General features: G+C 45.9%; 4 protein-coding genes, 1 non-coding gene and 1 pseudogene across 5 annotated transcripts; 2 read left to right on the top strand and 4 right to left on the bottom strand.

Moving 5' to 3' along the window:
* Positions 1-24,902: 24,902 nt before the first annotated feature.
* TRNAK-UUU (transfer RNA lysine (anticodon UUU)) lies at positions 24,903-24,975 on the bottom strand. The gene has a single exon. It is a non-coding gene; the product is annotated as a tRNA-Lys (tRNA).
* Positions 24,976-33,467: 8,492 nt separating this feature from the next.
* On the bottom strand, positions 33,468-36,725 carry LOC123056163 (protein FAR1-RELATED SEQUENCE 5-like; annotated as a pseudogene).
* A 693-nt stretch (positions 36,726-37,418) lies between these two features.
* On the top strand, positions 37,419-40,449 carry LOC123055342 (uncharacterized). The gene is made up of 5 exons (XM_044479339.1): positions 37,419-37,645; positions 38,172-38,306; positions 38,429-39,382; positions 39,483-39,638; positions 39,772-40,449. Exons 2-5 carry the CDS (start codon positions 38,199-38,201, stop codon positions 40,105-40,107), a joined length of 1,554 nt encoding a protein of 517 aa, XP_044335274.1. The 5' UTR covers positions 37,419-37,645; positions 38,172-38,198; the 3' UTR covers positions 40,108-40,449.
* A 561-nt stretch (positions 40,450-41,010) lies between these two features.
* Positions 41,011-42,698, bottom strand: LOC123055341 (uncharacterized). The gene is made up of 2 exons (XM_044479338.1): positions 42,501-42,698; positions 41,011-42,004 (listed from the first exon to the last, which is right to left on the bottom strand). Exons 1-2 carry the CDS (start codon positions 42,588-42,590, stop codon positions 41,234-41,236), a joined length of 861 nt encoding a protein of 286 aa, XP_044335273.1. The 5' UTR covers positions 42,591-42,698; the 3' UTR covers positions 41,011-41,233.
* A 1,697-nt stretch (positions 42,699-44,395) lies between these two features.
* On the top strand, positions 44,396-45,843 carry LOC123055340 (thioredoxin-like 4, chloroplastic). The gene is made up of 3 exons (XM_044479337.1): positions 44,396-44,896; positions 44,987-45,147; positions 45,382-45,843. The coding sequence occupies exons 1-3, from the start codon at positions 44,447-44,449 to the stop codon at positions 45,410-45,412; spliced, it is 642 nt and encodes a 213-aa protein (XP_044335272.1). The 5' UTR covers positions 44,396-44,446; the 3' UTR covers positions 45,413-45,843.
* A 6,914-nt stretch (positions 45,844-52,757) lies between these two features.
* LOC123055339 (uncharacterized) lies at positions 52,758-53,315 on the bottom strand. Its single transcript, XM_044479335.1, has one exon. The coding sequence runs from the start codon at positions 53,251-53,253 to the stop codon at positions 52,867-52,869; it is 387 nt and encodes a 128-aa protein (XP_044335270.1). The 5' UTR covers positions 53,254-53,315; the 3' UTR covers positions 52,758-52,866.
* Between the last annotated feature and the right edge of the window lie 18,445 nt (positions 53,316-71,760).

Here is a 71,760-nt window from a genome sequence, read left to right as displayed (position 1 = left end):
GGAACGGCAGCGGAGGTAGCAGGGGAGCGGCGGTGGCGAACTTGACGGGGAGGTGGCTTCCGGCGACACGTGGATGGCGGGGACGTGATGATCCGGCCCAGCGCGGCCGGCCGGATCTGGCAGTCTTCGGTGTCGAACGTAGCAGGCCAGCGGCGGGAGCCAATGGAGCTCGTGCTCCGGCGAGCTACTGCTCGTTGCCGGCCAGACGGAGACGGGGCTTGGCGCGGAAGACGCGGACGACGAGGAGGAGGCAGGGCCTCGGGTGCTTGCGAGCGGAAGGCGAGCTCCGGCTCGAACTAGACGAGGGACTTGGCAGAGCGGGCGTGGAAGAAAGAGCTCAGGCTCCGGCTTGCTTCTCGGGGGTCGCCGGACGAAGCAGGACAATGGAGGCGGCGCCATGGAGCTTGGTGAGCTCCTGCTCGTTCCTGTGAACGAGAGAGAGATGGCCACCGTGAGAGAGAGAGGGGGGAAAACACAGGAGGGGGAGGGGAGGTCGCGGGGTCGCCTGGTAGTCTAGGTCGACGGAGGGCGAGGTCGCCAGCAGCAGGTCGAGCTCCTGCTTGAGGAAGGAGGCGCGCGAGGTGGTGCTTCGGCACGGGAGTTCGAGGCGGCGGGGTCGACGTGCTCGGGAACGAGGGCGCCATGGGAGGAGCACGAGAGGAGCTCGGGGTAGGAGGCGCGCTGGAGCAAGGGCTGGAGGGCTCCTGGTGCTCCGGTGGCTTGTGGTGACAGGGGAATCGGGCGAGCGGTGCTGGTTGGATGGATCGAAGGAGGAGGCTTGCGGGCTGATTGGAAGAAGAATGGGGATGGATCCCGAGGGAGTTTTGGAGGAGTGGCGGCGCCGAGAGGGATCGATGGGACATGTCCCTAGATTTTAGCGTTGGTCTTTATATAGCAAGTGGATTTTTGGGTAGAGGTCTAATTGGACCCTCTGATTTAGATCGGGCGGTCGAGAAAAATAGGCTAGGGAAGCCCAAATAAGAAGCCAGAGATATTTTGTAGATGTTAGGGGATGATCCGGACCCATTGGTCATGACAGAGCGGGTCGGGTTCGGGACAACTTCCGGGCGCGCGCGAGGGGGTCAGTGCACTCTGCAGAGAGGGTCAAATGGTCGGACAACAAAAGAACGGTTGGACTGAGAAAGGTCAACGGAGGCGAGGAGGGACGCGGCAACTACGAACGGATGCAAACTTTATGAAAACATGCAGATGCAATGCTCATGATGACATGATGAAATGCAACAAACAAATAAAACACACGACGGTCACGCAAAACATGGCAGGCGTCTGGAGCGTCGGTCTTGGGGCGTCACAACACTCCACCACTACAAGAGGATCTCGTCCCGAGATCTAGGATGGCACCAGAGAGAAAAGCGGAAGAGGAAGAGGTAAAACAAAGTTGCTTCTTTGACAAAAAAGTGAAACCAAAGAACCTTGAGAGATTGAACGAACGAAAAGAGAGAATACAATGGAGATGAACGAGATTGAAAACACTCTGTTATGAAAGAGGAACAAGGAACATTGCGAGAACCTTTGTAGGTTGAAGAATATGAAACAAGAGCTGAACAGATCAAAAGGAATATGAAAACACACCGGTAGAAAAGAGAAACAAGGAACAAGAATGACATAATTTGGACAACACTCCGATAGAAAATAGAAGGAATTAACATGAACTTGAGAAGATGGGATGATACTTGATGAAATCAACAACACACTGCCTCCGGAACTATTGAAAAAGAGAAGGAAAACTTGATAAGATGAAAAGAAATTGAGGAGATGAGACAACACTCCGGTTAAATGGATAAGCAAGGAAAGAAGATGATCTTGACAAAACAAGAAGATGGGTCGAAGAGAGCAATATCACAATGCCTCCGGTAGAAATGAAAGAATGCAATTAAAAGAACGGAGAAGAAAACAACATGTTCTACCTTAAGTGAATTTGAGAGAGCATCCACAAAAGAAGGATAGAACGGAGTTGTTGAAAAATCAACAAAGAAAGGATATGATCTTCGTGGGCTCATGGAGACATCTCAAAACTTGAGGTGAAATTCTGCCACTAACGAAAACAATTGCTTGCTTGAGATCAACGAAGAGATGAAAACTTCTCTCGCCGAGAGGATAGGAGAAAACTTGGATCATTGATAGACACCACAGTTAGCAACATTCCTTCGAGAAGGCTTTAAGTGAAATCTATACCAAGATAACTCCAACAAAGAGATTATTATGGGTTGAAACAACTCATGGACGAAGAAAATATGATGGGTTTAAATATCTCATTCTTGACAACTTGTGAATCATGAAACATGAAGAAAAATATCAAGAATGACATACACCTCAAAAGATAAGAGAGAAAGAATTGCACTTCGGAATGCAAGATGAAGAATGCTTGAACTCCTCAAAACAAAACATGTGTTGAACACCATGTTTATTTTGGAGTAAGCTTGACGGATCATAACTCCGAGAGAAATCTTGAAGAACAATTGAAGAATGAAAAGAATCTTTGATGAACCACCATGTAGAGCCTCCATGAAGAACTCCGGTAATGGAAGGATGATAAAAAGAAAGAGAAGTTAAAAACACAAGGTGAAGCCTTGCAATGATTTAGATGGAGCCTCGCGACGATATAATGCGGAAAAACTTGGAACTCCCGAAAAGAAAAGATGAAGCATCTCGAACCGAGAATGTGATATGATGACAACTCTGGAAAGAAGAAACTAGATCACCAGGATGAAACAATAAAAAGAATTATGTTATGCGTATCCTTCACCAATATAAATTGATGACAAGCAACGGATTTGGCATACTACTTATTCTCGTAGAAAGGATTAAGAGAGATATAGCGCAAACTTGAGAAAATTCTTCAACGATCCGCCGGTAGGATTGGAAAGAACGAATGAATTGATATGATAACAAAGGAAGAGAACTCTTGAACGAACCACCGTAAGAATTGAAAATGAATGAAGAAAAGATAAAGAAACACCGGGAAGAATTAGAAAACGAATGAAGATACTTGAGGGGATTTAGATACATGAGAACGAAGAGATCGTGAACTGATTAGAGGATATTTGAACGATGCACCGATAAGAATATGGAGATGAACGAAGAGACATCAATTTAGAATAATTGGAGAATGAGGCTGAAAACTTAGAACGAAGAAATCTTCTGAAATGATGGCCTTTGATGATCAAGAAACGAAAACAACTCATGAAAAGCTCCGGATGGGTATGAAAAGAATTTTCACAATCGAAAAACAATTATGAGAGGATGGCATAAGCTAGAACTATGAATCTTCAAGAGAATGGAGCAAGATTTAAGAGAAACTCTTCTTCGGTCTTCAAATGTTGAGAATGACGATGAGAAACACCACCATGAATTTTTGAGGCACTCCGGAATGACAATTAGAAAGATTGAACCAACAATGAAAAGAATTTGAAAGATCTTGGAGAAATACATTTGACTGATGATACTTCATTCTTACATCAACATTGAAAAGAATTTTAGAAGCTCCGGGAAAATTAGAAGAGTCAGGTAAGATCCTGGGAAAAGACCTGTGGGTTAGGGCCCACTCAAAAGAAACACCGATGGAATGATTTAAAAGAAAGATTGCGCCGGTCGAATTAAATGGCTCAAAAGAGATAACAACCTCGAGATAGCTTGAACGGATTGGGAATGGAAACACGAATCTCCTGAGATATCTTCAACACTCCGGAACACATGGAAAGCGAGAGGTGAATGATTAAGAGATGCACCGGCATGGGATAACATTTGAAACGAGGAAAGGGATATGATCAACAACGAAAGCTTGAGTTAAATCCACCGGAAAAGAATACAAGAATGAAGAATGATGAACCTGAAGCTTCGTGAGCATCTTCATGAGAAATCTGTTGGGTAACGTAGCAGAAATTCAAAATTTTGTACGCATCACCAAGATCAATCTATGGAGTAATCTAGCAAGGAGGGGAAGGGGAGTGCATCTACATACCATTGTAGATCGCGATGCGGAAGCGTTGCAAGAACGCGGATGAGGGAGTCGTACTTGTAGCGATTCAGATCGCGGTTGATTCCGATCTAAGCACCGAAGAACGGTGCCTCCGCGTTCAACACACGTGCAGCCCGGTGATGTCTCCCACGCCTTGATCCAGCAAGGAGAGAGGGAGAGGTTGGGAAGACTCCATCCAGCAGCAGCACAACGTCATGGTGGTGATGGAGGAGCATGGCAATCCCGCAGGGCTTCGCCAAGCACCGCGGGAGAGGAGGAGGAGGGAGAGGGGTAGGGCTGCGCCGAAAGAGAGACGTTCTCCTGTGTCTTGGGCAGCCCAAACCTCAACTATATATAGGAGGGGATGGGGCTGCGCCCCCTCTAGGGTTCCCACCCCAAGAGGAGGCGGCCAGCCCTAGATCCCATCCAAGGGGGGCGGCCAAGGGGAGGAGAGGGGGGGCGCCACTAGGGTGGGCCTCAAGGCCCATCTGGACCTAGGGTTTGCCCCCTCCCACTCTCCCATGCGCTTGGGCCTTGGTGGGGGGGTGCACCAGCCCACCTGGGGCTGGTCCCCTCCCACACTTGGCCCACGCAGCCTTCTGGGGCTGGTGGCCCCACTTGGTGGACCCCCGGGACCCTCCCGGTGGTCCCGGTACATTACCGATATTACCCGAAACTTTTCTGGTGACCAAAACAGGACTTCCCATATATAAATCTTTACCTCCGGACCATTCCGGAACTCCTCGTGACGTCCGGGATCTCATCCGGGACTCCGAACAACATTTGGTAACCACGTATATCTTTTCCCTATAACCCTAGCGTCATCGAACCTTAAGTGTGTAGACCCTACGGGTTCGGGAACCATGTAGACATGACCGAGACGTTCTCCGGTCAATAACCAACAGCGGGATCTGGATACCCATGTTGGCTCCCACATGTTCCACGATGATCTCATCGTATGAACCACGATGTCGGGGATTCAATCAATCCCGTATTCAATTCCCTTTGTCTATCGATATGTTACTTGCCCGAGATTCGATCGTCGGTATCCCGATACCTTGTTCAATCTCGTTACCGGCAAGTCTCTTTACTCGTTCCGTAACTCACATCATCCCGTGATCAACTCCTTGGTCACATTGTGCACATTATGATGATGTCCTACCGAGTGGGCCCAGAGATACCTCTCCGTTTACACGGAGTGACAAATCCCAGTCTCGATTCGTGCCAACCCAACAGACACTTTCGGAGATACCTGTAGTGCACCTTTATAGTCACCCAGTTACGTTGTGACGTTTGGTACACCCAAAGCATTCCTACGGTATCCGGGAGTTGCACAATCTCATGGTCTAAGGAAATGATACTTGACATTAGAAAAGCTCTGAGCAAACGAACTACACGATCTTGTGCTAGGCTTAGGATTGGGTCTTGTCCATCACATCATTCTCCTAATGATGTGATCCCGTTATCAACGACATCCAATGTCCATGGTCAGGAAACCGTAACCATCTATTGATCAACGAGCTAGTCAACTAGAGGCTTACTAGGGACATGGTGTTGTCTATGTATCCACACATGTACCTGAGTTTCCTATCAATACAATTCTAGCATGGATAATAAACGATTATCATGAACAAGGAAATATAATAATAACCTATTTATTATTGCCTCTAGGGCATATTTCCAACAGTCTCCCACTTGCACTAGAGTCAATAATCTAGTCCACATCACCATGTAATTAACACTCATAGGTCACATCACCATGTGACCAACATCCAGAGAGTTTACTAGAGTCAACAATCTAGTTCACATCACTATGTGATTAACACTAAATGAGTTCTGGTTTGATCATGTTATGCTTGTGAGAGAGGTTATTAGTCAACGGGTCTGAACCTTTCAGATTCGTGTGTGCTTTACGAATTTCTATGTCATCTTGTGGATGCTACCACGCGCTATTTGGAGCCATTTCAAATAATTGCTCTACTATACGAATCCGGTTTACTACTCAGAGTCATCCGGATTAGTGTCAAAGTTCGCATCGACATAACCCTTTACGACGAACTCCTTTTCACCTCCATAATCGAGAAAATTCCTTAGTCCACTAGATACTAAGGATAAGTTCGACCGTTGTCATGTGATCCATTCCCGGATCACTATTGTACCCCTTGACCAACTCATGGCAAGGCACACTTCATGTGCGGTACACAGCATAGCATACTGTAGAGCCTACGTCTAAAGCATAGGGGACGACCTTCGTCCTTTCTCTCTCTTCTGCTGTGGTCAGGTCTTGAGTCTCACTCAATACTCACACCTTGTAACACAGCCAAGAACTCCTTCTTTGCTGATCTATTTTGAACTCTTTCAAAATCATGTCAAGGTGTGCGTTCTTTGAAAGTATCATCGGGCATCTTGATCTATCTCTATAGATCTTGATGCCCAATAAGCAGCTTTATCCAGGTCTTCGTTTGAAAAACTCCTTTCAAACAACCCTTTATGCTTTCCAGAAATTTTACATCATTTCGGATCAACAATATGTCATTCACATATACTTATCAGAAATGTTGTAGCGCTCCCACCCACTTTATTGTAAATACAAGTTTCTAACAAACTTTGTATAAACCCAAAAACTTTGGTCACTCCATCAAAGCGTATATTCTGACTCCGAGATGCTTGCTCTAGTCCTTGGAAGGATCGCTGGAGCTAGCATACCTTTTTGCATCCTTAGGATCGACAAAACCTTTCTGATTGTATCACATACAACCTTTCCTTACGAAAACTGGTAAGGAAACTTGTTTTGACATCCATCTGCCAGATTTCATAAATGCAGCTAATGCTAACATGATTCCGACGGACTTAAGCATCGCTACGGATGGGAAAAACTCATCGTAGTCAACTCCTTGAACTTGTGGAAATACTCTTTGCCACAAGTCGAGCTTCATAGACGGTAACATTACCGTCCATGTCCGTCTTCTTCTTAATTTATCTCGGATTTTATGGCCTCGAGCCATTCGTCGGAATATGGGCCCACCATCACTTCTCCATAGCTCGTAGGTTCAGTATTGTCCAACAACATGATATCTCAGACAGGATCACGTACCACTCTGAAGTAGCACGCATCCTCGTCGTCCTACGAGGTTTGGTAGTGACTTGATCCGAAGTTTCATGATCACTATCATAAGCTTCCACTTCAATTGGTGTAGGTGCCACAGGAACAACTTCCTGTGCCCTGCTACACACTAGTGAAGTGACGGTTCAATAACCTTAACAAGTCTCCACCATCCTCCCACTCAGTTCTTTCGAGAGAAACTTTTCCTCGAGAAAGGACTCGTTTCCAGAAACAATTACTTTTGCTTCCAGATCTGAAATAGGAGGTATACCCAACTGTTTTGGGTTTTCTATGAAGATGTATTTATCCGCTTTGGGTTCGAGCTTATCAGCTTGAAACTTTTTCACATAAGCATCGCAGCCCCAAACTTTTAAGAAACGACAACTTAGGTTTCTCTAAACGGTGTCGTCTCAACGGAATTGCATGGTGCCCCTTTTAAAGTGAATGCGGTTGTCTCTAATGCCTAACCCATAAACAATAGTGGTAATTCGATAAGAGACATCATGGTATGCACCATATCCAATAGGGTGCAGCTATGATGTCCGGACACACCATCACATTATGGTGTTCCAGGCGGTATTAATTGTGAAACACTTTCCACAATGTCTCAATTGTGTGCCAAACTCGTAACTCAGATACTCATCTCTATGATCATATCACAGACATTTTATCCTCTTGTCATGACGATCTTCAACTTCACTCTGAAATTACTTGAACCTTTCAATAATTCAGACTTGTGTTTCATCAAGTAAATACACTCAGCATCTACTCAAATCATCTGTGAAGTAAGAACATAACGATATCCACTGCATGCCTCAGCACTCATTGGACTGCATACATCAAAATGTATTACTTCCAATAAGTTGCTCTCTTGTTCCATCTTACTGAAAACGAGGCCTTTCAGTCATCTTGCCCACGTGGTATGATTTGCATGTCTCAAGTGATTCAAAATCAAGTGAGTCCAAACGATCCATCTGCATGGAGTTTCTTCATGCATATATACCAATAGGCATGGTTCGCATGTCTCAATCTTTTCAAAAACGAGTGAGTCCAAAGATCCATCTACATGGAGCTTCTTCATGCGTTTTATACCAATATGACTCAAGTGGCAGTGCCACAAGTATGTGGTACTATCATTACTATCTTATATCTTTTGGCATGAACATGTGTATCACTACGATCGAGATTCATTTTAGGTGCAAGACCATTGAAGGTATTATTCAAATAAACAGAGTAACCATTATTCTCCTTAAATGAATAACCGTATTGCGATAAACATAATCCAATCATGCTTAACGCAAACACCAAATCTCGATGGTAGAGGGAGCATGCGATGCTTGATCACATCAACCTTGGAAACACTTCCAACACATATCGTCATCTCACCTTTAGCTAGTCTCCATTTATTCCGCAGCTTTTATTTCGTGTTACTAACACTTAGCAACCGAACTGGTATCTAATACACTGGTGCTGCTAGGAGTACTAGTAAAGTACACATTCATATAATGTATATCCAATATACTTCTCTCGACCTTGCCTGCCTTCTCATCTACCAAATATCTAGGGTAGTACTGCTTCAGTGACCGTTCCTCTCATTACAGAAGCACTTAGTCTCGGGTTTGGGTTCAACCTTGGGATTCTCCACTAGAGCAGCAAATGACTTGCTGTTTCATGAAGTATCCCTTTTGCCCTTGCCCTTCTTAAACTAGTGGTTTTACTAACCATCAACAATTGATGCTCCTTCTTGATTTCTACTTTCGCGGTGTCAAACATCGCGAATAGCTCAAGGATCATCATATCTATCCCTGATATGTTATAGTTCATCACGAAGCTCTAATAGCTTGGTGGTAGTGACTATGGAGAACCATCACTATCTCATCTGGAAGATTAACTCCCACTCGATTCAAGCGATTGTGGCACTCAGACAATCTGAGCACATGCTCAACGATTGAGCTTTTCTCCCTTAGTCTGCAGGCTTAAGAAACTTGTCAGAGGTCTCATACCTCTTGACGTGGGCACTAGTCTGAAATCCCAATTTCAGTCTTCGGAACATCTCATATGTTCTGTGACGTTTCAAAAAACCGTCTTTGGTGCCACAATTCTAAACCGTTAGCATTACTCACTGAACTATCACGTAGTCATGAAAACGTGTATGTCAGATGTTTCGTAACATCTACAGACGACGCTGAGGTTCAGCACACCGAGCGGTGCATTTAGGACATAAGCCTTCTGTGCAGCAATGAGGACACTCCTCAGTTTACGGACCCAGTCTGCATAATTGCTATTATCAACTTTCAACTAAATTTTCTCTAGGAACATATCTTAAACAGTAGAACTAAAGCGTATGACATAATTTGCAAAGACCTTTTGACTATGTTCATGATAATGAAGTTCATCTGATCATTGAACTCCCACTCAGATAGACATCCCTCCAGTCATCTAAGTGATACATGATCCGAGTCAAACTAGGCCGTGTCCGATCATCACGTGAGACGGACTAGTCATCATCGGTGAACATCTCCATGTTGATCGTATCTACTATACGACTCATGTTCGACCTTTCGGTCTCTTGTGTTCCGAGGCCATGTTTGTACATGCTAGGCTCGTCAAGTCAACCTAAGTGTTTCGCATGTGTTCCGAGGCCATGTCTGTACATGCTAGGCTCGTCAACACCCGTTGTATTCGAACGTTGGAATCTATCACACCCGATCATCACGTGGTGCTTCGAAACAACGAACCTTCGCAACGGTGCACAGTTAGGGGGAACACGTCTCTTGAAATTTTAGTGAGGGATCATCTTACTTACTACCGTCGTTCTAAGCAAATAAGATGTAAACATGATAAACATCACATGCAATCAAATAGTGACATGATATGGCCAATATCATTTTGCTCCTTTGATCTCCATCTTCGGGGCACCATGATCATCTTTGTCACCGGCATGACACCATGATCTCCATCATCATGATCTCCATCATTGTGTCTTCATGAAGTTGTCACGCCAACGATTACTTCTACTTCTATGGCTAACGCGCTTAGCAATAAAGTAAAGTAATTTACATGGCGTTATTCAATGACACGCAGGTCATACAAAAATAAAGACAACTCCTATGGCTCCTGCCGGTTGTCATACTCATCGACATGCAAGTCGTGATTCCTATTACAAGAATATGATCAATCTCATACATCACATATATCATTCATCACATCTTCTGGCCATATCACATCACATAGCACATGCTGCAAAAACAAGTTAGACGTCCTCTAATTGTTGTTGCAAGTTTTTACATGGCTTGTATAGGTTTCTAGCAAGAACGTTTCTTACCTACGTAAAACCACAACGTGATATGCCAATTTCTATTTACCCTTCATAAGGACCCTTTTCATCGAATCCATTCCGACTAAAGTGGGAGAGACAGACACCCGCTAGCCACCTTATGCAACTAGTGCATGTCAGTCGGTGGAACCTGTCTCACGTAAGCGTACGTGTAAGGTCGGTCCGGGCCGCTTCATCCCACAATGCCGCCGAAACAAGATAAGACTAGTAGCGGCAAGAAGAATTGACAACATCGACGCCCACAACTACTTTGTGTTCTACTCGTGCATAGAAACTACGCATAGACCTAGCTCATGATGCCACTGTTTGGTAACGTAGCAGAAATTCAAAATTTTCTACGCATCACCAAGATCAATCTATGGAGTAATCTAGCAACGAGGGGAAGGGGAGTGCATCTACATACCATTGTAGATCGCGATGCGGAAGCGTTGCAAGAACGCGGATGAGGGAGTCGTACTCGTAGCGATTCAGATCGCGGTTGATTCCGATCTAAGCACCGAAGAACGGTGCCTCCGCGTTCAACACACGTGCAGCCCGGTGACGTCTCCCACGCCTTGATCCAGCAAGGAGAGAGGGAGAGGTTGGGAAGACTCCATCCAGCAGCAGCACAACGGCATGGTGGTGATGGAGGAGCGTGGCAATCCCGCAGGGCTTCGCCAAGCACCGCGGGAGAGGAGGAGGAGGGAGAGGGGTAGGGCTGCGCCGAAAGAGAGACGTTCTCCTGTGTCTTGGGCAGCCCAAACCTCAACTATATATAGGGGGGGATGTGGCTGCGCCCCCTCTAGGGTTCCCACCCCAAGAGGAGGCGGCCAGCCCTAGATCCCATCCAAGGGGGGCGGCCAAGGGGAGGAGAGGGGGGCGCTACTAGGGTGGGCCTCAAGGCCCATCTGGACCTAGGGTTTGCCCCCTCCCACTCTCCCATGCGCTTGGGCCTTGGTGGGGGGGCGCACCAGCCCACCTGGGGCTGGTCCCCTCCCACACTTGGCCCACGCAGCCTTCTGGGGCTGGTGGCCCCACTTGGTGGACCCCCGGGACCCTCCTGGTGGTCCCGGTACATTACCGATATTACCCGAAACTTTTCCGGTGACCAAAACAGGACTTCCCATATATAAATCTTTACCTCTGGACCATTCCGGAACTCCTCGTGACGTCCGGGATCTCATCCGGGACTCCGAACAACATTTGGTAACCACGTATATCTTTTCCCTATAACCCTAGCGTCATCGAACCTTAAGTGTGTAGACCCTACGGGTTCGGGAACCATGTAGACATGACCGAGACGTTCTCCGGTCAATAACCAACAGCGGGATCTGGATACCCATGTTGGCTCCCACATGTTCCACGATGATCTCATCGGATGAACCACGATGTCGGGGATTCAATCAATCCCGTATTCAATTCCCTTTGTCTATCGATATGTTACTTGCCCGAGATTCGATCGTCGGTATCCCGATACCTTGTTCAATCTCGTTACCGGCAAGTCTCTTTACTCGTTCCGTAACTCACATCATCCCGTGATCAACTCCTTGGTCACATTGTGCACATTATGATGATGTCCTACCGAGTGGGCCCAGAGATACCTCTCCGTTTACACGGAGTGACAAATCCCAGTCTCGATTCGTGCCAACCCAACAGACACTTTCGGAGATACCTGTAGTGCACCTTTATAGTCACCCAGTTACGTTGTGACGTTTGGTACACCCAAAGCATTCCTACGGTATCCGGGAGTTGCACAATCTCATGGTCTAAGGAAATGATACTTGACATTAGAAAAGCTCTGAGCAAACGAACTACACGATCTTGTGCTAGGCTTAGGATTGGGTCTTGTCCATCACATCATTCTCCTAATGATGTGATCCCGTTATCAACGACATCCAATGTCCATGGTCAGGAAACCGTAACCATCTATTGATCAACGAGCTAGTCAACTAGAGGCTTACTAGGGACATGGTGTTGTCTATGTATCCACACATGTATCTGAGTTTCCTATCAATACAATTCTAGCATGGATAATAAACGATTATCATGAACAAGGAAATATAATAATAACCTATTTATTATTGCCTCTAGGGCATATTTCCAACAAAATCACTGGGTAAGAACATGGAGCTAAAGAATGAAGAGACTTCACATCCATAAGATGGATACTTGATTAAGAAATCTGAGTGTTTGAAGAAAAAAGGGTGGGAGGGCGGGAAAAACAAAGGCAACTTGGGACGGATGAAACGAACACCATTGAGAAAAATCTTAGAATTGATCTTGCAAATGTTGAAAATGATCGGATCCACTTGAAGAGAAGCACGCCGGTTGAAAAAAGAATTGGCATGACCATTCGGCATGAATAGAAGGATACTCGAGTAGCGACTTCAGACTCCGTGAACAAAATGGCCGAAGGGCGGGAAAGAAAAATAAATGGGGATGGGAAAACAACAACGTTGAGAAGATGAGAGTTGATCTTACAAGGATGAAAACACCGGTTGAAAAGGTTCACAAGACAATCTCGACGATAAAAAAGGATTAGTATTCCCATAGAAATATGAGAACACCGCTTAGAATGAGGTATGGAATCCACACTTGACTTGAAAGCAACTCGAATACCACAAAACAAAACAAAAACAAAGGATTTGCTCGCAAAATAAGCCGGAAACAAACATATGATAGATCCCATATCGTATCATGTGTGTGTTGGAAAGATATCCTACGAGATACTTGAATTACCACTTATAAACTCCCGAAACTTTCTGGTTATGCAATCAGGTGTTGGGGATACAGGGGACGCAATATATCTCACCCAAACTAACAATCCCTAGATCCAGCTGTATCCATCCGTCAACACATAACCAAGAAAACTCCGGAAATCGTGTACCTCAACCTTCGAAAAGCATCCGTTATACGAGTTATGGCAATACTCCCGAACTCCCGCCCCAGTACTGGGTGGCGTCGAGGTGATCTCACCAACAACTGCATAAAAGAGATTTTCGATGTCGGCGAAACTCAGGTATTCCAGAACTGCAACGATAAAATTGTGACGACAACACCTCGGAGCTCAACTCCCCGGGACACTGCCACAACCCCTAAATGTCAGGAGGCACCAAGAACAATGTTCTCGTCACAAAACCATCGGAACGATTCCAAGATACCCGCGTGATCCTAAAAAAAAATTAGTGAAATTTGAGGAGAGGAAAGTCAAAACATCTACGTCAGGAGACCTCACCAGAGCGACGAAGGGACTGAGGAGTAAAAAGAATCCTACTCTCCGATATATATATAATCCTAAGACTCAAAACATTTTTGTTCTAGACTCAACAACGCCAACGATTCGATCAAGCAGGGGGCTCCTAAGTCGGGGATGGCTCTGATTACCAACTTGTAACACCCACGATGCGGCTATATCTCCCACGTGTCGAGGCACGACTTAGAGGCATAACCGCATTGTGGTTTTGTCGCAAGAAGTGTCATCTTCACACAATCCCATGTAATGAACAAGAATGGGATAAAGAGTTGGCTTACAATCGCCACTTCACACAATACATAAATAAATCATACATCAATCAGAGTACACACATAGGTCCGACTACGGAACCAAAAGAAAAGAAGACAACCACAAATGCTAGATCCCTGATCGTCCCAACTGGGCTCCACTACTGATCATCAGGAAACGAAACATAGTAACGACCAAGTTCCTCGTCGAACTCCCACTTGAGTTCGGTAGCATCACCTGCACTGGTATCCTCGGCACCTGCAACTGTTTTGGTAGAATCTGTGAGTCACGAGGACTCAGCAATCTCACACCCGCGAGATCAAGACTATTTAAGCTTATGGGTAGGAGAAGGTAGTGAGGTGGAGCTGCAGCAAGCACTAAGCATAGATGGTGGCTAACATACGCAAATAAGAGCGAGAAGAGGAGCAACGGAACGGTCGTCAACTAGTAATGATCAAGAAGTGATCCTGAACTCCTACTTACGTCAAACATAACCCCAAAAGCCGTGTTCTCTTCCCGGACTCCGCCAAAAAGAGACCATCACGGCTACACACGCGGTTGATGCGTTTTAATTAAGTCAAGTGTCAAGTTCTCTACAACTGGATATTAAGAAATCCCCATCTGCCACATAACTGCGGGCACGGCTCTCGAAAGTTTATACCCTGCAGGGGTGTCCCAACTTAGCCCATTATAAGCTCTCATGGTCAACGAAGGATATTCCTTCTCCCGGGAAGACCCGATCAGTCTCGGAATCCCGGTTTACAAGACATTTCGACAATGGTAAAACAAGACCAGCAAAGCCACCCAAATATGCCGACAAATCCTGATAGGAGCTGCACATATCTCGTTCTCAGGGCACACTGGATTGTCCAAACTTCTGGTAGGCGAGCCCAGAGTTGCCCCTGGTGGCCACCGGCGGCTGACAGGTTGGGCCAACACTCAGAGGAGCACTAGCCCGGGGGTTTAAAATAAAGATGACCCTTGAGTCTGCAGAACCCAAGGGAAAAAGGCTTAGGTGGCAAATGTTAAAACCAAGGTTGGGCCTTGCTGGAGGAGTTTTTATTCAAAGCGAACTGTCAAGGGGGTCCCATAAATCACCCAACCGCGTAAGGAACGCAAAATCAAGGAACATAACACCGGTATGACGGAAACTAGGGCGGCAAGAGTGGAACAAAACACCAGGCATAAGGCTGAGCCTTCCACCCTTTACCAAGTATATAGATGCATTAATTAAATAAGAGATATTGTGATATCCCAAAAATATCCATGTTCCAACAAGGAACAAACTTCATCTTCACCTGCAACTAGCAACGCTATAAGAGGGGCTGAGCAAAAGCGGTAACATAGCCAAACAACGGTTTGCTAGGAAAGGTGGGTTAGAGGCTTGACATGGCAATATGGGAGGCATGATATAGCAAGTGGTAGGTAGCGCGGCATAGCAATGGAGCGAACAACTAGCAAGCAAAGATAGAAGTGATTTCGAGGGTATGGTCATCTTGCCTGAGATCCCGCAAGGAAGAAGAAACGAGTCCATGAAGAAGACAAACAGACGTAGTCGAACGAATCCTCACAACTCCGGAACGAAACCGAAGCTAACGAGAGAAGCAACCCGGAAAGAAACAAACAACATAGTAAACAATCATCACATAAACATGGCATGATGCACAATCAAGTATGATGCATGTCCGATTTAATGAGCATGGCATGGCAAAGTGCAACAAACAACACGACAAATTAAGTGGAGCTCAATATGCAACGAGTTGCATATTGACTAAACACCACATACAATTATTTAGTTCTCTCTCGGTTATGTACCCAACAATATTAAATGTTGATTAACATGGCAAGAGGTGAGGCATAAGAAAACTACCTATCTAGGCAAGTTTAAATGAGGCCGGAACAACAAACAACAATTCCGGAAAATCCCCATATGCATATTTTGAATTTGCTACTGTTCTGCCCTAAACACAATTATAATGTTGTTAAACAGCAAAATAAAGTGCACCATGTTAAACTAGGCATTTTTCTACCCCATTTACATATAAAGTTTATTAAATTCGGAGCTATGGTTAATTAGTTATGAAATAAATCATTTTAGCATGGCATTTAGCAAAATAAATGCAAGCTGCATTTTAAACATTTTAAACAAGGATGTAAGCAGCATATTATGAAACTAGATGAAATTCTGAGCATTTTTCATATATAATGTTTTTACAAATGATGCATGGTTATTAAGTTATTATATGCATGACAAAGAGGGTTTTTCTGCAAAACAGTAAATCCTGGGAAAATAGTTAAAATCGCAGAACCTAAAAAAACCTATGCGGGCCGAATCTGGCTAGCCCAATAGGAGCACAGGGGAGGGCTGGGGCTGCTCACCCATGGGCCAAGCCCAGCTGGAGAGGAGGAGGCCCAAGCGGCGCAGATCTTGGCCTCAGGCGTGCTTGTGGCCCACGCGGGCACGTGCGCCAGCGGCCTGGGTCACGCAAGCGCTCTCCTTGCTCGCCCGAAGCAGAGAGGCAGGGGACGAAGCAGGGGAGCTCGGGAACGGCAGCGGAGGTAGCAGGGGAGCGGCGGTGGCGAACTTGACGGGGAGGTGGCTTCCGGCGGCACGTGGATGGCGGGGACGTGAGGATCTGGCCCAACGCGGCCGGATCTGGCAGTCTCCGGTGTCGAACGTAGCAGGCCAGCGGCGGGAGCCGATGGAGCTCGTGCTCCGGCGAGCTACTGCTCGTTGCCGTCTAGACGGAGACAGGGCTTGGCGCGGAAGACGCGGACGACGAGGAGGAGGCAGGGTCTCGGGTGCTTGCGAGCGGAAGGCGAGCTCCGGCTCGAACCAGACGAGGGACTTGGCAGAGCGGGCGTGGAAGAAAGAGCTCAGGCTCCGGCTTGCTTCTCGGGGGTCGCCGGACGAAGCAGGACAACGGAGGCGGCGCCATGGAGCTTGGCGAGCTCCTGCTCGTTCCTGTGAAGGAGAGAGAGATGGCCACCGTGAGAGAGAGGGGGGGGAAAACACAGGAGGGGGAGGAGAGGTCGCGGGGTCGCCTGGTAGTCTAGGTCGACGGAGGGCGAGGTCGCCAACAGCAGGTCGAGCTCCTGCTTGAGGAAGGAGGCGCGCGAGGTGGTGCTTCGGCACGGGAGTTCGAGGCGGCGGGGTCGACATGCTCGGGAACGAGGGCGCCATGGGAGGAGCACGAGAGGAGCTCGGGGTAGGAGGCGCGCTGGAGCAAGGGCTGGAGGGCTCCTGGTGCTCCGGTGGCTTGTGGTGACAGGGGAATCGGGCGAGCGGTGCTGGTTGGATGGATCGAAGGAGGAGGCTTGCGGGCTGATTGGAAGAAGAATGGGGATGGATCCCGAGGGAGTTTTGGAGGAGTGGCGGCGCCGAGAGGGATCGATGGGACATGTCCCTAGATTTTAGCGTTGGTCTTTATATAGCAAGTGGATTTTTGGGTAGAGGTCTAATTGGACCCTCTGATTTAGATCGGGCGGTCGAGAAAAATAGGCTAGGGAAGCCCAAATAAGAAGTCAGAGATATTTTGTAGATGTTAGGGGATGATCCGGACCCAGTGGTCATGACAGAGCGGGTCAGGTTCGGGACAACTTCCGGGCGCGCGTGAGGGGGTCAGTGCACTGTGCAGAGAGGGTCAAATGGTCGGACAACAAAAGAACGGTTGGACTGAGAAAGGTCAACGGAGGCGAGGAGGGACGCGGCAACTACGAACGGATGCAAACTTTATGAAAACTTGCAGATGCAATGCTTATGATGACATGATGAAATGCAACAAACAAATAAAACACACGACGGTCACGCAAAACATGGCAGGCGTCTGGAGCGTCGGTCTTGGGGTGTCACATCGGCCTCGTGAGCTTTCTCAAAAATCTCTACCTTGCCGCCTTTTGGTGCGTCTGGTGTTGTCGCCCTTCATTTACACTCCACCATGGCCAACGTCCACCCTCTCTTCTCTATGAAGAGTTTTTCATAAGTAACACTCTAAAATCATGTTATTTCTCATCGCTTGTTCTCCCCACTCTCTTGGGCAATTACCACCCTTCTGGTGGAGAATCTGCACGTGCTTTATACATGTTCAATGAGCCAGAGTCTCTCCCGTCCCCATTTGCAGTCGGGATTGGGCAATGACCATCCTCCAGTGTGAGGCTTCGGGGTTGTCAATGACGCAATGCCTTGATGATGATTACACACGGTCCTTGCCGATGGTTTCAGTGTTGTCTTTATGGGAGCTCCCATGTGGTATCTTTCGGAGTTTGCCACCCTTTTGTGCTATTGTTGCCTTGTTTTTTGCTTATGACATAACCTGGGCTGAATCACTCAACTCTCTAGCTATAGAGGTTATTATTTGTGTTGTGTTATTATTATGTATTTCTTTTTTGTGTGTTCTTGCTTCGCCAAGATGTATAATGCCTTGGGTTGTTAAGGTTATTTATGTTGTGTCATTATTATGTATTTTGTTTCCCTTATAAACTAAACCAAAAGAATCGGAATTCCAATGGAAATTAAACTTGAACTAAAACTCCCCTTCCATTCAAAATCTTCGGAAAACTGTTTACCTACATTGCTTGGGATGTCCAAAGGTACTAATCTGGTTGGGTGATGCTTGCTCTTTTAATCGCCTTGCAATTCATGATCTTCTCTTTCCCCCTCCTCCATAGTGCTAGGCCTCCTAGGGCATCGCCATGGTGCACACGCCTGGAGTTCTATGGAGAAAACTATAGCGGATGAGAGAGACCCCCTGGTTTTTGGAAGGGTCGTTTTAGCTCTCGAGAGCATGTGCTCCAGAATGAACAGTAAATAAAGCATGTGAAAGCATGTGCTCCGAATTTGATTTTCCCTGGTTTTCCTACGGTGGCTGCTCCTATGTATGCCAGCTCCTGCTAGTTGGTTCTAGTGGCGGTTTGGTTAAAGTGAAGTCTGAAGCTATTTGCCTGCTACAATACATCGTAATATAACAGACTATTTCCATGGATGAAAATAAAATCGAAAGGAAGTTAGACCAAAAACAAAATAATCGTAGCGCTTATCTTGAAAAAAAATTACGTTGCACAGTTGGTGTTCTTTGCTTTGGTGATAACTAGCAAATATGTCTGTGCGTTGCAACGGGAGATAAAATAGTATGCATTTAAAGTCAATGAGAATTATATGTGCAAGCAAAATTCTGTGTGCACATGAAAAAAGAACATTTAGCTTCTCAGTTTCGCCACGTGTGAACGAATAAATCCGCTATTTTTCCATTCATTGATCGAGGGTGTTTAAGAGTTTTGTTACGTTATCATACGCCAGAGAAGACTCATGAGTTATTCAATCAACTCTTTTTCATTCCTTTCCATCAAGGGGATTTTAAGGTGCCAAGTTTCTAAATATTCTATGAAACATGAACAATTTTTTAAATCCTGAACAGTTTTTTGAAAATTATATACACTATCGAGAAAACGCGAACAAAATATGAAACGGAATATCTTTTAAAATTGACAAACATTTTCTGAAAACACAAACTTTTTTATAAAACATGAACTTTATTTGAATTTGTGAACATTTTTTTAAAATGGGACCATGTGTTGAAAATTCATAAGATTTTTAGAAAATATGTATCTTTTATACACGAACATTATTTTAATTTTGAAAATTTCACTAAAGCATGAATTTTAAATCATATTTTCTTTTTAGAAATCCTGAATAATTCAAAAAACAATAATTTTCTTTAAAAAAATGGGCAACGTTTTGCACATTCCGAATATTTTTCAAGATAGCTACAAACTTTTTGAATTCTGAACATTTTCCAAAATTCGTTTTTTATTTTGAACTTTTTTGATAATTTTTAATTTACGAAATAAATTATAAAATAAAATAACTTGGAAGAGAAAAAAGAGGTAGGGAAAGGAGAATAAAAAGAGAAGTAAAACACAGGAAAAAATAACATGGGCCAGCCCATTATTGGTTGTCCTATGCGAAACTCTGACTATTTGTCGCCCTTGCGGAAAACAAAAGTTTCCCAGCTGCGTGGGCAGAGAAATAAGTGGGCTGGCTTCGCTGGGCCACAGCGCGCGGCCCACGTATGAAAATTCTTTTTCTAGCAGACAAACGCGTAAGAATTTAGTACCACCTTGGATAGAAAAAATTAATTTTCGATGGTGAATGGATGAAATTTTTTTACGAAACGCACCTTGGTTTATTAATAGATAGATAGATAGATGTAGAACATTGCATACTGGACAGAACTGGACCAATGGAATTTTGTTTAAAATATGTTTCTCATGACATATATCATAAACCTCCTGACCTCGAGCACACACACGCCACTCACTGCCCAAGGTTATCCAAAATGCTATACCAATAGAGTTCCTACAAAAATCATACGCACCCCTTCCAATCATACTAAACCTCCCCCTAAATACTATGATGTGCTGAGTATTGTTGTTAATTTTTTGACTAATTTAATCCAAAAATATATCACTAGCATAGCACTGACAGAATTAACAACATGCTGATATTGGATCACGAAAGCACATACTACGCTAACAGTAGATACATCTACGCATAACGCTAGTATGGCTAAGACGGTAATATAAAGGAGTGGGATAAGCGAGTTATACCCTCCAGCGGCGGCAGCCGCAGCATCCTCAGCGGCCTTCTTGTCGGCTTCAACTTTCTCGGCGGCGGCACGTTCAGCGTTGGTGGACATGATGGTGATGACGAAGACGACGTGGACGTAGAGGATCGGAGGCGAGCGGTCGCTTCCCAAAATCTATTCGCCCTCTCCCCACTAGTAGAAAACGGATCTTTAAAACCGGTTGCAGAACCGGCATTAAAGGGAGAAAAAAAAAAGGAAACAAGTAAAAAAGCGTGGTCCCCGGGGATAGGTACTTCGTCCGGCGCGGTATCATTGCTGAGCGATCGCTCGCTATCTGGAAATGGAGTGTTAGTTTCAAATAGAGATTGTGTGGGTGTGAAGTGTACTGAAGATCGAGGTTTTTCTTCTTACTAACTTTGTCAAAGAGGCTAAAAAAACAATAAATGACCAACGAAACTTCGAGTGAGTAGGATAAGGAGGAGTAGTCGGAGGATCTGAGAAGGGAATTAGAGAAAAAAGAGCAGCAGCTCAGTAATAACACCTAGGCTTTTGAATTAACTCTGCGATTTGGAAGACGGAGGAAATGAAAGTAGAAGAAGTTATCGAAACATGGAACCACATGTTCAATCTTTTTTTAGCGGTTTCCCCAGAGATCTTTATCATTAACGCAACCTTCATTTTGCTCATTCATGGAGTTGTATTTAGTACCTCTAAGAAAGATGATTATCCACCGTTAGTTAGTAATGTGGGTTGGCTTGGATTACTTAGTGTTGCGCGCCTAGGAGGGCAGCGCGCTTGGGATGCGGAGGAGCTATTATCGCCCAGCTCCCTAACCTAATGCGGCCGGACCGCAGGGAACCTTAGCATGGGGGGACGTCCTAATCCTTTTGCCGCCGCAAGACCGGCTAATCGTACGCAGCAGGAGCAAGGGAACTCCCCTGGTTCAGGAAGGCACATGAGTCCGAACGCTATTATGAATGTGCGACCGACACTACACTACGTAGGTACCTGTGCATGCAGGTGAGGCGTCGGTCGGTCCTAGAAACGGCGGCAGCTAGCGAGGAGTTAACGACCGGACGTGCTGCAACCTAGGGATCACCAGGCAGCTCTTTCGCTCTATAGGGATATCGGGGGGGGGGGCATAGCACAATTCTTCTTGGAGGAGGGTTTTGGTTTGCCCAGGTGACTGATCCTGCCATAATATACTCCCGCCAATTCTATTGCACCGGCAACCGAAGTCGAACATACATACGACGATCTTCATGCGTGAAGGGACGGGAGGAAAGAAAGGGCGGTAGATGATAATGCGAAAGGGCGCCGCGTCTGGCTTGATAGTAAAGCCAAAGAAAGACGCCCCAAGACAAGATACAACTGTTGGGAAGGGGACATGATCAATAGAACCTGGCTGGATCCGGGCCGGGATAGTGGCGCCCATTCCTAACCAGTTCTGAAAAGGTTCGCTCATGCTGGAGGTACTAACCACTTAGTGATCGGTCCGCTAGTTCACGCAAATCCGAAGAAGTTATCACGGACGAGCCACATGCAGGGAAACTTGCACGTGTGGTTCTGGCCGGGCTTTCCTTCGGTATCTAATAACCTTGCTTCTGCTCGCCGCTGGCGCACCTCTCCTAACTATTGCCCATTTATTCTGGAATAATTTTTTTAGGAGGGACAATTTTACATATTTCTGCCAAATCCTTCTATTATTAAGTACGGCTGGTACCATTTCGATGTGTTTCGATTTTTTCGAAAAAGAGAGGTTTGATGCTTCTGAATTCATTGTATTAATTCCACTTCCTACTCGCAGTATGCTCTTAATGATCCCGGCTCATGATTTAATTGCCATGTATTTAGCTATTGAGCTTCAAAGTTTATGTTTTTATGTGATCGCAGCATCAAAAAGAAAGTCTGAATTTTCCACGGAAGCCGGCTCAAAATATTTGATCTTAGGTGCATTTCCCTCTGGAATATTATTGTTCGGGTGCGACCGGACTACTACCGATCAATTTTTTGGAACTTATTTATAGACTTGTAGAGACCCTCTACGTAGTTGTAATTCTAGGGCAATCGATCCACTTTCCCCATAGCCCTAAGGCTGTGTCTCGATCTCCTACGCGCGAAAGATAAGATACGGGAGACGGGGTCCTATGGTATGGGTCTTCGACCCTTGGTCTAATTCCACGACGGAGAGTCGGCGTGGCGTAAAGTGAAGATTGGGGGGAATAGAGCGAAATCCCCGTCTGGGGTATTCCGAAGGTGTAACCTAGGCAACGAAAAAGGGGCCCGATACTTCAACTAAAGGAGCGACCTGTTGGTTCACCAAACCCCGACCCAGTGTCACACGTTCTCCAGGTCCGAAGGGATCCAGTGCCCAACTACCGACTCCTCCCGGAATTGCGTTATCGGAGCCGAGCCAGGAATAGCCGTTAGTGGACACCTACCACTTTTCACCGGTTAGAGAGGCCCTCTTTAATACATTAAGAAAATATGTTCACAGGGGCCAGAAAGACTCGGTCATAGGAACTTAGACCACCTACGCGCTGGTAAACGAAAACCACCTCGACCGGATCTACCGAACGAAGAAGGCCGCCCCGTCGAAAGAATTAACACGCCAAAAGGGCCACCAGCTTTCCCCCAAAAAGGGGAGATCCGCTGCTTACTGCTCACGGAAACATCCGACCTTATGGTCAAGTCGTCCGCCTATCTTTCTGATTTCATTCGTTTTCCGATCGCATAAAAAGTCATGAGATCAAAAAAGAAATGTGAGAATGTAGTTACAGATATAAAAAAAGTCAATATCTCGTTCTCTTGGTCCATAGATGGGGCGTCCTATCCGATGGATGAATGAGGAGCCTCTGTCGAGTAGTGAAATGATAGGATTCTTCTTTTCGGTTAAACCGAAACACAAGTCGGCGATTCAAGCCAGGAGTGCGGGCACCTTAAGAGCGGTCAAAGCTAGAAGCTATATCATGACTGCTGGAACGAAAGACCCGATGAGTATTTTCGTACCACCTTCCAATCTTCTTAGTCAATTGTGTACTTTTCCACTAGGCGAGACATAAGTTATCGGAATCCGGGGCCTGTTTTTCCCTATTTCCCAAGGGGAATGTCAAATTGTGTGGTTTCACAGTCTTATGAGACAGAAAGTTTTGGAAAATGGAGCTGCCGTTTTCACTACTTTGGTCCCTAGCGATATTGTTGCTTAAACTAACATGGAAAGTGGGTTCAATCACTTTAAAGTGCCCTCTCAAGTGTCATCTCATAATGGTAATCTCCTTATGGTATAGTAATTTGGCTTAGAATAAGAAACCTATCTCTTCCCCCTAATGGCTTTTCACTACCCCTTGCGGGAATGCGTATCGTTGCTGCATCGCCACCGTATTCCTGACTTGCTTTTCCGAACTGCTTGTTTTCTCGGGGCTGCAGTCCAGTTGCTTAGTGGTTTGCTTCTCGGTCTACCCAATCAAGGTTAGACCTTGCTCTATCAACCATTGCTTTAAATAGTATCATGTTATTTCATCTTTCATTGATACCATCATTACAATCGAGGGCCTACAATCCATGGAAATCCCTATTCCGATCACTGGGAAAGAAGAGCAAGTAAGTAATGAATGAATGAATGAATTTAGATGGTATATAAACATCTCCCCATGAAGGGAAGGTGCTATAGTATCTAACTAAGAAAAAGAGTAGGTTGTGAAATGATAGGAAATATGCCATGCAGAAAATCAAGGAAATATTTCCTGGATTTTCGGATGACCCGGCTTATCTTTGCAGTTATCCTTATTTAGCAGAATCTAGTGAGTGTTCCATTAAAAGGAAAGAGAGCTATTCGTTGTAGGATTGATCCAGACAACCCAACCTAAGTCACCTATTGCGCCTAACCTAAGTATAGTGCCAGTGGTCGGCGAGGAGAAGTTCATTCCTGTAGAGAAGAGAGGGGATCCTATTTCCTTTCCCCCTTTCCCAGTATGGCAACCTTATCTTCCAGCATGAAAGTTGGTATCAGAATGAAACAATCCAATCCATACTTGTGGAGTGCTCAGTTCAGTTCCTGATTTATCTCAAGCCTAAACCGGAAAAGGAAACCTATTACCCGGGGTCCCCCCTTTCGGCTATCTCATATGCTGTTCCTCGACTCTCAGGAAGGTAAGATCATCAATCAATAGTAGGCTGCTGCTCTGTGCAGTTAAAGATGGGATCCAACCTGTTCTGTTTGCTTGTTTCCTATAATCTGTGCTCGATTCCATATTTCTGTATCCTTCGATTCCCGGGACAGATCTGATCTCCTTTATACTTACCTCAAACAATGAGCGAAGTCGAGATGTTGATGAGAAAGGGGCTTTTCTCAAGGCCAAAGAGTGCTCTTTGAAGGCTACTATGCATCCTTACGAATACAAGAGTGGTTTTTTTTGTTTTGGGTATAGCAGGACTTGAACCTGCGACCATTAGGTTAAAAGCCCAATGCTCTACCAACTGAGCTATACACCCGATTTTACAAGAAGGCTTGGTGCGGAAAAGAAAAGAGGGCGGCCTGGCCCCTTTTCTTCTTATCATATCACAAGGGCGCGGCTCTGTATGGTATAGTACTGTGGAGCAAGTCTGGGAGTCCTTTCCACTCATTGAGGATTCTATCTAAAAAAGAAGGTCAACGGGGGAGACTACTTTGAAGTCCGGGCTGAACAAACTACTTCTCCTGCTACCAAAACAGAGAAATAAGGAAATAAGATGGATTCGTCTAATAAAATACCCAATGCCTGTAGTTGAAGAATTGTTGGATGAGTTATCTTGTGCTGTTTGGTTTACTAAGCTGGATCTGAGAGCTGGTTACCTTTCAGTGTTGTTTATTGTTCACAGCTGGATTGAGCTCAGTTGAGAGTGTCATGCTCTGTCAATATCTGTTGCAGGAGTTGTCATTCTCTGTTACTAGAGTTGTCAATCTCAGATGCAGGAGTTGTCAGTTGCAGCCATTCTCGCTGTGTCAAGCTTGTGACTTGCGTTGTATCAGGTTGGTAACAGCTTGTATCTCGATAGGACTGAATGTAGCCAGGAGTTGTCTTAGGTTAGTCTAATGTGCCAAAACGTTAGTCAAACCACCTAGGTTGTGTTTGTTCTGGAGAGTTCAGCTAGTCCGAGTGATCTGGGTTATCCTACGTTTTATCCCTGTTTCGATCTTTTTTTCGACTATAGGGGTTTTGTAGCAGCCCAGCAGCATCCGTGTGACAGAGACTAAAGACCCCCCCCCTTTAGTACCGGTTCGGCACGAACCGCCACTAAAGGCCCACCACGTGGCGTGAGCTCGCGCCGTGGTATGGGGGACCTTTAGTACCGGTTGGTGTTACCAACCGGTATTAAAGGTATTTTTTCTTTGAATTGTTTTTTTGAAAATTTTGGAATTTTTTTTTGATTTTTTCAATTTTCTGAATTATTTGATGATTTAGTCTCTAATCACCTCTCTTAACTGCTCAAGTGTGGATCACTCATTCCAAATCATCTAACTTCCCGGCCGGTCACCCATCCTCTCACTCCCCCATCCTGAGCACGCTTAACTTCGGAGTTCTATTCCCCCTACTTTCCAAGTCTACACTTGTTGTTTTCCTGACAAATGTAAGCTGTCAATCCTATTAACCCTCAGCAGTTTAGCTTGAGCACTAGGTCACACGTTTCACCGTTTGAGTTTGAAACTATTATTCTAAAAAACAGTAATTATTTAGTAACACTAATATTTCTTGAATAAGTTTGACCATAGTTTGACCACAGTTTGACCATAGTTTGACCAGATTTGACCAAAATTAAAAAAATTGAAATAATTATTTAGTAACACTAATATTCTTGAATAATTATGTAGTAACATTAGTACTTCTTGAATAAGTAGTTTGACCATAGTTTGACCAGATTTAACCAAAATTAAAAAAACTGAAATTTGAGCATATCTTTTTTTCCTTTTAGAATTTGAGGATTCTAAAAAATGCAAACAGGCCGTAGGCTGTCAAAATCGGATGCGGAATTTCGTGCTGAATTTTTTGATATATTATACGTTTTTTCCGACATCGTATGCAAAAGTTATAGCCGTTTTACATTTTCCCTACACTTTTTGTAAAACATGTCCAAATTTAAGTTTTCAAATTTTCCTAAATAGTAGATGTAGTAATATAACTACCTCTCGAAGGATTTTATTTTTTGAAGTTTTTATCATTTTCTTTTGATTTTTTCAAAACTGAAATGGCGATACACATGGGGGGTAGAGTTTGAAAATTGCGCTATAGTCCCGGTTTGTGTCTGCAACCAGGACTATAGGTCAGACCCCTTTAGTCCCGGTTCATGGCACGAACCGGTACTTAAGGTTAGCCCTTTAGTACCGGTTTGTGCCACGAACCGGTATTAAAGGTGATCGTGGGGCCCCGGCCTGACGCCAGCCTCCCACCACCCCTTTAGTACCGGTTCGTGGTACGAACCGGTACTAAAGGTTCAACACGAACCGGCATTAATGTATAGCCGTTCGAACCGGCACTAATGGTACCATTAGTACCGGGCTAAAATCAAACCGGAACTAATGTGTCTCACATTAGGTCCTTTTTCTACTAGTGCCCGTACAGGATCCGGAGAGGCGGGGTTTCGGAGACCTGCTCTCCTGTCAACCATGTACGTGGTGGACAGGATGGAGTCGCCGGCGGCAGCAGCAGCAAAAGAACGATGGTGGGCGTGCGCGTGGAGCAGGTGTGATCTGTTCGTGGTGGCTAGAGTTAGGAGACACCGCACACTTATATAGGCGCAGCCGCGTGGAGAGACATGGGCTCGACCCGAGCTCGGCTCGGCTCATTCCCGCAACCCGCGTCGCGCCGCGTCAAGGCGTGGGATGGCATGGCGGCGGAGGAGGAGTGCGCGAGGGCCTCTTCTATTCTCAAGCTCCAATAGCATGTAGAAGAGAAACCCTTATGAAAAGGTCCAACTCCTTCTCCACTAGCGGGGATTAAACTTCCCACTACACCTAGTGCCACATAGCCCACATGGGCCCTTAGAGATTTTCTAAAATTGTTGGATGGGCCTAAAGCCCACCCCATATTTCAACATCATGGGCCGCAAGTTTTTGCTTCTTCTTGTTCTTGCTCTTTGGTATGGAAAGTCTTGGCTGATTTGGTTTCTCAGGGAGGAGCATGGAGCAGCCAGTTGTTGCTTCCAATGGCAGCGGCAACATCTTCAGTTTGGGTTGTGGCTAATTCAACTTTGCAAGCTTCTTCTCCATCTCTTTCCAATTACATCTTGTTGCCTGTTGTTCATATATTAGTTTCAAAGTTTTTTTTAAGGTCTTGTAGCTCACCAGGTTGTTGCTCTGTATAACATCTCTCTACTACTCTTTCTTCAGCTCATAGGCATTGATTGTGCTCTTCTCTTCTTACTTGCTTCTTCAGGCCATTGTAATACCTACTGTACTTTGCATTTGAGCTGAATGAAATTGGCACCGGTTGGTACCTTTCCTTGTTCAACAAAAAAAATTAGGCTTTTGGTGGGGGGGGGGGCTATGGTCCCCCTAACATATTGCCAGAGGATGGAGATTCCATGCATGAAAACAAGGGAACAACTACTCTTGGTTTTCTTACCTGTGTACGCCATGTTTTCCCACGGTCTCTTCTCTAGTTCTCTTGCCTTATGCTTTTGAGCACCCGTTCACTCGCTTCCCGCGACTCCTGGACTCCTGTTGGTTATTGATAGTGCTGAAAATCTGGGTGAACTTCTTTGTGACGATCACATTGAAAACTTTCCGTATGTGGTTTTTTCATTCTGTATATCTATTATTTACTTGACCGATGCTTGCGCAATGCCTTAATTTAACTTTTCATGTCTATGTTTTCCAGTTTGAAATGAGGGAACCTGAGATGGGTCAGATAGTCTTGCAATATTTCAGTTGTGGAGAAAGAAGCAAAGGTTCTCAAGGAAAAGAGTGAACATGAGCCCCGTGTGAACATTTATGCTAGTCGTTTATTTTCTTGATAGTATAAGAGTTTATTGATGCCTATTAGTAGTCTTAAAATAAATTCTTTACACCCAACGGGATTACCTTTCCCATGTCCCTGCTCCCTCTCAATGCCTTAATCTTCTTCATCCTTGCTAGGTTCCATAGCCACTCGTGCTTCAACGGCTCATTGATTAAGAATTAGTGTGTGGACGACCAACTGCAAGAGATGAATGACAAGGTCAAGAACTCTCTCTCCATAAGGGCTTCGGATGGATCAAGGTCAAGTGCACAAAAGTAGTCGATGGGTTTCAAGATCAAGATCAAGGTCAGCATACCACCTTTGACCTTTTTCTTGGATGCTCTTGTTCAGAATTATGTTGGTTTCATGATTATAACCCTATTTTTAATAAATATTTTTTAAACCTCCATGATGAGTTATCTGGAAAGGATGTGCATCTTTTGATAGTTGCAACATGTTGCAGCAAAACAATAGTATAAATTGAGAGGTAAAGCGGACTCCTGAATTGCAAATACATCTATCAATCAGTCTACCTAGATGGACCAACGTAGCAGTAGAGGATATACTGGAGCCAAGAATGCATCCGTAAATCCTTGGGAATGCAACTGTGCTTGAGGGTATGGTAGTAAATCCATGGTCATATGCCAACATTTACCAATGAAATCCATTCGTTCATTGGGCCTGATCATACCAAGGTTAATAACGACGACATCAATCAGAAGAGGATGTTTGTGAAACAACACTTCACAGAGAAAAGTTTTGTTATATTCTCACTTTTTTCTTATGAATAACTGTGCTAGGGCTGGTGGCGCTTCTATACATACAAGTCGATGATTGATGGATCAGCTCGGTGTCGGTGTGCCAATCCATCGATATTTCGTTTTCTCGCTTTGAAGCTTTCTGAACTACTTAACCAGGGTAGTAGTGAACTGATTTCTCATTGATGAAATTATTGTAATTATCCGTTTCTATTTATCAAAATAAAAATCGTGTGGGAGACGTATTAATATGTTCATTGGCCGCTCATCTGATCTTGTATGTGTATATATTGTCAGTATGTATGCAGTGAATCAGTTGAGAGTGATGATGCACTGCAAAGCTTCGGTTTCCTTCCTTTTGAAGCTTTCATAAACCTATTAAGGATCAGTTAGAAGGTAGGCAGTACAAACTACAAAATAAGGTAATAATGATGAACTCATATAGTGCTATGTGGTACAATTTCAGTAACGGAGCTTGGAATTATTGTCTTTTCTATGCATAAAAGAATAATGCATAAGGATATTATTTCTTCGTTCTCACTAAGTGTCCATTATACGGCCGCATCCTATGATATAATCGCATTCTCTTTCTTGCTCGTCGCACATTTGCTTGGTAGTCGTTATTTTGATGTTTGTTTTTTTTTCATAAATTTGGTTACTTCCACCCTTTAGGAGAAACTCAAACAAATAATCTACTAACTTAGAATATGGGCTCATGTGGCGTGAGTTCAACGAGGGTTGGGGCAATAGAAGGAAGGTACAAGTGGGCGAAGGAAGATGTGTGGGGTCATTGGCGTTGAGCTTGCATGTGGTTCCCAGAGGGCCGGCAATGAGCACCTTGTCGGGCTTAAACTCATTCCTAATAAGGGTGAGGTAGCGCCCTAAATTTGATGTTGGACAAGGTGATGGTGTCCGATCCGTGGCAAATTGATAGGAGAGGGGATGCTAGGTAAGCGGAAGTACAAGGAGAAGGGAGATGACAGTCATGAAATCTGTTTTTTTTCATGAAACAATTAATGGTAGAAAGAAAAGGGAAATGATTCAAAACAGTCGGCTCAAAAAGAATGCTCCGTCGATCGCGTGCATCACCATTCGATTGTGCTTGATCCTGCGGCTAGGACGTGCTTTACTGGGATAAGAGATTCGTTCGGCACATTCACTACAACACCCTCAACCTTATCTCTTCGCTCGTCTTCTTCCTCCTCGAAGCTCGACCGCTTCGTCCAAATCAAACATCAAATCCCCCTCAGTTGCTCCCCCGCAGCTCGTAGAGCTGCGACGCAAGCTGCCACCATTGCTGTTGCAAGTTGTTGTTGTCACCAGCGCTGCAAGGTGTGGTGGTCTATGCTCTTATCTGTCTTCTTCAATAGATCACCACCTCCAGAATCCTCGCTAATGATGGCTTTTCCCACGTTTGTAGAACCCACCATGGATGCACCTCCCTCCCACAAACTAGATGTCCAACTTTGTGGCCCGCGCTCCCCCAAGCGAACGTGGGGAAGAGAGATGCTCGCATGGCCGGCAACAGATGCTTCAAAGCTAACAATTAGGTTCGCAGCATGACAGATGTTGCATTACTTGGGCTTTGCAACATGGGTTGTGTTGCGATGGGGGCGGGGGACGAATCGAACGATGATAGGGTTCACAACATGGGGTGGGTTTTCTCTCAAAAAAACATGGGGTGGGTTTCACAAATGGCTAGTGTTGCAATGGGTTCATAACACGACCAGCGTTGCAATGCAGGGAGGCAAATCTAACGGCCACATCCGGCAGCTAGGAGGCAACCGATAATTCTCGATTATCAGTCGGAAGACGCATAGCAGCATCCTAAAAAAACACGGAGGTACTATTCTGAGCTCGAGCTCAGATGAGCTCTATATCTTAGCCGTCAGCTCACACCTAGATTCGCACCAGCTTTGGTATATCTCATCGTATATGAAGTAGTATATGCTGCCTTTTCAGAGCCCTTGGCCCACTCAACCACCGCTTTTAATGCGAACGTTGTCACCGCCCGCGAGGCGGATCAGAAGCGACCGCACTACATGTCCCACGGCTCAGAAGTGAGTCATCTAACGGGATCCATCCAACTGAGGCATTTATTGTGGCAAACCCATCGTCCCTTCCTCCCGAAGATTCGTTCCCCTCTGTCTCCATCTTCTTCCTCTTCACCAACAAGGGCATTCAGGTCTTCAGTCCCTGCGGCTCCAAATGGATCGTAGTCGCCAGTCCTTTCTTCACCACCTTGATCCGCCTCCATGTAAGCCTGCAAGCGCGGCTGCTCTTCATATGATTCATCTTCATCTGAGACCAACCCAGCGACGTTCGAGAAGGAGCTCTGTTGCGGACGCACAAATGCTTCAGATAATCAGGGGTCGGTCGGATACTTAATCAAACTACTAATGCATCCAAAAAGATTCGCATGTAAACTTTTGGTCACCTCAAATGATCCGTAGGACACCACCAAATCTGCAGTGTCTTCGGATTCATTTTCTGCTACCTGGTTCACACAGCTCTTCCCCCCTGAAATCTGAAGACATACCACTAGCATTAATCAGAAGAACCAATAAAGATTAGCCAAGAAGAAAGCAGATGATCACTACAGCGTACCTCGTTGATGATCGCCGGCAAGGCATATCTGGTGAGCCATGTGAGTACGGAAGCAAATACACCGCTGCCTGATGCCTCCATCTCCTTCTCCGCTCAAACACAAGCTCGCCGGCGTCATGGGGCATTTACATGGGGGATTTTTTTACATACGAAAACATCATGCCAAACAGTTTACCTGCTGTGAAGCATCGACGGCCGGAACTTAGATTACAATCCAGAAAACAGATAGCGAACGAGAACACATCTGCATCTCTTTCAATATTCAGGAGTGTACAAGTTTTCAGATAACGAATCAGAACAATTCAGCCACTCCCGCTGCACCAAAAGGCCAAGGTTTTACCTTCAAAAGCATGCACACAAATTCATCAAAACCTGGGGACAAGCCAACATTTTGAAACAAAAGCAGTGACACAATCTGACATACTCCGTATATAATATTACTCATGCACTGTCTGAAAACTAACCACGGTCTGATCACACTGAAGCTAAAACATGATACCTACATTCATATGCCTCAATGGCAAATAAGATAACTGAAAGACATCATGAGCCACATCAGCTTCTACATTCCATTTGCCAGGTGCCAGCCTTAGTTCCATTGCTTTATTATAATTATTTCATCGGTGCCCCTCGACGCCACAGTTCTTGCATTTGGCAGCTTCCAAGGCTGCTTAGGGACATCACCAGGGTCAGGGCATGTACTTCGCTTATGCCCTTGCTTTCTGCAAATCGTGCAAAACCTAGTCCTCTTGCTTAGAACTTCATATGGAGCCTTCTTCATATTTGTCGCTGGCCGTCCCATATCTTTCTGTTTTGCTGGAGCCAGTAGTCCTTCCAACATGTTGCTTGTCCTGGACACAGAATCATTGTCCGCTAAATCAGCAGTACCTCCATCGACGATCATGTTTTGTTCCACTTCAACTCTTTTTTGTCTCATCCTGGACTAGCACGCCCGTCATTATCACACTCTGGAAATGATTGTTGACTCCAACAAACAACCCGAAAGGCATATCATACAGGTTGGTCCTGTATGTGGTGTCGAATGTTATCACGTCTCCAAAAAAACGTGTACTGCAACCTTCTACTACCAGTTGCCCACATAAGGTTCTTGATCCTGCCCTCAGTGTCAGCCTGAACCCGGTATGTGAAATGCATATCCTTGGTTCCAATGTCTGAAACGATCAACGATCATGTTTTGTTCCACTGCAACCATCTCCATGGGGCTCTGATTTACGGCACCACTGTCCGCCAGTCTGGCCAAGACCATCCCTAACTTCTACATAGGATACCATCACTATCAAGTTGGACTTGAACAACTACAGCAACCGATTGTAGGCTTCAACGCTAGTGTCGCCCAGCCTGACTAGATCCATGGCGTGCAAGTACATCGTGAAGTGTCTGTACGATAAAGGGTTGTTCTGTATGCTGTCCTTTTGGTATTGTATCAAATGAGGTGGCAGAACGTCGCAAGCATCCCTCGTACATCTCTTCACTATATGCTTAGCTGGTATTTCTTTAGCCCTAATGAAATTTAGCACCTGCACAAAACATTTTTTCCTGATTTCAGGCCCATGCTTCATATGTGATAGCTTCGAAATTAGATATACGTCATTCACCAAACGCAGACACTCTAACATACCTTCAGTACATGGCTACACAGCAGGCCCATGTGTGCAAATTGCCCACACTCGCAGTCGAATTCATTGCCCAAGCATTGTAACCTTGTATGAAATTTTCGACCACTTCTCTCTTTTCTCTGCTTCACTATAGGTCGCGATGTATGTCTTATGTTTTTGAATCTCTTCAACCTGATAAGCCCCGCACTCATACAAAATGTGTCCAAAATGCTCAAACATAGCCCTTGTGTATATCTTGCTGGCGTGCCTCTCCACTGCAAGGTTCGCTCTCAGTAGTGGTCTCCCCTGAAATTTTGACACCCATCAGTATTAAAAATTTGTTTCTTATGCAGCAATGGGCAGCCAAGCCAACAGTTAAAACATAATCCCTCCGTCCCATAATTCACTAGTGTCAAAAACGCTCTTATATTATGGGATGAAGGGAGTACTAAAAAACAATAAAATAAATAGACAATATGCTTACAATCCTAGTTCGTTTCTCCTCATAGTTCTCCTCAGACTCCCTGTCAAACTGAAGCCTCATATGGTTCACACTCTCACTCCTTTGTGTGCTAGTCATCTTCGCACAAAACACACCCTTAAAAAAGGCTTATACCATTTATGCCTAATCTCAAAAAGCTGTGTCATGTAAGGATGTGTTCTTAGCTTGTATTTGTCAAACAACATTTCCCATCCTCTCTCAAATTCATCTACTGTCAACATGTGGTTTACCACCTTAGGCCTCGTTTGACAAGAAGGGTTTTCAAGTCTCTAGAGGGGTGGGGATTTGAGGGGATTTGGTGGATCCCTCCCCTCCACCCAATTCCCCTCACATCCATTCATCTTCCTAAAAAAACTCGTTTGGTAGGCGGAGCATGGAGGAGCCGTGCGCTGCCGCTGCGCTCGAGGCCGGGCTTCCGCGAGTCTCTCCACGAGGGTTCTGAAACGCATGGGTACAAGAGGATTGGAAGGGACCGGAGGGGGGTGGGCTGTGCAAACCCCACGTATCAAATGGGCCATCGGGGCTTTATGGGGTTTCTGACCCTCCTAGGGACTATCCTCTGAAAACCCCCTCAATCCCTCCATGTCAAACGAGGCCTTATGGAATTCTTCTCCGAACTCGTTTTTTTGGTGTACAAAACTCCCAACGACTCCTTTGCTTTTTATTTAGCACATGCCATTTGCACCACCGATGAGTCGTGTCTGGCATGATGCTTTTGATAGCTAGCTCCATTGCACGATTTTGGTCTGAAAAAACAGATACACATCAGTTCACAACTATCGTCATCCACCCATACCATATAAACATCTATGAACCTACTCAGACGTTCGTAGCAACAGAAAAACAAGTTTCACCTGTGAGTATGGTGACTGGTGGAGATCCACCCATCATTCTGAGGAACTCCAAGAATAGCCAGTCGAAACTCTTTTTTGTCTCATCCTGGACTAGCACGCCCGTCATTATCACACTCTGGAAATGATTGTTGACTCCAACAAACAACCCGAAAGGCATATCATACAGGTTGGTCCTGTATGTGGTGTCGAATGTTATCATGTCTCCAAAAAAACGTGTACTGCAACCTTCTGCTACCAGTTGCCCAAATAAGGTTCTTGATCCTGCCCTCAGTGTCAGCCTGAACCCGGTATGTGAAATGTAGATCCTTGGCTCCAATGTCTGCAAAAACTTCCACTGTCTTCCTCACATCATCATCCGCTTGGTCCCTGTTTATCTGCCCACACAGATTTCGCAATGACCTTTTGGTGAAGGGAACATTCTCCATTGAACCGAAAAAGCCACCTATGATACTATAAACCTTGCCCAGATTCACATTGTTTTGCCTGAGTTGCTTTATGAGATCTCTCAGGTACACGTCAATATGCTTATGTGATGGCCAATGGATTTTGTCAGCAAAATTAGGCGAAAGTGAGTGGTTATGATTTTCTCTATGCTCTGCAATATACCGCCCGTTGTCTTCTGCCCGTAGAAGTCCACACCAGCTTTACCCTGCATCAGGTTATGTACAAACTTTCAATCAGCTTCTAAGATGAAACTTGTACTCCACTGTATGTGATTTACTGACAACAAATATCTCACAGCAACAAAATGTACTCACCAAGCAGCCACAGACTATTTCCTGTATGCATTTTACCCACTCCACATTTGGCTGACTCTTCCCGTAGCGAATGGCAAAACATTTTTCCCATGAATACAGATTATAGAAGTCATAAGCCTCGCCCAAGGAGTCAAATGTAGTGCCAAGAACATTTTCAGCAGGCTTCTCTGCAAAACATCTTACAACCTTCTCGAACGCACTGATTCGATTCGGGACACGGTGTCATGTTTGGTGCAGCAGCACCAATCCTCAGACTGCAAACACCAGGCAGTAAGCATGAATTATCTGAATGCATGGTACAAACTCCTCTGAACACACAAAGCTATAGCTGCCTGATTTCTTTACTGCAGTCCAATTTTCTTTACTGTAGTCTTTGCATCGCTGATATCAAGGGGTTTCAGTTTAATTCAGTTTGCTAACTACTCTGAACCCAAAAACCTATAGATCCCTGATTTTTTTTAGTTTTGTCATTTTTATGTACTATTTTTTTCATCAGTCATCACTCAAGGAAGCTTTTCATTATTTTACTCTCAAGTATCTGAATGCAGTGAACTTACTCCTCCCAACCCAGACAAATAGAGCTGCCTGATTTTTTTACTGCAGTCATTTTTTTCTGTTCTAAAATCTTTGCATCTCGCACATCAAGGAACTTCAACTAAATACAGTGTAAAATCTACTCTTAAACCATATTGCTATAGTTGCCTTATTTACTCACTGCTGTCAATTATGCTTTACTAAGAACTTTGCATCTCCGATGACATAACATTTTTTTATCTGAATGTTAATTATGTGAATCAAGTTTAGTTACTTATCTGAACCCACAATACTATAGCAGCCTGGTTTCGTTACTGCTAGCAATTTTCCTTAATTAAAATCTTTGTATGTCTCATATCATGGGTGGTTCAAGTAAATGCAGTCTACTAAATACTCTGAATCCAGAAAGCTATAGCTGCCTCATTTCTCTACTAACGTCAATCTTTATCTAGTGACATCTTTGCATCTCTGATAACATAAGGAAGCTTTACCACTGACCTTTGCATCTCTGATTCCATCCGGGCGCCAGGGGATTCCTCTTCCCCGTCGAGAGCTCGGACTTTGGAGGGGAGCTTTTCCTTCTGCCGCTGCAGCCTCCGCCGCCGCCAAGATCTGTGCTTCGCCGCTCTCGGCCGCCATCTGCTGCTCCGGCAACGCTTGCTCCGCCACCACACCGCCATTCACAACTACATGGGGGAGGCACCAGACTCTCTCCTACCCCCTCAAGAAGAGCAGATCTAAATCATGGGGAAAAGCAAATCGTAGTCAAGAAGCTAACTCAGATGCGCTAGACAAGCTCGAAGCATCCGCGTACCCGCCGATCGGCTGCACAAAAAGCTCCATGGATCGCCGCCGCCGCTCCGAATCTCTATCTCCCACTCGTCGCCTTCAAACCACCACTCGCCTTGCAAAAGAACACGCTGGACCCTGCATTCAATTTGACTCAGGGCCGGCCGGACGGTAAAGCGAACTTCCCGATCCACGGATCAGACGGCGGCTCCGATTCTGATCCATGGAACAGCTCCCCGGCGGCAAACTTCTGTCATCCCGATCGTTAAACTTGGCCCAGTGTACACCGCTGCCGCGTACGTATTTCGGAACAGTACTCGATTTCTGGACGACCAACAGCGGTAGTATAAAATAATCGCACACATCCATAGGCGCCAGCCAACCTGTGGATAACGAGAGCATTTGAGCTCGTGCACAGTTACTCCGCGTCCAAAAAAACAGCCTTTCTTTTGGAAGAATAGTAATAGTAAAATAAAAATCTAAAAAATAAACTGGAAACAAGAATTGCCCAGAAATAAAGGTTGGGAGAACACAGCTCACGTTGGATGTGAGATGTGCGGCCCAGATTAATCTATGTCTCCCCTTCTTCGTCCCGGCTGCCAGCACAGCTAGGGTTAGCGCGGCGGCGACCTTGGATCCAGGCGATTAATGGCGCGGCGGTGAGCTCCTGCGTGTTCGCCGGCGGGACTTTCCCTTGTTCCGGCGAGCCCGTTGGGAGAGGCTTCTCCCCATTCGTGCTCCCTTCTCCGGCGCCGCTACTCAATCAATAGGTACCTCAGTTCGAATCCCTGTTAAGAATTGATGGCCGCGTTCCTCAATTCCTTGGAGAAAAACAGTCACGAGGGTGATTGCTGAATGGAGGCTAGGATTTTGGTTAATTATCCAGTTCCAATCCTACGATCACCATTGCAAAATTTTGAATTTTCATATGAGCGGATCCCCATTGTAGTGTATAATGTACTGATGTTCCTTCAGGCCGACTTTAAATATGAAGTAGCTTCAGGTTGCTGGTTTATTTATTCTTCTCCCAGCCAAGGCTAGTAACCTGTAATGTAAGTCAGAGTTACAAAAATAAAAAGGGAAAAATCCTGTGTTGTAAGATACCTGATATAAGTTTGTTGCCAAATTATGTTACCTGTTTTGTCCTAGAACAGAGTTGAGTTGGCGGGATTCATGATCACAATTGCTCTCTGAAACCAGTGATAATGATGCTTGCTGAAACCAATGATAAGGATTGCTTGCTGAAACGATTCACCGTGAGATTTATCTGGTTTGTACTTCTTTGCTGCCACGCAGATCGATCTATCTATCGGATCCACTCTGATGGAGAAACAGAGCAGCCAAGAACTTTCGATCGAAAACAAGAGCGCTGGTTTCAGTAGGGTGGAGAAACAGAAGCTGGCAGAGATTCAACTTCAACTTCTACCCTATGTAAGGATCGAGATGCCTTATTTATGTCGGGTATTACCGACTCTTTTAAAAAGCACAATCTTAGCAAGGGGAGCGTGACATTTGAATTTATGCCACAACTTGAATTCTTATACTCATTACAGGACGTTTTGCGCGACATACTGTCACGGTTGTCGATCAAGGATGTCGTGAGGATGAGCACGCTTTCTCGTGAATGGAGACAGCAGCAGATATGCCACCCAGATCTGGTCTTCACCAAAGACACCTTTGGCATCAGTACTGACCCAGATCCGGACTTCACCAAAACCATTAATGCCATCATTAGAGACACGGATACTAAACGAGCATCCTGGACTGCTGAATTCATCGTCAATGTGGACAGTGTATTGCGCCCACTGTGGTCTACTTCCACTACAACTACGACTACGCTGGACAAGTTTGCTATCGAATTTGGTCTCCTCAGAAAGCATAAGTATCACATTGATAGATGGGTTAACTTTTCCATTGCGTCAAGGGCCAAGTACATTGCTTTCGATTTCACGTTTGATATCGATTGCGTTGGCCCTGGATGTGACCAGTACAAGGATGTTTTCCCGCTGTGCAAGCTCAGCGGCCCAAGCGGCTCTTGTGTCACATCTCTTGTTCTGGGCTATGTATGGTTAAAGCTGCCCCCCAGTTTCTGCGGTATCACAAACCTTACGAAACTCACACTAAAAACGGTGTCCATCAATGGAGGTGATCTCCAGCGCCTGTTGCTAAGTTGTGCTCTTCTCGAGCATATAAACATAGAGTGGTGCTCCCCCTTGTCAAGTTTACGCATAGGGCAGGAACTGTGCAGGTTGCAGTACCTGCGTGTGCGCCGTTCTGAACTGGAAATGTTAGAGTTGCATGCTCCAAATCTTACCAAATTTGAGTTCGACAAAGATCTCGCACAAATTGTGCTCAGTGATTGCTTGAGGTTGTCGGAGGCAACCTTTTTATCAAACATGAGGACTCAAGAGTTCAATGATTATGATTTCGATGACTTGGCCTTCACCTTCACCGAGCTTGCTCTTCCTTATGTGCAAAAACTATTTCTACTTTTGAATTTGGACCAGGTCTGCTCTAGAAAGAAGTGCTTTGTTTTACTTTATTTAAAATTTTGCTATCACAAAGTTTAATTATTAATTTTGTATCCGTGCACTGTTTCTCTTCCAGGTGCTAAGATTCAGTGAAAACCAGACTAGCTTCATCAATTTGAGGCATCTGAACATGAACCTTGAGATCGGGTGGGATCCATATGATGATAGTTGGGCAATAGGGTTTATTCATCTTTTGCAATTATCACCTCTCTTAGAAGAATTAGAACTGCATGTAAGTAATTCAACTGTTGATTATGAAAAAAAATCAACACATTAATTAGGATAGTTATGTCTGTTGCTTCTGTTTAACCCCTGCCCCCCTGAAGAATATTTATAGTGAAATTAACGGATATATGTGTGTGCAGGTTGGTCGTGATAGATTTTGCCCTCCTACTATGAGGATGGTGACGGCTGTGCAAGGGCCTCTGCATCATCACCTGAAGAGTGTCCACATGTCTGGATTTTGTGATGTATTGGGGCTAGCTGAGCTGGCGCTCTACATCCTTGGGAATGCTACTGTACTTGAACGTATGGTGGTAGATCCAGTGGCGTATGCCGAGACTCTTCACACTGATGATATCTATTCAGTCAGCAAGGCTGGTATTATCGAGGGGGACCATTACCACGTCGATCAGAATAGGATGTTTGCAGAGCAAATCCTTGGCAGTGAGGAGTTCCGTCATATCGTCACCATTTTGTGAAGTACAATGCTGGGGCTGGAGATACTATTTATATATGCCAACGATTGATGGATATGGGCGTGGTGGAAAAAGGATCGATCGGGAGCTTTATGAAGATTTATAATAATACTCAGAAGGGAAGCATTCATGTACAAGCCGAATGACTGGATGCAGTAGTGTGTGCACCAAAATTCAGTGTTGTCTGCATTTTGGTTGTAGTCTGGGTTAACTATGCTTTCGGTCTAAGTTTTTGTGTGTGGCTTTGCTATTATGAACATAAGCAGTTGTTAGCAATTCTAGAGTAACTGATATAATGTGCTACACTGTCAGTAATAAAATCATGGAATCATTCATCTCATCTCATGCATGGTCTGTGTATGATGCTGTCAAGATTCAGTGTTTTCCTTGCTGCAACTAATCTTCCCCCAGTTCCTTCACAATACTACATTCTTCTCCGAACCAAGAAAATCAGAGAAGTCGCTCCTTCTAACTACATAGAGATTCTAGTAGTTAAGTTCTAAATAATCACCCACTAATTCACCCTTCTAATTAACTGCAAAAGGGATCTCAGCAGAGAAATTTTAGTGAGAGGAGAAGAGGGAATATGAAGGGAGTTCTGCATATTTTGGCCTATAAAGAGTTCAAATTTTTTCTTGCTTGAAAGAATCGCAGACGAAGTTTAATTTTATAAGAGTCTCAGAATATTTTCTTGTCGGTTAAAAAAAGGAAAATGAGGGGACAGAGCCAACCATTAAAGCAGAACATTATCTTAATGTGCAAGAGGGATGCAACCCTTCCAAATTACTTGCCACTTCAAACTTTTTCACTTCTTGAAAAACAAGAAATTAGCAGCTTCTCAACACATACACTTGCAGTGCTGTAACTATATAGGAGCTCCACAAAAGGAGAGGGAACTGCGTGCAATGCAACCATGAACAAATCCATCACTTCAGCAACATTACAGGAAATGACAAAAATGTTTGTCTTACAAGAGCCAATCTAAGACTGTCTAATAAGTATTCATAAATACTTCCAGGCTCATGACATTATTACAGAACCTGTCGATACATACATATCGTTCTTAATTTGTTTCTCCTTGGGACAGGATATTGATCTCCACACTTCTTGCTGGGGGCTATTATCAGTCTTACTTCCTTACCTTTTTGGGCAGCCGGCATCCATTATGCGCGAGCTGCGTCACATCATGGACGTGCATGATAGGAGACGGGGTTCTCACTCTTTCACCCCGGAAACCGTCTGCAAAGCCCATGATCACCTTCTTCTTCTTCCTGAAAAAGGAGTATCCTTTCACCTTCACAATGACAGACTTGAGGCCAATCTTGCTGGCAACTCGCCCCATGTGTTCCCCTGTTGCTTCACCAGCATACCGAGCAAGACGAGACCGCCCCTTTCGATCCTCCAAACAGCCAGCGGAAGCCCCAGCCTTCCTGTTCCCCTTGACGTCCGTCACGGTCACAAAGGTCTTCTTCCCCTTGAGCGTGACATGGAGAACGTCCCTCTTTACTCGCGGTGCCCCTGCTGGCCGCAGCATTTCCATGTTAAACCGGCCCGACCTGCCACCACCGGCTGTGAATCCGTTTCCACCCATCCTGGCACCACCGGGTGTGAATCCAATTCCACCCATCCTGCTATCACCGGCTGTGAATCCAATTCTGCCCATCCTGCCATCACCGACTGTGAATCCGTTTCCACCCATCCTGCCATCACTGGCTGTGAATCCGTTTCCACCCATCCTGCCATCGCTGGCTGTGAATCCATTTCCACCCATCCTGCCACCACCTGCTGTGAATCCGTTCTCAGCAAAGTGACGGGGAAAACCGCCGTCAGTCTGGTTCCGTGCTTGCATGATGAGGCGGCTCATCGGATCACCGGCGTTCGCGAGCTCCTGCAGTGGGCCCTGCAAAAGCACAAATTGAGATTCAAATCGTATCAAGCACCAGATAACAAGATGGACCGCTCTGTTCATGTCTAAGCAAAACTGGGTAAAAAAGCAGGAGTATATAGCAATGCGGCTGTAAGAATTAAGATCACACAATAAGATTCATGGCCATAGTAGCAAGATTTGTGGTCAACAGCATCAGCAGCACTGGACTTAGTTAATTTGGTAGGTTAGTTGGCAATGGCAAAGGGGCCGGCACCCTTAGAACAGCAGTAGAACACCTCCGTTTTCTTCTTCTATCCATTCCCCATGAAATGAAATTACATCGCAGTTGAATTGGTAGGAAGCATGCGCACACTTGCCCAGCTGACGAATCTATCATACCTCTCTGTTTCAGTTCAAGATTCGATTCAGTCTACCTAGTTACCATCGTACTGCCAGTTAGATGGATCTGGATCGAGTTTCTTGCCGGGAAATGCAATGGAAGGGAGGGATGGGGAGCTGGTGAACGTACCTTGTCAGTGGACAGCAGCCGCTGGGCGCCCGGCGAGGAGAGCGGCCGTAGGAGCGCTCGGCCGGCGAGCCCAAGCGCCCTCGCCGCCATCGCCCTCTGCTGGGCCAGGAGGAGGACGAGATCCGGTCGTGGCCGCGGCGGCGGCAGGGCGAGGCTGTTGCGAAGATTCGAGTGCGTCTCTCGTATGGCTTAGGCCGTCTTTCCTTCTTGGGCTTTAACTGGACCTGCCTACCGTTTAGTGCCCACATCAAATTTTCTGACTTGTCTAAAAAAAAAAAATTCAAATTTTCTGACTTTTTTTTACTTCCAAAAAGGTGAGCCGAAGGGGGTTAAATAGGGTGACGGAATGAACCAGAGGTGATACTCCCGCCATTTTTTCTGGGGACGCACGCGTGTTGGTGCCATCCCCGCGCTTGCACAAGCCCTGTCGCCGTGTTTTCTCTCCCTGCATGTAGTGAGTCTGGCTCCCCGGAAACAATCGACTCAGGCGTTCCTCGAGCGCTAGCCTGAGATGTGCTTCAAAGTTTGTGTGGCCCACTTTGACAATGCAACCCAGCTAACCAAACGGGCCAAATTTGCTCCCAAGAGCTTGCATGGGGCTTGCGAGCAGCCGTACACGCCCCGAGGGGACCTCCTATACGACACATTTTGCGTCAAAACAACGACACGACGCATACGGAAGCCCAACTGGGTTGGCCCATTGGTAGGCACCCAAGCGAATGGCACTATAATCAAATCGGGGCAGCGTAAAAATCCTAAAATAGCGGTTCACTCTCATGGGTTCGAACTCCTGACGGCTCGTCCTAGACTGCTTGTTGCTAGCCACTGAAGCTGGTGAGCATTCATGATTTTCTGTAGTGCGGAGACTTTATGAACTGACACGAGAGGCAGATCAAACATTTATGAACTTTTTCAAACATTTCCTAAAAATTAAAAAAAAATTCTGGAAAAGAAAACAAAATTTGAAATACTAAACTTTTTTGGAATAAGTAAACAAAAATTGAAATTTCGAACTTTTTAAAAGCATGAATAGAAAAAATGAAATTCTAAACATTTTTTGTAATTTTGAAACATTTTTTGAAAAAAGTTAAGTTCTGAAATATAATAACTAAAAACATGATTTTTGAAAAACTTCGAACAATTTTTAAAAAGGAATTTGTTTTATAATTTTGGACAAATTTTAAAGATTTAATTTTTTTAATTGGAACAATTAATAAATCTCAAAAAATGATAACGTGGCAAAATATTAAATTATGTTGTTTAAAGAACCAAACATATTTTGTAATTTTTAAACAAAATTTGAAGTTCTGATCATTTTTTGAAAATTGTGAATTTATGGTAAAAAATGATAAAGATAAACAAAAAAGAAAAAAAGAAAATAAAAAGTAAAAACCAGCTAAAATGGTTCAGGGACCTTCTAGAGGATTCCTAAAACCGATAAAAAACCAGCCGAGGTTCTTATAACCGGAAACAACCTATGCACACCGCTAAAATGGGTCAGCTCAATTGCTCAATATGTCGACCATACCTATGCGAATCAGTAATACTTGACAGAGAGAGCATCACATAGGGTTTTTCCTCCCCAAGCGCAAGCCATGAGCCGTAAACAGCGAGCCCGCTATTTAATTGTGTGTGATTTTTGCATGGCATTTAAATTGTGGATGTATCTAAAATTAAAAATACGTTTAGATATATCCATTTCTACGACAAGTAATTCCGGACGGAGGAGAACAGTACAAGGCAAAAACATCCGTGCAAAAAAAAAGGCAAAATATCAAAGACTTGGCGCGCGCACACCAAATCAATCCCAGCCACAAATGTAGATCTTCTTGTACCTTCTCTCGTCAGACTTTTTATAAAAGAGAAAAAAAAAGAAAAAAATCCCACGCAATATCCACAACACCACCTCAAGACAGCAGCCACCACAAATCCACGAGAATGCAGCCATGATCGGCTCCTTCCTCCCCCTCCCCACCACCATCACCACCACCTCCGGCCGCCCCCTTCCGCCCCGCGCCACCACAACGACCCTCCCCTTCCCAACGACCCCGCTCCGCCTCGGCCGCCGGCAGATCCGCGTCTCCGTGTCGTCGTCGTCGTCGGAGAGCAACGAGGAGGGCGTGGGGAGCACCAACGGGTCGCTTCCGGGGCTTCCCCCCGTTGGCGAGGAGGAGGAGGAGGACGACGAGTCCTGCCCGGTGGAGTGCGTGACGGAGTTCAAGACGGACGAGGAGTTCAGCCGGTTCCTGGAGCGGTCGAGGGCGACGGGCGCGCTGGTGGTGGTGGACTTCTTCCGGCCCTCCTGCGGCAGCTGCAAGTACATCGAGCAGGGCTTCATGAAGCTCTGCAAGGGCTCCGGCGACCACGGCTCCCCCGTCATCTTCCTCAAGCACAACGTCCGTCCCCTCCCCCCTACACCAGCAAATCTTGATTAGTCAAAAAATTATCTTATTTGCATCTGAAAGAGAAGCTATGCATGCTTGCAGGTGATTGACGAGTACGACGAGCAGTCGGAGGTGGCGGACCGGCTGCGCATCAAGGTGGTGCCGCTCTTCCATTTCTACAAGGCCGGGGTCCTGGTGGAGTCCTTCGCCACCCGGGACAAGGAGAGGATCACCGCCGCCATTGCCAAGTACACATCACCTGAGTAAGCACGCATCACACGCACCAATCCATTATTTATGAGCCTCTAAACTGATAAGATCTCCTTGATAAATCGCCTACACATGCTTGCCTTGGAAACTGTTTTTTTATAATGTTCCTTGGAAGCAGTTAGTGAAATGAATGACACATGAATCTGCTCCTATGAACTAACTAATTCTCTTAGTATTAACCAGTCCATGACAGTCTACCTGAAGATCTCTGTATTTCCCCTTTGCAGGCAGGAGCCTGAGACGGAGCCGGAGGAGTAATTTCTACTCCAAATACGTACATACATCAAGAGCCATCTAGCTAGCCTGGTAATCGAGTGGTCTGCCAAAGCTAGCTAGTGAACCTGCATTGTAGCAGGAAAAACTGGGATTGGTTTTTATAATAAAGCAGAGCATATCATGAAATAGTTGTATGCAAAGGGATCCATGTAGAATGGTCGAGGATAGATCCTGGTTGATTACTCAATGCCATTCCAGATCCAGCGACCCCCCGTTGCAAAATTTCAGTAGTTGACCTGATCATTTCAACACCTGAATTCTACTCTGTTTTTGTCCTAAAACAGAGTTCTATTCTATGTGTTTTTTTGCCTCAGAACAAATTAAGTTGAAATGGTGTGATTCATGATTGCTTGATGAAAACTATAGGGACACAATGCTTTATCTAGCTTGTGCTTCCTCGCTTGACACCGATATATACTCATATCTATAATTGTATATCGGCGTAACCCCCATGGACAAACTAGCTAGCCAAGAATGCTTCAACAGAGTCACTAAGAAACCGAAGGCTATTTTTATCCGAGTCTTAAATAACAGTTTTAGGAAGGAGTGTGGCTATTGCACATGTAGCACTAATGGACATGATGTTTTGAGTGACATATTGTCACGGTCATCACTAAAAGAAGTCGTGAGGATGAGCGTGGTTTCTATTGACTGGACATGGCTCAAGATATGCCACCCTGACCTTGTCATCTCTGGTAGATATACAACCAGGATTACTAACCGGGCATCCACGATTGCCGAATTCATTGCCAACGTGGACAGTGTATTGTGCCCACTGTTCTCTACTTCTACGACAACTACCATTATGTTGGATAAGTTTAGAGTAAATTGCACAAAACCACCACTTTGAGAGCTAGGTTTGCAGAAAACACTACGTTACATTTTCGTGACAGAAAGCACCATGTCTACCGTAAACATTTTGCAAATAACACTGAACGGCGGATTTAACTCGGTTGAGCACGTTTATGACAGCTGGGGCCTTTTTTTGCCTACGTGGCATAACATTTCGTGTCAGACCATTTGTGATCAAAATTTACATACTAGTCCTTCAATTTTACAAAGACACCCCTGAATCAAAAAGTAAAAAAGCAATTAGACCCTGCAGAGGTTGGCTTCGTGGGGGCAGGCGGGGAGGAGGAGATGGACGAGGACGGCGCACGGAGGCGGGGGAGGAGGAGATAGACGAGGACGGCGCACGGAGGCGGGGAAGGAGCAGGTGGTGCTGATGTGGGGCTACCTCTCCGGCGTCTCGCTGCAGCGCTCGCTGCTGCTTCGCCCCGTGCCCGTAAGGTTGCCCCCGGCGGTGGCCGACGACGCCTGGAGGGATGTCTGCGGCTGTGGGTGCGGCTTCACCATGGCCATCTCCGGTGACGCCTGACGCTCTCGATTCGCCATGGCCATGGCCATCTCCGGTGATGCCTCGCGCTCTCGATTCATCACGAGCTCATCAAGGAGGGCCACCGGATCTGCGCTGCGCGAGGGCAACCGCGACGGAGGGCCGCCAGATCTGCGCTGCACGGCGTTGAACACCTCCTTCGTGCAGGAGGCCAAACCAGGGCAGCGGCGTGGTATCCCTCACCGGATCCGGACGAGGTGGCGGTGCTCGGGTCGGATCCGACGCGTGGGGTGCTTGTGGCTCACCGGCCAGATGTTGAGGAGTTCAAGCGGCGGCGGCGGCGATCTTCAACCATGGCGGCGGCGGCATATGGTAGTGCAGGGAAAACACGAGAGGCTGCGGGCGCAAGGGGGGCGAGGGGGGAGGGCGGCATAGTGAAGAATGTTAGGGATGTTTTCGCATTTTGACCTTGTCTTTAGCCTAACGTTATGCCACGTCAGTGAAAAGCGGGACCCGTCTGTCATAACCGTGTTTAACTGAGCCAAATTCGCCGATCAGTGTTTTCTGCAACAAGATTACACAAAAGGTGGTGCTTTCTACCAAAGAAATGTAACGTAGTGTTTTCTGCAAACCTAGCCTTTAAAGTGGTGGTTTTGTGCAATTTACTCGATAAGTTTATCGTCAAATTTGGTCTTAGAGAGTATAAATATCATATTGTCAAACTTTTTCACCACGCCAAGGGCCAATCATATTGCTCTTGATTTCATGCAAGGGATCGATGGCTTCGGCTATGAACACAAATACCACAAGTATGTTATGCCACTGTGCTATCTCAGTGGCCCAAACAGCTCTTCATGTGAAAATTGGTTGGTCTGGGCTATGTATATTTAGAACTACCGATAGATTTTGTGGTTTCACGAACCTTAAGAAACTTACAATAAACAAGGTATCTATCAACTAAGGTGATTTCTAGTGTATGTTGGTAAGTTGTGCTCTTCTCAAGAGCTTAGCACCTATTAGTTTGAGCATGGGCTTCAACTTTTGCTGCTTCCAGATCCCCTAAGAGCAGAAGCCCAACCAAATAGCTAATTTCACGCCTGGGCTTCAGAGAAGCATCTCTCCAAATTGCATTATGGAGCAAAAGCCCCTCCAGACCAGCTTCCCACAACCCCACCGGCTTCTCACCCCTCCCGCAAAATCATGCCATCCAACTTCTAGTTGTTTACAGTCAAAATGCCACCGGCCACAGCCATATAAAGAGGCAATGCTTATCGAAATAGCGAGTGTCAAGCAGGAGCCCAAGGGGTCCTATCTCGCTACATGATCGCCTTGGTGTGGGCGAACCCTATTTGGCCCATAGCGCGGTGGAACAAGGGAAGTCACGCACGGCTCTCAATAACTATGGAACGCCCCACTTCTGCTTTCTCCTTCTGTATGGCCCATTTTGATGGTTACCTCACAAAGAAGCACGTTGTGCTAATTTATATTTGCTTGTTAATATATTGTTTTTCCTTATCAAACTTCATGAATATTTTGTTCGTACTTGGTTTATATTCGCATGTGTTCGTCCAAATTAACTTTGGGCACTCCCTTTGCGTCCCCGCCAACCCGGCATTTGTGCACAACTAGACTTGAATTATAGCAGGCTTATATATACCGATAATGAGCTAAATATCACCTGGTACTTTTTTGGTGTTGAGAATTACCAGTATCACTACTCGTGAGTGTTAACTTTTGTTTAGCCCAACTCGACCATCCCGAGGCCTTAGGTTAAAAAACAAACGAGCCAGGCCCAGGCAGGTTAATTTGTTGAAGATATGATCTTTGACCGGTAATTTTTTTTTGAACACGACCAGTATTTGATTCCTGAGTCGTACGAGCGTTGGTGTAGGCTAGGGTAAAACAGAAACCTACCAATCTATCGATCTACCAGGATCGAGATCGATCGATGTCTTCGTCCTCGCTTCGCAATGGTCCACCGGCCATTACCACCGCCAGCTCCGGCGACGTCTCGCTGTGGACGACCCTGCACGGGGATCTGGTCCGCCTCGTCGGATGGCGGGTGCTCGCCGGGGACCTACTCGACTACGTCCGCTTCCGTGCCGTCTGCCGGTACTGGCGGTCCAGTACCATCTGCCCGCGCGGCCGCGGTATAGTCGATCCGCGGTTCCACCCGCGACGCTGGATGATGCTGCCCGAAGGGCACGGGCTCCATCCCCGCGAAGGCAGCAAAAAACGTTTCTTCAACCTGTCCAGCGGAGCTTTCGTCCGCCCTCGACTTCCGCTTCTCAGAGACCACTTCGTCCTCTCCTCAGCCGAGGGCCTGTTCGTCATCGTGCGAGGGCAGCAATACGGCAACAGTGTATGCCTCCTCCACCCTTTCACGGGTGACGTTGTGGAACTCCCGGAAAACATAACTATGCCAGTAGACATAACTCTCCCAGAAATCTTGCGACCACTCTCGTTACCGACCAATGCGTTTGCGGCTGTGAGCACGAGTCCGGATGGAGTCGTCTGGGTCATGATCGCGTTCCAGAATACACCGTTCATACTCCTTGCTAGCACAAGGCACAAGCGGTGGAGTGTATCTGCCTTACCCTTCTACCCACATGCGAGCCCATTATCATTCAAAGGAAAACTTTACATGTTGCAGGAGCAGAGATCTAGCTCGGAACTAAATATTTTCCGGATCGACCCACCTTGGCAAGAGCATTCAACGACATCGGGTTTACCTTCGTCTTCCTTGTTGTCACCCAAGTTGGTTGCCACATGTCCGGCGGATAAGTTCCCCACGCCAGAGCTGGTAGAATGCGACTCTGAGATCCTGGTGTTGGGCAATAGAGAAGCTACACAGACGATGCTCATTTACAGATTAGCAGATCTTGCCCAAGGAATGTTTATCCCAGTAAAAAGCATCGGAGGAAATGCTCTTTTGATTGATACTAAAAGGAACCCGAGTTTTAGTTTCTCGGCGGTGCCTGCCATCACGGGTGATACCATTGCGTTTGCAGATCGCATCTTTGCTAAATATATTTTGCAATACCACCTCAGCAGCGATACCTGGTCATCAAGAGTTGGGGGATGTGAAGAACATGGTTGTAGCATGGAGTGCTGCACTTGTAGCCTCATTGACCATATGTGCAATATCTGTCGTTGTGTTTCTAAGTGGTGAGCTACTTGTTGCATCCACCCAAACTTATTTAGTTCACACAATTTTTTTTGAGTCGTAGTTCAGACAACTTAGTTGGCGTGTTAATGATTCCCCTCCTATATATGCATGCAGGAACACAGGTGGTAGAATAATCAGACCAGCCAGGTCGAATAATAACCATTTCATTGCCAACAATAATTCATGGCATATCTAGGCTAGGTGTACCATGGGTGGAAATATGCATGGAGCCAATTAAATTGGAATTGTAATACCCTGATTCTTCTTATATATACACAGGTGTATATCCTTTGTTCATTTTAGTACTTCCCCTGATGATCCAACATACACTCGATCTTGATATATGACAAATAGTGTTTCAAAATAATGTTGTTATTAGTATATAACTATATATGCACAACATGCGAATCATCCTTCTACAAATTTTAGAGCCATAAGTTAACTCTCGCAAGCAAGTAAATAGCACAAAATTACAACTTTACATGTAAGGGTTCCCAAGAACTACCGATTTTACATTGATCCCCCTCAGCCCCCGCGTCGTCCCGGGGGCGACTCGGGCGGTTCGTAATCCCCCCGCTGCCGGTGCGTCCTTCTGCCCCTCCCCCTCGCCGCTGCCGGTCGTCCCTGCCGAGCAAATATCCGGCGTGGGGTGGCGGCGGCGGGGCGATCTCTCAGCTCCTGCTCCTTCCCCTCCCCTCTCCCCATAACCCTAGGTAGATTGCTGCCGGTGGAAATTCCCCGTCGCGCCTCTGTTTGGCCGTCTCGGGCGGAGGTGCTGGCGGCCTGGAGGGCCGGCGCAGCCCTCGCATCGGCCTGGAAGCTCGCCGCCACGGAGCTCGCCTCGGCCTAGATCTAGGCCATGACGGAGCCCTCCTGCCTGGTTCATGGCCGCTGTCATCTGTTTGGCCGCCTCGAGCGGAGGTGCTCGCGGCCTGAGGGTCAGCGCAGCACCTCGCCTGGGCCCGGATGGTCGCCGTCATGGAGCTCGCCTCGTCTTTGAACTGGAACTCGACGGGGCCTCCTGGCCTAGTTCATGGCTGCAACTGTCTGGGTTGTGCACGGCGGCATCGCGATGTGGTAATGGCCAGGCGTCGGTGACTGTCTCGCCCGGCCCAAGCATGCCCGAGGTGCCTGCAGCTGCGCAGGTCCTGACAAGGTGGGGCTGTTGGGCCGTCTTTAGGTGTCCTCGTCGTCGGGTGGTTCCCCCTTACTTGTCTTGTTCCCGACAGGATCATGCAATGCCGACCTTGGTTCTTCCAGTGGCCCCTCTTGCATTGTCTTTAGCCATCTCAGCTCATGATCTGTGGTGGACTGTGTACTAGAATCCTCTCAGGTGATTCCACCTTCAAGCCTCAGTCTGGTTTCCAATTACGCTGACTGTGCATCTGGGGAGGATCTGTAGCTGGCGTTCAGAAGCCCGACTCTTCTAGGTGGTCTTGCACCCATGTCTTTTGGGATGAACTATTGCTCTGTAATCCTTTTGCTTGCCTGCGTGCAACACACCTTGCTGTGTTCGGTGGAAATTAGTCTGTTTGAGCACCACTATGTAGATCGTAGCTTTTACTTTTTTAGTCTTTAATCTCTTTGTAATTCTTGGCAGCCTTAGGCTGAGATCTTGTATCATGCTGGTTTCGTTTTTCAATGAGAAATGGAGCCGGGGAGGTTGCCTCCCTGTTCATCTGGAAAAAAAACTACCAATTTTTAAAATCGTACTTACCACAAATGGTTTTGCTGAGTCTTAGTCGACTGAGACTCCATTATGGCTCAGTTGATGCTATATTCCTTTGATCTTGCATGGAGATTCATACCAAAAAAAATCTTTTTAGTTTTTTTTTATATACCATGTCACTGGACTGACACTTGATTAAGTCTTAGTCGACTAGACCTAGCCACACCCTATCATAGGAGTGTTTTTCCATTTTAGAAAACCCAAATTGATGTGTGACTAAATTTTAATCAGACCAAAAAAAGCATGTTTTGGCAGCCGGCCTGGCACGACAAATTGTTACGCAGGGACAGTTCGAGTGGTGGGCTCGTGGCCGAGTTGATTCCACTTGATTCACTGATCCCCCGAGGACGCAAGTTCCTTACTCAGGTGTAATAATCAGATCGATCTAGCCTTCTCAAAATCAATGAGAGAAAAAAACCCAGATCAATCTAAAATATTTGCGTCAGATACAATCAATGCTGTCGTTGGCGAGTCGCGAGAGCCCTTCGCCACAACTAGCTCCGACCACACTCCTCCATGGGCGACCCTGCACGAAGATTTGGTGCGCCTTGTCGGATGGCGGGTGCTTGACCGGAGACCTAGACGACCTGCTAGATTACGGCCGCTTCCGCGCCGTCTGTTCATATTGGCGTTCTTCTCCCCACGTGATCTCCTATTTAGCTAGGTATAAAGCTTGGGATAAAATTATCTTTGCATTGGTAGATGGTGATTTGGCCTAGGTGCGCCATGGGTGATGACATATAGTATGCGGTATTGATCTGCGAATGGTACCTTTTTGTTATTCCAGTATGCTGGTGATCCAACAACTAATCAGACTTGTTACTTTTTTGCAACTAACAACGCTAAAGTTATACTCCCTCCGTCCCACAATACAAGATCATCTTTCACAGGTATTGCTTTTGGCTCAGGGAGTACACGCCAAAAATGTATTTTGTCATGGTCATTCAAAAAAAAAAAGATAACATATGTGTTCATTGTCGCACGCAAATGCTACCTGCAAATTTATATGGGAAAGCTTAATCATGTTGTCCTGTAAAAAAAAACATCTGGTCTTATCATAGTCAAGTTGCAGATTTTTTAATGCAATTTGATATGTTCCAAAATGCATGGCAATGCAACAGGAATATTTATTATTCAATTAGAAACCCAGCAAACATATTTGCAACATCACAATTATAACTACTGTTGTTACTGCCACCCACCTAGTTCACCTTGGCAAAGGAGAGGAGATAGGGTCTGTGAATCCCCTCCTGCACGAGCACCCTTGCCTTGTACTTGCCGTCTACCCCGCGGACGTCCGATGCATCGATGATGAGTTCGTAGTACAATAAAAATGCATGTTGTTGTCTGCCACTCACCACCTTGTTGAACTCGAGCACACAATTTGTGTACTTTCCGAACTCCAACACCACCCAATTGCCGAGCACCTGGATGCGTTGGTCGTTGATGTTTCCGATTGGTTCCAATCCATTCTCTAATGTTGTGTTCCGTAATTGGTTGCCCATCCATTCCCCACAACCCGTGGCGGGTGAGGCGATGGCGTAGAGGAATGCGGCAGCGACGATGAGCAGGAAGCTTGATGTCCTCATGGCTATTGGATTGCTTAATGGGATTTTAGATCTTGAGATAGTTATGTGGGACTTTGTTTGAATCGGTGATGTGAGTGGATGAAAAACAAGCGAGATAGGGGTGGTTAAATAGACATCGTTGTAAGAGGCAAATATTAATTGGATACTTATCCAACTAAGCATTTAGAAGTGCATTTATGAGAACCTTTTGTAGGGTTATTTAAAAGTTAATCAACTGGATGCATATCCAACTAGGCATTTAGAAGCGCATTTATAAGAACTTTTTATAGAGTTATTTAAAAGTTAATCAATTTGATGCATTTCCAAAAGCTTTGACCTACTTAAAGTTATTAATGTTTAAATATATATGCTTTCTAGATGGTTCTATTTCGAAACAGATGTAGTAACTAGCTCACCCACTAACAAACTGTCAGTAGTATCTTCTCCATAACTTGGTCAAAATTAAAAGGATTTGTGTTGAGATAAAGTAGATAGGCATTGTAAGCTCATAAGAGGTAGTAGAAAGCATGTACTTAAACTTCTATAAGAAAATATATCTAGATTGCTATCATGGAAATATGATACGTCTCCAATCTATCTATAATTTTTTATTGCTAAATGCTATTATATTATCACTTTTTATGTTTTATATGACTTTTATATTATTTTTATGGACTAACATATTAATTTAGTGCCCAGTGTCAGTTCAGGTGTTTTCGCACGCTTTTGGTTTTTCAGAAAATCCATACCTACGGTAATCCAAACACGATGAAACTTTTTGATGATTTTTTCTGAATGATAAAAGGCCCTGGAAGCTTTGGGTGTTGAAAATATGCACTAGAGGCAATGATATTTTATTATTATGTTTGTATGTTCATATTAAGAGTTTATATTCTATGCTCGTGGAAAACTCATATGCACGTGTGCAATGTGTTTTGAAAACAAAATACAATGACAAACATAGAAATAATTATGTGAACTCTGTATTTCATTCATCATCATATTGATTACAAATACATGGATGTTTGCATGCTCCCATGGGAATTTGCCTATTTTGCCTTCTGCCACTATGCTTAAGGAGTATATTTGACTTGGAGATTGTGAAGGAAATATGCCCTAGAGGCAATAATAAAGTTGTTATTTATATTTTCTTATATCATGATAAATGTTTATTATTCATGCTAGAATTGTATTAACCGGAAACTTAGTACATGTGTGAATACATAGACAAACAGAGTGTCACTTGTATGCCTCTACTTGACTAGCTCGTTGAATCAAAGATGGTTAAGTTTCCTAGCCTTAGACATGAGTTGTCATTTGATTAACGGGATCACATCATTAGAGAATGATATGATTGACTTGACCCATTCCGTTAGCCTAGCACTTGATCGTTTAGTTTATTTGCTACTGCTTTCTTCATGACTTATACATGTTCCTATGACTATGAGATTATGCAACTCCCGAATACCGGAGGAACACTTAGTGTGCTACCAAACGTCACAACGTAACTGGGTGATTATAAAGGTGCCCTACAGGTGTCTCCGATGGTGTTTGTTGAGTTGGCATAAATTGAGATTAGGATTTGTCACTCCGATTGTCGGAGAGGTATCTCTGTCCCTCTCGGTAATGCACATCACTATAAGCCTTGCAAGCAATGTGACTAATGAGTTAGTTGCGGGATGATGCATTACGGAACGAGTAAAGAGACTTGACGAGATTGAACTAGGTATTGAGATACCGACGATCGAATCTCGGGCAAGTAACATACCGATGACAAAGGGAACAACATATGTTGTTATGCGGTTTGACTGATAAAGATCTTCGTAGAATATGTGGGAGCCAATATGTACATCCAGGTTCCGCTGTTGGTTATTGACCGGAGACGTGTCTCGGTCATGTCTACATAGTTCTCGAAACCGTAGGGTCCGCACGCTTAACGTTCGGTGATGATCGGTATTATGAGTTTATGTGTTTCGATGTACCGAAGTTAGTTCGGAGTCCCGGATATGATCACGGACATGACGAGGTGTCTAGAAATAGTCGAGACATAAAGATTGATATACAGTGCCTGAGGGTTACCGGAACCACCCCCCCTCGCGGGGAACTAGTGGGCCTAGATGGGCCTTAGTGGAGAGAGAGAGGGGCTGCCAGGGCAGGACGCGCGCCCCCTCCCCCTTGAGTCCGAATTGGACTAGGAGGAGGGGTGGCGCCCCCCTTTCCTTCCCCTCTCCCACTCCTTCCTTCCCCCTCCTAGTAGGACTAGGAAAGGAGGAATCCTACTCCTACTAGGAGGAGGATTCCTGCCCTCCTTGGCGCGCCCTACCCCCTTGCTCCTTTATATACGGGGGCAGGGGGGCACCCTATGACACAGCAGACAACTGTCTTAGCCGTGTGCGGTGCCCCCTCCACCATAATCCACCTCGGTCATATCATCGTAGTGCTTAGGTGAAGCCCTGTGCTGGTAACTTCATCATCACCGTCATCACGCTGTCGTGCTGACGAAGCTCTCCCTCGACACTCAGCTGGATCAAGAGTTCGTGGGACGTCACCGAGCTGAACGTGTGCAGATCGCGGAGGTGCCGTACTTTCGGTACTAGGATCGGTCGGATCATGAAGACGCACGACTACATCAACCGCGTTGTCATAACACTTCCGCTTTCGGTCTACGTGGGTACGTAGACAACACTCTCCCCTCTCGTTGCTATGCATCACCTAGATGGATCTTGCGTGTGCGTAGGATTTTTTTTAAATTACTGCATTCCCCAGCAGTGGCATCCGAGCCAGGTCTATGCATAGATGTTATATGCACGAGTAGAACACAAAGAGTTGTGGGCGATAATAGTCATACTGCTTACCAGCATGTCATACTTTGATTCGGTGGTATTGTTGGATGAAGCAGTCCAGACCGACATTACATGACCGTGTTCATGAGACTGGTTGTACCGCCGTGCTTCGCACACAGGTGGCTAGTGGGTGTCTGTTTCTCCAACTTTAGTTGAATCGAGTTTGACTACGCCCGGTCCTTGTTGAAGGTTAAAACAACACACTTGACGAAAAATCGTTGTGGTTTTGATGCGTAGGTAAGAACGGTTCTTGCTAAAGCCCGTAGCAGCCACGTAAAACTTGCAACAACAAAGTAGAGGACGTCTAACTTGTTTTTGCAGGGCATGTTGTGATGTGATATGCTACCTTTTGAGCACTGCGTTGGTTTTCCCTTGAAGAGGAAAGGGTGATGCAGCAAAGTAGCGTAAGTATTTCCCTCAGTTTTTGAGAACCAAGGTATCAATCCAGTAGGAGGCCACGCACGAGTCCCTCGCACCTACACAAACAAATAAATCCTCGCAACCAACGCGATAAGGGGTTGTCAATCCCTACACGGTCACTTACGAGAGTGAGATCTGATAGATATGATAAGATAATATTTTTGGTATTTTTATGATAAAGATGCAAAGTAAAGAAAGTAAAATAAAAACGGCGCCAGAAATAGCTTGTTGTCGGGAGATTAATATGATGGAAAATAGACGCAGGGGCCATAGGTTTCACTAGTGGCTTCTCTCAAGAGCATAAGTATTTACGGTGGGTGAACAAATTACTGTTGAGCAATTGATAGAATTGAGCATAGTTATGAGAATATCTAGGTATGATCATGAATATAGGCATCACGTCCGAGACAAGTAGACCGACTCCTGCCTGCATCTACTACTATTACTCCACACATCGACCGCTATCCAGCATGCATCTAGAGTATTAAGTTCATAAGAACAGAGTAACACTTTAAGCAAGATGACATGATGTAGAGGGATAAACTCATGCAATATGATATAAACCCCATCTTGTTATCCTCGATGGCAACAATACAATATGTGCCTTGCTGCCCCTACTGTCACTGGGAAAGGACACCGCAAGATTGAACCCAAAACTAAGCACTTCTCCCATTGCAAGAAAGATCAATCTAGTAGGCCAAACCAAACTGATAATTCAAAGAGATTTGCAAAGATAACCAATCATACATAAAAGAATTCAGAGAAGATTCAAATATTGTTCATAGATAAACTTGATCATAAACCCACAATTCATCGGTCTCAACAAACACACCGCAAAAGAAGAATACATCGAATAGATCTCCACAAGAGAGGGGGAGTGTTGGAAATATGCCCTAGAGGCAATAATAAAATGGTTATTATTGTATTTCCTTGTTCATGATAATTGTCTGTTGTTCATGCTATAATTGTATTAACTGGAAACCGTAATACATGTGTGAATACATAGACCACAACATGTCCCTAGTAAGCCTCTAGTTGACTAGCTCGTTGATCAATAGATGGTTATGGTTTCCTGAACATGGACATTGGATGTCATTGATAACGGGATCACATCATTAGGAGAATGATGTGATGGACAAGACCCAATCCTAAGCATAGCACAAGATCGTGTAGTTCGTTTGCTAGAGCTTTTCTAATGTCAAGTATCATTTCCTTAGACCATGAGATTGTGCAACTCCCAGATACCGTAGGAATGCTTTGGGTGTACCAAACGTCACAACGTAACTGGGTGGCTATAAAGGTGCACTACAGGTATCTCCGAAAGTGTCTGTTGGGTTGGCACGAATCGAGACTGGGATTTGTCACTCCGTATGACGGAGAGGTATCTCTGGGCCCACTCGGTAATGCATCATCATAATGAGCTCAATGTGACCAAGTGTTTGGTCACGGGATCATGAATTACGGTACGAGTAAAGTGACTTGCCGGTAACGAGATTGAACAAGGTATTGGGATACCGACGATCGAATCTCGGGCAAGTAACGTACCGATTGACAAAGGGAATTGTATACGGGATTGATTGAATCCTCGACATCGTGGTTCATCCGATGAGATCATCGTGGAACATGTGGGAGCCAACATGGGTATCCAGATCCCGCTGTTGGTTATTGACCGGAGAGTCGTCTCGGTCATGTCTGCATGTCTCCCGAACCCGTAGGGTCTACACACTTAAGTTTCGGTGACGCTAGGATTGTAGAGATATTAGTATGCGAAAATCTGAAAGTCGTTCGGAGTCCCGGATGAGATCCCGGACGTCACGAGGAGTTCCGGAATTGTCCGGAGGTAAAGATTTATATATGGGAAGTCCTATTTTGGCCACCGGAAAATGTTCGGGATTTTTCGGTATTGTACCGGGAAGGTTCTAGAAGGTTCCGAAGTGGGGCCCACCTGCATGGGGGGACCCACATGAACGTGGGTAGTGGGGGCAAGGCCCCACACCCCTGGTCAAGGTGCACCAAGATCCCACCTTAGAAGGAATAAGATCATATCCCGAAGGGATAAGATCAAGATCCCTAAAAAACGGGGATAACAATCGGTGGGGAAGGGAAATGATGGGATTTCTTTTCCCCACCTTTGCCAACGCCCCAATGGACTTGGAGGGCAAGAAACCAGCCCCCTCCACCTCTCTATATAGTGGGGAGGCACATGGGAGCAGCACCCCAAGCCCTGGCGCCTCCCTCCCTCCCGTGACACCTCTTCCTCCCCGCTTGCGCTTGGCAAAGCCCTGCCAGGATCCCGCTACTTCCACCACCACGCCGTCTTGCTGCTGGATCTCCATCAACTTCTCCTCCCCCCTTGCTGGATCAAGAAGGAGGAGACGTCCCCGCTCCGTACGTGTGTTGAACGTGGAGGTGCCGTCCGTTCGGCGCTAGGATCATCGGTGATTTGGATCACGACGAGTACGACTCCATCAACCCCGTTCTCTTGAACGCTTCCGCTCGCGATCTACAAGGGTATGTAGATGCACTCCTCCCCTCTCGTTGCTAGCATCTCCTAGATTGATCTTGGTGACACGTAGGAAAATTTTGAATTTCTGCTACGTTCCCCAACAGGGAGAACATTGTATTGAGATCCCAAAAAAGAGAAGAAGCCATCTAGCTAATAACTATGGACCCGAAGGTCTGAGCTAAACTACTCACACATCATCGGAGAAGCTATCGTGTTGATGTAGAAGCCCTCCGTGATCGATGCCCCCTCCGGCGGAGCTCCGGAACAGGCCCCAAGATGGGATCTCACGGGTACAGAAGGTTGCGGCGGTGGAATTAGGTTTTTGGCTCCGTATCTGGTAGTTTGGGGGTACGTAGCTATATATAGGAGGAAGGAGTACGTCGATGGAGCAACAGGGGGCCCACAAGGGTGGAGGGCGCGCCAAGCAATTGTTTCATACAAGAATGCTCCATTTTCGTCATGCTCCATTTTCGTCACACAAGAATGCTCTCATCATGCACAACCCCGATGACAAGCCAAGCAATTGTTTCATACTTTAGTAATCTCAAACTTTTTCAACCTTCACGCAATACATGAGTGTGAGCCATGGATATAGCACTATGGGTGGAATAGAATATAATGATGGGGGTTATGTGGAGAAGACAAAAAGGAGAAAGTCTCACATCAATGAGGCTAATCAATGAGCTATGGAGATGCCCATCGATTGATGTTAATGCAAGGAGTAGGGATTGCCATGCAACGGATGCACTAGAGCTATAAATATATGAAAGCTCAACAAAAGAAACTAAGTGGGTGTGCATCCAACTTGCTTGCTCATGAAGACCTAGGGCACTTGAGGAGGCCCATTGTTGGAATATACAAGCCAAGTTCTATAATGAAAAATTCCCACTAGTATATGAAAGTGACAAAAGTATACAAGCCAAGTCCTTCTTGCTACCTTTTGAGCACTGCGTTGGTTTTCCCTTGAAGAGGAAAGGGTGATGCAGCAAAGTAGTGTAAGTATTTCCCTCAGTTTTTGAGAACCAAGGTATCAATCCAGTAGGAGGCCACGCACGAGCCCCTCGCACCTACACAAACAAATAAATCCTCGCAACCAACACGATAAGGGGTTGTCAATCCCTACACGGTCACTTACGAGAGTGAGATCTGATAGATGTGATAAGATAATATTTTTGGTATTTTATGATAAAGATGCAAAGTAAAGAAAGTAAAATAAAAACGGCACCAGAAATAGCTTGTTGTCGGGAGATTAATATGATGGAAAATAAACCCGGGGGCCATAGGTTTCACTAGTGGCTTCTCTCAACAGCATAAGTATTTACAGTGGGTGACCAAATTACTGTTGAGCAATTGACAGAATTGAGCATAGTTATGAGAATATCTAGGTATGATCATGTATATAGGCATCATGTCCGAGACAAGTAGACCGACTACTGCCTGCATCTACTACTATTTCTCCACACATCGACCGCTATCCAGCATGCATCTAGAGTATTAAGTTCATAAGAACAGAGTAACGCTTTAAGCAAGATGACATGATGTAGAGGGATAAACTCATGCAATATGATATAAACCCCATCTTGTTATCCTCGATGGCAACAATACAATACGTGCCTTGCTGCCCCTACTGTCACTGGGAAAGGACACCGCAAGATTGAACCCAAAGCTAAGCACTTCTCCCATTGCAACAAAGATCAATCTAGTAGGCCAAACCAAACTGATAATTCGAAGAGATTTGCAAAGATAACCAATCATACATAAAAGAATTCAGAGAAGATTCAAATATTGTTCATAGATAAACTTGATCATAAACCCACAATTCATCGGTCTCAACAAATACACTACAAAAGAAGATTACATCGAATAGATCTCCACGAGAGAGGGGGAGAACATTGTATTGAGATCCAAAAAAAGAGAAGAAGCCATCTAGCTAATAAGTATGGACCCGAAGGTCTGAGGTAAACTACTCACACATCATCAGAGAGGCTATGGTGTTGATGTAGAAGCCCTCCGTGATCGATGCCTCCTCTGACGGAGCTCCGGAACAGGCCCCAAGATGGGATCTCACGAGTACTGAAGGTTGCGGCGGTGGAATTAGGTTTTTGGCTCCGTATCTGGTAGTTTGGGGGTACGTAGGTATATATAGGAGGAAGGAGTACGTCGCTGGAGCAACAGGGGGCCCACGAGGGTGGAGGGCGCGCCTGGGGTGGGTAGGCGCGCCCCCTACCTCATGCCCTCCTGGTTGATGTCTTGACGTAGGGTCCAAGTCCTTTGGATCACGTTCGTTCCGAAAATCACGTTCCCGAAGGTTTCATTCCGTTTGGACTCCGTTTGATATTCTTTTTCTTCGAAACTCTGAAATAGGCGAAAAACAGCAATTCTGGGCTGGGCCTCGGTTAATAGGTTAGTCCCAAAAATAATATAAAAGTGTATAATAAAGCCCAATAATGTCCAAAACAGAATATAATATAACATGGAACAATAAAAAATTATAAATACGTTGGGACGTATCATGATATGGTCAAGATGTGATGAGATATAAATTTTTATATGAGATGATCATGTTTTGTAAAGTTATCGGCAACTGGCAGGAGCCTTATGGTTGTCTGTTTATTGCATAAGATGCAAGCGCCATGTAATTGCTTTACTTTATCGCCATGCGATAGCAATAGTTGCAAAAAGCAATAGTGTCAGGACCGGATTTTTGGGATATTAATTCTCCAGAAAATGGCCCTTGTGCTCACCAGCCCTAGGATTACTGTTATCTGATGAGGCACCAACTTGATACAAGAATTCCAAGCAAAGTACAAAATATGTAGTACAAGACCATTGTGGCCTATGAGTACAACACTTGGTTTCTAAAGGTTGATTGTGGAAGCGGTTTGTGGTTCATCTGCGACTATGGGACTCCATTTCCCACAAGAACAGCTGACCAGGATAACTCCTATCTTTGCGAGGCTGCTGTCAACACTGCGTAGGTTCCGGGTCCGTCGTCGTAACGCTCTTCTCCACGCAAGAAAATCTGGCCAAGTCAATAGCCAGGGACAAGCCAGTGAGTACGTTTGAATGTACTCGCAAACATCAAGAACACGGGTATAATATAACAAGGGGGTAATCATGCTCCGCAATATTCTAAGATCATAACGTCAGTCACGAGATAAACAAAATATTCATGATGCACGCATGCAAGTTAAAAATGCATTACGGGAGTAGACATAGAATGCGCCGATCGAGTGTCTGAAGCGACGCCTCGAAAGGAAAGTACAATAAATCATGCCTCAGTCGGCCGTCTGAGCGACACCACATAAGGGACTTATAAATAAAAGAAATAACACGCATGCCACAGTCGGGCGTCTATGCGACACCACATAAAGGGCTTATAAATAATAAAGAAATAACAAGCATGCCGCAGTCGGGCGTCTATGCGACACCACATAAAGAGCTTATAAATAATAAAGAAATAACAAACATGCCGCAGTCGGGCGTCTATGCGACACCACATAAAGGGCTTATAAATAATAAAGAAATAACAAGCGTGCCACAGTCGGGCGTCTATGCGACACCACATAAAGGGCTTATAAAGGATAATTGAATAACAAGCATGCCGCAGTCGGGCGTCTGAGCGACACCACATAAAGGGATTATAAATAATAATCACAGTGAATATCCAGGAGGTAGAACCGTCCCAGGGGTACTCAATAATTCAAATAATGTAAATGGTTAGTCCATAATAATAGAAATCATAATCGTCACAAGTCACAAGTCATGATCCAAGTTCTGGTTTAACAGTTTTTCCTCCGAAGACCGACCCTAAGACCGACACTTGACCCATCCCAGGCTGTAGTCCTTAACCACGGACACGGCTATTCGAATAGATGTATGATCTCTGCAGAGGGTGTACTCTTTACCCACGGGTAACAGATTTCTTTAGTCCATCGGGACTAATTCCGTCTACGGTCTTTTAATTGAAAACACGCCTGACCTGCACACACCAGCTTAACTTACCGGTGTCTGGAATCACCCACGACACCTGTCAAGCGAAACTCTAAGTGGGGAGGCTACAACCTCGACGTAGCATGGGATCACAAAATTTATACCGCGCGCAAACTAGGGGAGCTACCCCTTCGGCTACAACCGAAACACCCATGCCCCCGGACCGGATGACTGGCTTTAATCCATGGCCATGGGACCCTCATCACGGCCTCTCTGTACGGTGTGTGCTAGAAAGGGGTTGACAACTTACTGAACCGTACCCTACCTACGGCAGGGACAAGTGGTAGTACGGAGCAAGTATGGGGGTTACTAGACAAGACTCGATCTACGGCCGACTCAGGAGGTTCAGGTATTCTCTGCATGAATAGCATAACAAAATATTTCCATTAACAGGTAAGCTCACCACTCATCAAGCCTCACCATGCCATACCGGACATTCTTGTCTCAACGAGGAACTAGGGACTAGCTCGCGTCTACCCAAGACCGCGACTTTCCCGACTTCCTTCCGGCATGCATGAGAAGCTTACGAGGATGATCACTATCACCAGCATATCCATTTATAACAGCAAAGAAATCTCCACTTTTGCACTTATGCGTATGATCTTATTGTCACATAAATTAGCGTATGCTCCAAGTCAAGGTGATGTTGTAACCGTATCAACAACATCCAAAAATATTAAGCCAGGGTTCAGGATGCTTGCCTTCAAGTGTATGCATGTGGGGGTGCACTTTTTGAAGGTTGCCTTTTTCTCCAAAATCCTATTTAGAGAAATATTCAAATAACACACATTTCAAAAACAGTACAAAAAGTTGTCCCAATTTTTTTTGAAATAAATCTTAAAATAAACTAGATGAAATTTGAGAGAGGTAGGAAAAAGAATCAACTCATTTGGAGTTTTATTTTAAAAGATATAGCCAGTCAAAGATTAGTCAAAGTTCTGTTTTTAAATAAAACCAGAAAAGAAAATGTTTCGGGGGAAAAATGCGCTTTCGAAGCAGGGGACACGTACTCGGGACTTTGCGCTATCACCTAACAAGAGTGGACGGGCGCGCGGGTCACTGACAGTGGGTCCAGGGGGCCCACTGGTCAGGTTTGACTGGTCTTCCCTCCCTCCTCTCTCCCTGTCCGAACGGTGGCGGGACTCCGGCGATCGCCGTCGACGAACGGCAGCTCCCCACGGGGCCCCGAGGGCAGGGATGGATCCGTCAGTCTAGGGCGGTCCTCCCGGTGGGCGCTAGGCAGGTGGGGATGGAGGAAGTCACCGGCGGCGAGCTCCGCGGCGGACGGTGGTTCGGGAGCAAAGTGGGCTTCGGGCTATGGTGGTCCTTGGTCGTGGCTGAGGCGCTAGGCAGCTCCGCAAGGCTATGGGGAGACGTTTGGTGGCGTTGGATGGGCGGGGAGGGCCTGGCTGCGACGTATTGCACCGGAGCTTGGCGGCGGCCGAACTGGCCGGAGACGAGGAAGAAGGCCCCTCCCCATCGATTGCTGGCTGCGGGAGTACTATGGGGGTGGCCTGGGGTTGCCTGAGTGCTCGGTTGAGCTCGGGGTCCCCTTATATAGGCGCTCGAGGTCGGTCCCGCCGCGGCCGTGGATAGGATCGCCGGCGACCGCCGTACTATGGTTGCAGGGCTACGTGGCGGCGACGAGCGCGTGCCGACGGCTTGCGGATAAGCTCGGGCTGTTCCCAGGGGGCAGCTGGCGCGCGCGGGTGGCTTGGGCGGCGCCGTCCACGGCAGAGCCCGCTGCCGATGCCGGCGTGCCGCCAAGGGAGCTCTGACGGCGGCGCTGTAGGGCGCCAGTGTGGCTTGGAGCGTACTGGTGAGTGGGCGAGGGTAGTGCGCGGCTCTGTAGGTGAGCAAGGGCCGGGGGTGCGACGCGGCGACCCGTGCGCACGCACGTGCAAAACGCGCGCTCTGGCCGCGCCCAGAGCACGCACACCAGGTGCTCGACGAAATGCCAGCGCGTGCTAGAGAGCTTGGGTGAGGCTGGTAGCTAACAGGCCAGGGTTAGGGATAGCTAGGAGGTTAGTGGACATGCTGGATTGGTCAGGGGCTCAAGCTCACAATGCAAACTAGAAATCATGCCAAAACTGTCCCTGCACACAGGGTGTTTGACAGAATGCCATGGGCATCTAGGCAACTCTTGGGGTGGCCAAAATCTCCAGTTCCTAGTCTCTTTGGGAGTTAAAGAGGGTGGTAAGGTTAGTTTGGCAAAAACAGAAATTTGTTAGTGCAAGTTTTTGAGAAAACCAGTTTTGGGCAGAAACTAAAGGCTAACATTGCATGCACTAAAATTACTCCAATGGGTCCAATCTCCTGGACTTAAGGGTTTGGTAGGGAGGACTATAAGTAGGAAAAAGCTCATGGGCACCAGAGCAAAATAAATTAGGGTTGCAGTACAAATCACCAAGCTGGACCAGAATGAAAATGAGGATGATTCACTCAAATTTTTCAAAGAACAACACTGGGTTTTTGCATGAATTTGAATTATATGCATCTCCTGACATCCCCAAACACTTGGAAGAATTTTTAGAAGAATATTTAAATAGGTTGTAGTGCAAAAATGCCTACTGGACCAGATTTGAAGAATTGATGTAGAGCTCAAAATCTCCAATAACCAAAAGATATTCTTGCATAAAAGTGATGTGGAAACCTCACATGACATCCCCAAATTTTGGTGAAAATTTTAAAAGTATTTATCAAATGGTTGCAGTGCAAAAGGGGCTCCAAATTTATGAAAGACCATTTTAAAAGAATAAAGCTCAGGAAAAATAATTATGCAAATAAATTCACTGATAAAGAATTGATTTTATAAAGAGGGCATACAAGTCCAATACTATTTTTGGAAAGTTTCCACTTGAGGTAAAACCCACAATATTAAAGAGAAGAGGGGTTCTGAAATCAAAGGAGAAATCCAGAAAAATAAAAATTTAATTTTCTGGCAAAATTTTAATTAATAAAACAAGGTCAATTTTTTTTGGGTGTTACAACACTACCCCCCTTAAGAAAAAATCTCGTCCTCGAGATTTGCTAAGGGTTGTTTTAAAAATAATACTACCATTAGTTGAAACCAAGAGTTTGCGCATAGCACAAATTTTGGGTACAAACATAAGCTGCAACACACAAATAAACATAGCTATGACGTTTATAATGAAGACGGAAAAAGGACAGGGTCCTGAGAAAACGTCTCTGGTACTAGGGCGCACAAGCAGACATCCTTTAATAATGGTGATACAGAATCACACAATTACAAGGCGTAGAAATAATAAGGCTCGTTACTACTCGAGTGACTTAGTCTACTCCGTTAATATCTGAGCGGGCTTGCCTAGTGGACGTCGAAGCTTCTCCACGGGTTTCACCGTCGGGATTAGCCGGATGAGGTTGAGGGGCTGCAGGGTCGGGGTAGCGATGATGACCATCGCGGGGGTTGTTGGCCACAACCCCGTTGGAGTGTGTTCCCAAAAGGCGACGAAGCACTTCTGGGGACGCCAAAGCGTTTTGGCCGATGGCTGGGGCAGACCTCAAGGGCTCGATCGGGTGTCCGAACAGCACGACTAGGTTGTCGGTGTCGGGCTCCACTTCTCCTCTCGCCGGGGCTCGGCGAAACAGTTCTCCACGAGCTGCGATCAGATCCAGCGTGATTTGATCGAACAGTTCCTCTAGTGCACTTACATAGCGCACCAGATGCAATAGTGCAGGATCCGTCTCGTGATCTCCGTTGGCAACATGGGGCGGCCTTCCATACCCGTCACGACTGGGGTAGTAGAAGAACGAGCGACAGTTAACTCTGGGCGACAAGTGCCGGAGCTGAACTATAGCTTCTCGAGCTGCCAGTTGGATGGCTTGTGGCTCAAATGAAGTTGTCCTTCCAGTGAACCTGTAGGGGCGTTCTGGCGATAAACCCCTACCATAAATGTGTACAGTGGCCCAGAACTGACGGCTCTCACCGTTCATGAGTTCTTGGTAACACAACATATTCTGGGGGCTCTTCTAATGCATAGGCACGGCGGGTGAGATTTGCGAGCACAGTCACAAAACCTCCAAGGTTGGTTGCTGTGGTGTCATTGTGAACAATGGGGCCAGGCATCGTGACTTGGTTTGGGGAAAGAGGCTGTGCTGTGCTGGGTTGAGGCTAGCGCGCCCTTTTTTATAGAAAAAGGGGACGGAGTCTTCCTTCGCACGCTTGCGAATGAGACATGTTAGGCGTCGGTCACTGGTGCGTGATCGACAGGCTAGGCTGATAGATTGGGCACCGACTGCCAAAAGCGTCGGGGTCACTGTGTGGCTATCTTACACGAGAAGCTTGGCCGGGGTTGGGTTAAGGTCTGGTGGGTTGGCTATCCTAGGTTTATTGACCTGGCTAAGATAGGGTTTGCCAATGGTCAGCCTGGCTCTGATACCAAGTCTGTCAGGACCGGATTTTCGGGATATTAATTCTCTAAAAAATGGCCCTTGTGCTCACCAGCCCTAGGATTACTGTTAGCTGATGAGGCACCAACTTGATACAAGAATTCCAAGCAAAGTACAAAATATGTAGTACAAGACCATTGTGGCCTATGAGTACAACACTTGGTTTCTAAAGATTGATGGCGGAAGCGGTTTGTGGTTCATCTGCGTCTATGGGACTCCATTTCCCACAAGAACAGCTGACCAGGATAACTCCTATCTTCGCGAGGCTGCTGTCAACACTGCGTAGGTTCCGGGGCCGTCGTCGTAACGCTCTTCTCCACGCAAGAAAATCTGGCCAAGACAATAGCCAGGGACAAGCCAGTGAGTACGTTTGAATGTACTCGCAAACATCAAGAACACGGGTATAATATTACAAGGGGATAATCATGCTCCGCAATATTCTAAGATCATAACGTCAGTCACGAGATAAACAAAATATTCATGATGCACGCATGCAAGTTAAAAATGCATTACGGGAGTAGACATAGAATGCGCCGATCGAGTGTCTGAAGCGACGCCTCGAAAGGAAAGTACAATAAATCATGCCTCAGTCGGGCGTCTGAGCGACACCACATAAGGGACTTATAAATAAAAGAAATAACACGCATGCCACAGTCGGGCGTCTATGCGACACCACATAAAGGGCTTATAAATAATAAAGAAATAACAAGCATGCCGCAGTCGGGCGTCTATGCGACACCACATAATGGGCTTATAAATAATAAAGAAATAACAAGCATGCCGCAGTCGGGCGTCTATGCGACACCACATAAAGGGCTTATAAATAATAAAGAAATAACAAGCGTGCCATAGTCGGGCGTCTATGCGACACCACATAAAGGGCTTATAAAGGATAATTAAATAACAAGCATGCCGCAGTCGGGCGTCTGAGCGACACCACATAAAGGGCTTATAAATAATAATCACAGTGAATATCCAGGAGGTAGAACTGTCCCAGGGGTACTCAATAATTCAAATAATATAAATGGTTAGTCCATAATAATAGAAATCATAATCGTCACAAGTCACAAGTCATGATCCAAGTTCTGGTTTAACAGTTTTTCCTCCGAAGACCGACCCTAAGACCGACACTTGACCCATCCCAGGCTGTAGTCCTTAACCACAGACACGGCTATTCGAATAGATGTATGATCTCTGCAGAGGATGTACTCTTTACCCACGGGTAACGGATTTCTTTAGTCCATCGGGACTAATTCCGTCTACGGTCTTTTAATTAAAAACACGCCTGACCTGCACACACCAGCTTAACTTACCGGTGTCTGGAATCACCCACGACACCTGTCAAGCGAAACTCTAAGTGGGGAGGCTACAACCTCGACGTAGCATGGGATCACAAAATTTATACCGCGCGCAAACTAGGGGAGCTACCCCTTCGGCTACAACCGAAACACCCATGCCCCCGGACCGGATGACTGGCTTTAATCCATGGCCATGGGACCCTCATCACGGCCTCTCTGTACGGTGTGTGCTAGAAAGGGGTTGACAACTTACTGAACCGTACCCTACCTACGGCAGGGACAAGTGGTAGTACGGAGCAAGTATGGGGGTTACTGGACAAGACTCGATCTACGGCCGACTCAGGAGGTTCAGGTATTCTCTGCATGAATAGCATAACAAAATATTTCCATTAACAGGTAAGCTCATCACTCATCAAGCCTCACCATGCCATACCGGACATTCTTGTCTTAACGAGGAACTAGGGACTAGCTCGCGTCTACCCAAGACCGCGACTTTCCCGACTTCCTTCCGGCATGCATGAGAAGCTTACGAGGATGATCACTATCACCAGCATATCCATTTATAACAGCAAAGAAATCTCCACTTTTGCACTTATGCGTATGATCTTATTGTCACATAAATTAGCGTATGCTCCAAGTCAAGGTGATGTTGTAACCGTATCAACAACATCCAAAAATATTAAGCCAGGGTTCAGGATGCTTGCCTTCAAGTGTATGCATGTGGGGGTGCACTTTTTGAAGGTTGCCTTTTTCTCCAAAATCCTATTTAGAGAAATATTCAAATAACACACATTTCAAAAACAGTACAAAAAGTTGTCCCAATTTTTTTTGAAATAAATCTTAAAATAAACTAGATGAAATTTGAGAGAGGTAGGAAAAAGAATCAACTCATTTGGAGTTTTATTTTAAAAGATATAGCCAGTCAAAGATTAGTCAAAGTTCTGTTTTTAAATAAAACCAGAAAAGAAAACGTTTCGGGGGAAAAATGCGCTTTCGAAGCAGGGGACACGTACTCGGGACTTTGCGCTATCACCTAACCAGAGTGGACGGGCGCGCGGGTCACTGACAGTGGGTCCAGGGGGCCCACTGGTCAGGTTTGACTGGTCTTCCCTCCCTCCTCTCTCCCTGTCCGAACGGTGGCGGGACTCCGGCGATCGCCGTCGACGAACGGCAGCTCCCCACGGGGCCCCGAGGGCAGGGATGGATCCGTCAGTCTAGGGCGGTCCTGCCGGTGGGCGCTAGGCAGGTGGGGACGGAGGAAGTCACCGGCTGCGAGCTCCGCGGCGGACGGTGGTTCGGGAGCAAAGTGGGCTTCGGGCTATGGTGGTCCTTGGTCGTGGCTGAGGCGCTAGGCAGCTCCGCAAGGCTATGGGGAGACGTTTGGTGGCGTTGGATGGGCGGGGGAGGGCCTGGCTGCGACGTATTGCACCGGAGCTTGGCGGCGGCCGAACTGGCCGGAGACGAGGAAGAAGGCCCCTCCCCATCGATTGCTGGCTGCGGGAGTACTATGGGGGTGGCCTGGGGTTGCCTGAGTGCTGGGTTGAGCTCGGGGTCCCCTTATATAGGCGCTCGAGGTCGGTCCCGCGGCGGCGGTGGATAGGATCGCCGGCGACCGCCGTACTATGGTTGCAGGGCTACGTGGCGGCGACGAGCGCGTGCCGACGGCTTGCGGATAAGCTCGGGCTGTTCCCGGGGGCAGCTGGCGCGCGCGGGTGGCTTGGGCGGCGCCGTCCACGGCAGAGCCCGCTGCCGACGCCGGCGTGCCGCCAAGGGAGCTCTGACGGCGGCGCTGTAGGGCGCCAGTGTGGCTTGGAGCGTACTGGTGAGTGGGCGAGGGTAGTGCGTGGCTCTGCAGGTGAGCAAGGGCCGGGGGTGCGACGCGGCGACCCGTGCGCACGCACGTGCAAAACGCGCGCTCTGGCCGCGCCCAGAGCACGCACACCAGGTGCTCGACGAAATGCCAGCGCGTGCTAGAGAGCTTGGGTGAGGCTGGTAGCTAACAAGCCAGGGTTAGGGATAGCTAGGAGGTTAGTGGACATGCTGGATTGGTCAGGGGCTCAAGCTCACAATGCAAACTAGAAATCATGCCAAAACTGTCCCTGCACACAGGGTGTTCGACAGAATGCCATGGGCATCTAGGCAACTCTTGGGGTGGCCAAAATCTCCAGTTCCTAGTCTCTTTTGGAGTTAAAGAGGGTGGTATGGTTAGTTTGGCAAAAACAGAAATTTGTTAGTGCAAGTTTTGAGAAAACCAGTTTTGGGCAGAAACTAAAGGCTAACATTGCATGCACTAAAATTACTCCAATGGGTCCAATCTCCTGGACTTAAGGGTTTGGTAGGGAGGACTATAAGTAGGAAAAAGCTGATGGGCACCAGAGCAAAATAAATTAGGGTTGCAGTACAAATCACCAAGCTGGACCAGAATGAAAATGAGGATGATTCACTCAAATTTTTCAAAGAACAACACTGGGTTTTTGCATGAAGTTGAATTATATGCATCTCCTGACATCCCCAAACACTTGGAAGAATTTTTAGAAGAATATTTAAATAGGTTGTAGTGCAAAAATGCCTACTGGACCAGATTTGAAGAATTGATGTAGAGCTCAAAATCTCCAATAACCAAAAGATATTCTTGCATAAAAGTGATGTGGAAACCTCACATGACATCCCCAAATTTTGGTGAAAATTTTAAAAGTATTTATCAAATGGTTGCAGTGCAAAAGGGGCTCCAAATTTATGAAAGATCATTTTAAAAGAATAAAGCTCATGAAAAATAATTATGCAAATAAATCCACTGATAAAGAATTGATTTTATAAAGAGGGCATACAAGTCCAATAATATTTTTGGAAAGTTTCCACTTGAGGTAAAAACCCACAATATTAAAGACAAGAGGGTTCTGAAATCAAAAGAGAAATCCAGAAAAAATAAAAATTTAATTTTCTGGCAAAATTTTAATTAATAAAACAAGGTCAATTTTTTTGGGGTGTTACAAATAGTTGGCGAGACGACCATGTGACGACACATTGATAAAGATCAAGATGATGGAGATCATGGTGT

Source organism: Triticum aestivum, chromosome 2D (assembly GCF_018294505.1).
Source record: "Triticum aestivum cultivar Chinese Spring chromosome 2D, IWGSC CS RefSeq v2.1, whole genome shotgun sequence".
NCBI classification, from domain to species: domain Eukaryota; kingdom Viridiplantae; phylum Streptophyta; class Magnoliopsida; order Poales; family Poaceae; genus Triticum; species Triticum aestivum.
Note: the sequence above shows the minus strand (reverse complement) of the source record. Positions and strands in the feature narration are given on the sequence as shown.

Bases quoted from the DNA above. Each gene is read 5' to 3' on its own strand.
- LOC123055342 (XM_044479339.1), top strand. From the start codon at position 38,199: ATGGAGAAACAGAGCAGCCAAGAACTTTCGATCGAAAACAAGAGCGCT. The intron at 38,307-38,428 runs GTAAGGATCGAG...TACTCATTACAG, and splicing joins AACTTCAACTTCTACCCTAT to GACGTTTTGCGCGACATACT. The intron at 39,383-39,482 runs GTCTGCTCTAGA...TTTCTCTTCCAG, and splicing joins TACTTTTGAATTTGGACCAG to GTGCTAAGATTCAGTGAAAA.
- LOC123055341 (XM_044479338.1), bottom strand. From the start codon at position 42,590: ATGGCGGCGAGGGCGCTTGGGCTCGCCGGCCGAGCGCTCCTACGGCCG. The intron at 42,005-42,500 runs GTACGTTCACCA...GTGCTTTTGCAG, and splicing joins GGCTGCTGTCCACTGACAAG to GGCCCACTGCAGGAGCTCGC.
- LOC123055340 (XM_044479337.1), top strand. From the start codon at position 44,447: ATGATCGGCTCCTTCCTCCCCCTCCCCACCACCATCACCACCACCTCC. The intron at 44,897-44,986 runs GTCCGTCCCCTC...GCATGCTTGCAG, and splicing joins TCATCTTCCTCAAGCACAAC to GTGATTGACGAGTACGACGA. The intron at 45,148-45,381 runs GTAAGCACGCAT...TCCCCTTTGCAG, and splicing joins GCCAAGTACACATCACCTGA to GCAGGAGCCTGAGACGGAGC.
- LOC123055339 (XM_044479335.1), bottom strand. From the start codon at position 53,253: ATGAGGACATCAAGCTTCCTGCTCATCGTCGCTGCCGCATTCCTCTAC.